Genomic DNA, 58,209 nt, shown 5'->3' with positions numbered 1-58,209 from the left:
CTTGACTTTCCAGGCTTATTTCAAATTCACCTCCCACACAGACCACACTCCTGCCAGGCTGGCCTAATTCCTTTTCCCAATCAAAGACTGCTCCATTTCCTGCCCTCATCCCTTGGTTTTCACCTCTCCATCTTGAGGTGGCTGACTCTCTCCGAGGCTCAGGAGCCACCTCCTGTAGGCCTTTCTTGATTCCCACAGTTGTGAATGCTTTTCCTTCCCTGTCCTGCCTGCAGGTATGTTGCTCCTGTCTGCTAGTTGTTTCCCTTCAGCAGGATGTCAATTCTTTGAAGGCACAGGCTGGTTCATTTATTTCTTTGTAATTCTGGGGCATAACTGCCTAATGATGAGTAGGCATTTAATGCAAATTTAGTTGAGAGTCTGTCCGATATCTTGGTGAAAATCAGTTGTATCTGTAGTAGTCTTCCATCTACCAGTCTAGTAGCCTTGTCAAAAAAAGGAAATGAAGTTAGTTGGGATGACTTTTTCTTCTTAAGTTCATACTTGCTTGTAATGATCACTACTTCATTTTTAGGGCTCACAGACCATTTAATCATCCATTCTGGGATCCTTCCTGAAATTTTTTAAAAAGAAAGAAAATGGGTTTAGACTAGGTGATCTCTGATCTGATCACCACTCTGAATCTTTGATCCTCTTACTTCTCTGATTCCACAAAGTTCAAGGGGAGGGGGCGCTGGTACCACATTTTGTAGGTGCTTTTGGTGACCTAAGGTGTAATTTGTTCTGGTCATATTTGTCGAGTCATTTAGAATTGTTATAGGAGCTTTAAACATCTCACCCCTTTTCCTCAGGCAAAAATGGTATGAAAGGAAGATTATTGGACTTAGAGTCAGGAAGGCCTAAGATCACATCTCACCTACGTTCACTAGCTACCATGATTTACCAAGAGCTCCGGCTTTGGCTAACAAACTTAAGAGACTGGTAAGAGTGAGAGGCAAGGATAAGAAGAACCCTCGGAATTGGTAAATCAGATGGTCTAGCCTCAGTCTTCCATCTTTCCCAAATGTTGCATTTGACACTGGTGACCACCACCTTTTCCTTGAGGATATTCCCTCAAGGTTTTCATTCCATATCTCCTGACCCTCCTACCTATAGCCATTCAGTCTTTGCTGGCTCTTCACATCGGGTCTCCTAACTGGTTGTTCCCCAAGGTTCTGTCCTAGGCCCTCTTCTCTCTGTACACCAGGGGTTCTGAATCTGAGATCCACAGAGGGATTTCAAGGGGCCCATGAGCTTGGATGGGGAGAAAAAATTATATCTTAATTTTTACTACTCGGAAATTTAACATTTCCTTTAAGTATTTAAAAACATTGTGGGAAGATCCCATAGGAAAGGAATTCGTGACACAGAAATGGATTAAGAATTCCTCCTGCTCTATATTCTCTCAGTAACCTCAGCAGCTCCCATGGGCTTAAACTATCATCTCTATGCAGGTGACTCGTCCACATATCCACCTCCAGTTTCTCCACTAAGCTTCTATCCAGCATTTCAAACGAGATGTCCCACAGACATCTTAAATTCAATATACCCCAAGTTGAAATCATTATCTTCTAAATTTTCCTGTTTTTCTCATACTTCCATCACTCCTGTCTCCCACATTCAAAACTTCAGCCTTATCTGGGACTCTGCCTCATCTCTCATAACTGATCAGCTGCCAGACCTTGCCGTTTCTTCCGTCACAGCCCAGCTTGCCTATGTCCCCTTCTCTTCACTCATCATCTCTTGCCTAGTTTATTCCAGCAGCTAACATTTTTACTTCAGAGGCAGTTAGTTGGTGCAGTGGATAGAGCATTGGCCCTGGAGTCAGGAAGACGAGTTCAAATCCAGCCTCATTACTAACTTTGTGACATTGGGGAAATTACAACCTCTTTGCCTCAGTTTCCTCATCTGTAGGATGAGAATAACACCTACTACCTGGGGTGGTTGTGAGGACCAAATGAGATGATATCTATAAAGTACTTGGCAAACCTTAAAACACTGCATAAATACTGGCTCTTCCCATTGGTTTTGTTGCCTTAGCACTAAAATACATCCCACACACTGCTACCTAAGAAGTTTTTCTTAAGCGAAGATCTGACCACTGGTGGCCAACACCGGTGACTTCCTTTTGCATTTAGTATAAAAATATAAACCTTCACAGTGTGACCCCAGCCTCCCTTTGTAGTCTTATTAGCTATTACTACCCTATCACACTAGAAGACAGTCAAATTTGCGTTCTCTGTTCTTCACAAAGAACCTTCCATCTCTAGTCTCTGTGCTTTTACACTGGCTGTACCACCCTGCCCCTCCATCCTTGGAATGTACTCCCTCTTTGGAATCCCCAGTTTCCTTCAAGCTGTAGCATGTCACAACTGTATGAAGCCTTTCCCGTTCCCCGCCCCCACAACCGCTAGTGCCCTCTGTCCCAGACTATCTTGTATTTAACTTCTTTGTACATATTTCTATTTATTTACTTCATATTAATGCTTAATATATTTATAAATGTGCCTGTCTTCCTCTTCTCATTCTACCTGCCATGAGATTGAAAGCTTTCTGAGTAGGGATTGTTTCATTCTTTGTGCTTGTATGTCCATAGTACTTCTATCCCTGGTGCCTGGAACATAGTAGGTTCTCAATCAATATTTGGTGGTTGATTGATTCTCCCTGTGATCAGAACTCAGCTCCTATAATAACACATATTATAGTGGATGGTGTCAGTGTTGGAGTCAGGAAAATCTTGGTTCAAATTATTTCTGACACTGACTATGGACAAATCACTTGCTCTTTACTAATTTATCTTATCTGGAAAAGAGCAGTGGTCATAGTACATTACGTATCTCTCAGAGTGGTGAAGAAAACACTTTAAACTTTTTTAAAATAATTTTTAGCATTCTTTTCTTTGTAAATTTTGAGTTCCAAATTCTTTCTCCCTCCCACCCCTCCCCCACCCAATGAGAAGGTAAACATGATATCAATTATGCGTGTGAAATCATGCAAAACATTAGCTATATTACAAAAAAAGATAATAAAGTGAGAAAATTATATTCCAATTTGTACTCAAGAGTTATTATTTCTGTCTCTGGAGGTGGATAGCATTTTTTCATCATGACTCCTTTGGAATTGTCTTGGATCGTTGTATTGATCAGAGTAGCCAAGTTTTTCACAGTTGATCATTGAATAATATTGTTACTGTGCTCAATGATCTCCCAGTTCTTCTCAGTCCATTTTGCATCAGTTAATATAGCCTGTGCTTTTTTTTTTTTTCTGAAACCATCCTCCTGGATTCACATTCACATTCACAGTTATGCTTACTGTATATTTTCCTGTCCCATTTTCTTCTGTTTATCCTTTCTCTGTACTTTTTTATGCTTCTCTTGAATCTTCTGTTTGAATGTCAGATTTTCTATTCAGCTCTGCTCTTTTCATCAGGAATGCTTGAAAATCCTCTATTTCATTAAATGTTTTTTTTTCCCCTAAAGATTATATTTATTTAGCTAGAAAGGTATTCTTGGTTGCAATCCTAGTTCTTTTGTCTAATGGAATATCTTTTTCCACTCATTTAATATGGAAGCCACTAAATCCTGTGTGATCCTGACTGTGGCTCCACAATATTTTCACTTTAAAGTAAGTTGGACCTTTCCACAGACCTCTCTGTAAACCGATTTTTACATAATGCAAATTTGCTTCCAGAAGTGGGGAAGGGAGAGAGGCAGGAAGGGGGCTGTGGGCAGTACAGGGAGGTGGCCAGAACATGATACAAGTGTGGGGGAAGGGGGCAGGGCAGGGGAGCCAGGGGCAGAGAATCAAAAGCAGGAGGAGGAACACAGGGTCTGGCCAGAACCAAGAGGAAGAACATCACAGGTTGTCAGGGAGGACACATGGGGGCTGGACACAAACCATATGGGAGAGGACAGGTGACATGCAGAGGGTTACAGATACACAGCACCGGAGCCCAGATGGAAGGAAGAAGACACAAGCCAGATAGGTGAACAGGTAGGTAGAGGGAGACAAGGGAGGCTCTCTCAGTGCCCAAGGTCTCAAACCAAGCTCCTGATCTGATCTGGTAGTGGTCTGTTCTTTCGCTTTCATTTGGAGGATTTTGCCTAGGGTCACACAGCTAGTAAGTATCTGAGGCTGGATTTGAACTCAAATCCTCCTGACTCTAGGGCCCCAACTTTATCCACTGTGCCATTTAGCTGCCCCCTTCTGAACTGACATGTCTTAAAATGGAAATTGATGAAAGCCCCCAAAGTATTTAAAAAAAAAATGTTGATACACAGTTTGCGAAAATAAAAAGGTAATGTGAAGGTGACACGGTGGACAATGCACAGGGCTTGGAATCAGGAAGACTCATCTTCTTAAGTTCAAATCCAGCCTCAGACACTAGGGTGTGACCATGGGCAAGTCACTTAACCCTGTTGACTCAGTTTCCTCATCTGCAAAATGAGCTAGAGAAGGAAATGGCAAACCACCGTGTGGGGTGGTGAGACCACCCGAATACCCCAATAATTCACAGAGGCTTCTTGGATAGGGACAGAAAAAGAATTAATTTTATTTTACAAATCTTGTGAGATTTGGGCGTCACCTCCACTAGGACAGACTAGTGGGAGGAAGCGAATTACAAAAGGCAAGAGACCAATTTATATCCTAACACAAAAAGATTCCCGCCCATCACTATCCCTCCTCTCCATTGGCTGGGAGGCAGGCTTACAATCTAGGCGTGAAAAGCTAGACAGAACCAGGAAATCAAGCACAGCCTATCTAAGGTAAAGAAGAGCAATAAGGGAGGGGAGGGAAGTCTTCCTGGATTTGGTAACAACTCTGTGCTAGCAGAGGTGGGGGGGGTTGAGGGGGGGAGGCACTGATTGCCCCAGGCCCCAAATTCCTGAGAGTTAGGTAATCACATTCCTACAAGGTTAAGTCCCAAGGTCTATTCCATCCTCTCACTGCCCCTGCTTATTCCAGAAATAATTCTTATATTTTCTCTCTCTGCGAAGTCTTCGCAAGAATTATCTCCCACTCACCACTCTAGTGTCTTTGCTCAGAAAACCTCAAATGGGACCCAGAGATTTGAACACTACCGAAAATTGAACAACAAAAAATTAAAAGCTGTTGGGAAAAACTTGAAATTTATATAATGAAAATTAATGAAACCACCGAGTCAGGGCATGACCAAAATCAGAAACCCCCGTGTTTGGTCATGCTGTTCCTCTTTCCTGTGAGCACATTCATTTCCCCTTCATTTCCTTCCCTCTCTTCATTTAAATCCTATCTGCTCTTCAAGACCTAGCTCAAATAAGCTTTTCCTAGCTATCAGTGAGAGGATTGCCCTCTCCTCTCAATTCCTATGGCACATTTAGTATACCCTACCAAAATGTAGTGATTAACCACACTTACATACTAATATTTATACAATTATAAATATATATATATATATATTTTTTTTTCTAGACCTTGTCTTCTCAACTATTACCTCCAGGATACAAATTTCTCTGGCATTTAAAGCTGTCGTGAGCAAAGTCTGACTCAACCTAATCCCCTTATCTTTGGGTTAAAATTGGAAATTAGACACTTGTAATTCATCTAATAGTTGTGTTTTTTTTTTAAATAAGGTTTACTTAGCTATCACTGGGAAGGAATATTCATAGTGGGGAGGGAATTATTCATCCATGATAAAGCTTTGAAATTCATTTGAACACACTTTTCCAGAGTGATTCTTGCTGTTGTTCTGTGGTCATAAACCAGAAGGAGGAACTTCTGTCCTTCACATACTGGCTATTTTGTTCCCACGAAAGTAGTTCTTTGTTCTAAGAGGACCATGACATCAGGTGATGCTGTGACATGCAAGTGAATTAAATCTAAATGAGGGAGGGCTGTGCAGAGTCACCAGCTTCACTTTCTCCTCCAGAGCCATCTGAATCCAGTGGCAAGATATAGATCAGGATGATTGGAGATGGCCCAGGATGCAGGGGAAGACCTTGGCCTTTTTAAGGAAAGTTCTTTAACAGGTCTCAGCTTGATTGATGCAATGCCCCATCAGTGATTACACTACATCAATGGCCTGAGGTTGAATTTCTCTGAACCAATTAAGTCCCGTTTCACAATTTAGTTAATTTTTTAGGAATTTAGATGTTAGGCTATTTGAATCATCTAAGTTTAATATTGATATTGGGTTGTTTGTGGTTTCTTTAAGCATATTGTAATTTCCACATTTATTTTTGTATCTATCATGAATTTTTACTTTTGCTTTGTTTTATAGCATGATTGTAATTCCTGCTTTTTTAGATATATCTAAGGTATAGTCAATTTTGTTCCAACCTTTTATTTTTTATTCTATGTATGTCTTTGTTTTTTAGATGTGTTTCTTGTAAGCAGCAGATTGTGGGGTTTTATTTTCTTATCCAACCTGTCATTTTTTGCTTTTACTGCATTGTTGGGTATATTCATACTTAAAGTTATGAGTTAAGTTTATGTTTTCCTCCATTCGTGTCTCTTGTATTGCTTGAGTTTGTTTGGTTTTTTTTTGTTTGTTTGTTTTTTTGTTTTTTGTAATTAGGCTTTTTCTTTGGTTCCTCTTTTTTAAAGCATCATTTTGTCTCTTAGATTAATCTATGTTGCTTAATCTACTTTGATGCAACCCTATTCCCATAGGCTCTCTTCCAGACTCTCCACTACCCTTCTCCCATTTGTTGTCTTTGCCTGTTATGTGGATTTACTTATTGTTACTGTTCTTTAGTTACCTAATTCTTTCTTTTCCCCTCTTTCCTTTGTTAGTGAGTAGTTCAAAATCTCCCCTCCTCTCCTCTTCTTTGCTTTGGTTAGTTTTTTCCCCTTTTGTGCACCTTTTTTCCAAGGATGATTTTTTTTTACCTTGCTCTCTTCATTAATTCTCTTCTCTTATGAACTTTTATCCTTTGATTCATAGTCTATTTAGTCCTTCTTTAATCTTTGTGTTCTTCATGAAATTAAAATTTCTGAAGTACCAAGTCTGAGCTACTTTTAAAAACTTATGGTTTTGTCTTTGTAGATCTTATTCCATTGACCTTTTTTTTCTGTTGTGTTTCACTCATAGAAGCAGGAAGTAGTGAGAGTTGAATCATCACTCCATAGCAGAAATTGCTCCATAGCAGAAATTACTCGGTATCACAAATCAGTTTTAGCCTCCCTCCCATTCTGTGATCATTCTCCTTCCCATGTGCCGTGGAATCTCCTCTCTGGGTCCATGCCCTCTCATCCTTGTGAGTGCCATTTGCCCCCAGGATCTCCAGTTTCCCTTCCTCAGAGGCAGGATATTGTCCATAGAGACAGACATGACACTCTCTCAAAGGAAGCTGTCTCCCTATACATCCATCCCTCCAACTAGATCCATTGGAGAGTCTCTATCTTCCATTACCATGGGAAAGCTTTTCTGTGGAAACCTCTTGCCCCCTTTCTTTCTCCTTGTTCCATTCTCTCTCTACCTCTCCCCTTCTCCTATACCCCCTCTTCTTGTCCAGTTACTACAAGGGTTGGTTATCGGCCTCTCGTTGTTTATCCATGGAATTGGGTAAACATTCCTCTCTATGCTCCACTTCCTCTTTTCCCATCTATGCACCTTCCTATTCTATAATTTAATTCCATAAAATACATTGATTCATCTATGGAGAGGTGAGGAAGGTTGTAAGGTTTAGTCCATGGTGTTTCAGGCCTGTTCTTCCATTTTACAGATGAGGAAATGAGGCAAACAAAGGTTAAATGACTTCCTCAGCATCACACAGCTAATATTGAAGGCTGGATTTGAACTCAGGTCTGCCTGACTCTAGGCCCAACACTCTCTCTGTTGGATCACTTGGCTAGCTAGAAGGGGAACTAAACTTGTTATTTAGCTCCAGGAGGCTGAATAAGGAACAGTGAATAGTTAGAAAATGCAAAGAGGCAAACTTAGACTTGATGGGAGAAAAAATTCCTCACAGCAATACCTGTCCTTCTCTTTCAGACTCATTCCCCTTTAGTTAATTTAATTACCATCCCCATGCTGATGATTCTTAAATCTACCTATCCTGCCCCAATTTCTCTGCTGACCTCCAATCTCTCATCTCCATTTGCCTTTCAGACATCTCGAACTAGATGTCCAGTATACATCTTAAATTCAACATGTCCAAAACAGAACTTACCATCTTTTCCCCTAAACCTTCCTCCCCCTCTCTTATGTTCCCTGTTACTATAGAGGGCAACACCATCCTCACCCCATCAGGCTCACAACCTCAGAATCATCCTGGGTTTCTCACTATCTCTAAACTCACCCCATACCCAAGCTATTGCCAAGGCCTGTTTTTTTTCACCTTTGCAACATCTTTTGAATACCCATCCCCCTTCTCTCCTCTGACATAGACTGACACTACCCTGGGGTAGACCATTATCACCTCCCACCTTGATTATTGAATAACCTGCTGGTAGGTCAGCCTGCCTAAAATCTCTCTCTTTTCTAATCTATCCTCCACTAAAGTGATTTTTCTAAAGTACAGGTCTGACCATGTCACAGTCCCCTACTCAATAAATGCCAATGACTCTCTATTGCCTTCAGAATATAATACAAAATGCCTGTGGCTTTCTGTTACCTCCTTCATAACCTGCCCCCTCTTACCTTTCCCCTTTTCTGACACCTTACTCCCTGACACATATTCTGACACCTTACTCCCTGACACATATTGATCTAGTGACACTGGCCTCCTGGCTGTTCCATAAACAAGACACGGAAGCTGTGGCCTAGGACAAACATTGTGCTGAATAGACCCATTGGAGTATTTGAGTGGGAAGCCTTTGCTCAAGGAGCCAATGAGCTAACAATGTGGTGGAGGCCGCTAAGAGGAGCTGTATCACTATCAGAGGCAATGGTGATACTGCCACTTGCTGTGCCAAATGGAACACGGAGGACAAAGTCTGCTGTGTGAGCACAGGGGCTGCTGCCAGTCTAGAGCTGCTGGAGGACAAAGGCCTCCATGCTGTGGCCGCCCTGAGCAATGTCTAATGGATGCCTGCTAGTTCCTGTGCACAACCCTTTGAACATTACCCTGAAGTGCTTCCTGTCCCTTTCCTTTCATATAGGATCTTCAGAGTGACTCACAGGTTTGTTTCAAGCATTAGGCAAGTTTCTCCCTCAAGACTCAACCAGTGGCCAGAAGATGGGGCAATGAGAGTCCCAAAAGCAGCTCACCTCAACTTTGTAGTTCCTGGGCGTGCCTGTTGTCAGATCTCACTTGAACTTATTCAGTGTGTCTAAACCATTGTTGTGATCTGTAGAGTGTGTGTGTATGTGTATAGACATATACACTATATATGTAGATATTCATATGTAGATATATTTCCATATACATATACACATATATCCGTTTATTTATATTTTGCCTTTAGAAAAAAGCTAAAGGTGCTCTTAGCTAGACTTGAGATAGTTTGTTCCATTCGGCTTTGTCAGTAGCTATATTTGTCATTACCCATACAAAGTCTGGAAACAAGAAGAAACTCCAGTTTGGGAGGGAAAGAGGGGGAAAGTTGACCTATTAAATAAACTTTTCATAAAAGTGCCAGCTCAAAAAACAACACCACCAAAACCACACAAGCCTGTGGGTCACTTTGAAGATCCTATATGAATATGGAAGCTGTTTGGGAAGGGGTACTAAGTGAGAGCATTTTTCCACATTAATTCATAAGGCTGGGGGCAGCTAGGTGGAGCAGTGAGTAGAGCACCAGACCTGGAGTCAGGAGGACCTGAGTTCAATCCAGCCTCAGACACTTGACACACTTACTAGCTGTGTGACCTTGGGCAAGTCACTTAACCCCAATTGCCCTGCCCTCCCCCTCAAAAAAAAATTCAGAAGGCTGATACCTTGTTGGGCTTCTGGTTTTCTTTTCCTCTAGTTTCCGCTGTGTTCTAAATGGTGCATAATTCCTCTCTGGGGGATTTTGGAATCAATGGAGAAAATGTTTAGTCCACCATCTTGTTGGTCACATGACCTTTAAATTGGGCAAATTAAATCCTGAACACAGTTTCAATTTGTTTTAAGGAAAAACCAGTCTATGTTTAAGGGGTGGGTTGGGTGGGATGGGGTATGACAGTATTGGGGCATCACTCCCACCACAAAAGGTCTTCAACTGACTTCACATTTCTCTCCCTAGCATATACCATGTTCTGGAAAGCAATTTGAAATTATATTAAAAAGTGAATAAAATGTCTACATTCTTCAACTCAGGGACTCCAAAGATCAGAAGGCCCCATAGCCCATATTCATCATAGCATTTTTTATGGTAGCAAAGAGCTGAAAACAAAGTAGGTTTACTAGGGAATGGCTAAATAAATTGTACGTGAATGTATTGGAACATTACTACAATATAAGGAATGATGAGTGTGAAGAATTCAGAGAAGAATGGGAAGAGTTATGTGAAGTGATGCAGAGTTGAGTAAGCAGAACCAAGGAAAACAATATACATTATTGCAATATTGTAAACAGAAAAAATGACAACCAAAAATCCTAAATGTTGTCCTTGTAATGACCGCATATGGCCTGGAAGAAGAGATGAGAAATACCTCCCTTCTTTACATTAAAAAAAAAAAATAGTTGGCTTGCTTGCTGCCTCCGGGCTTTTGCAGAGGCTTGCACTTCTCACATCCTCACCTCTTCAATCAGTCAACACAGTTACTGTGTGCCAGGGACTGTGCATAGAGAAGCCCTCAGACCCTGCTCCCCTAATCCTGCCCTCTTGGAACATATATTCTACTTCTCAAAGTCCCTAGTTCCCTCCAAGGCTTCTCTGATCCACCTCAGTCTTTAGTAATTTCCCACCTTGTGCCAAGCACTAGGATAAGAAAGGGATGAGATGAGAGAGAGATGAAAACATGAAAACAGCCCCTGCCCTCGAGGACCTTACATTTTTCTGCCTTTTATGTCCTATATGTTTACTAGTCTGTAACCATGTTGGTTTCCTTCCCTCAGGGGAATCAAGTACAAGGACTGGGTTTGCTTTTTTATCTTTGAATCACCAATGCCTATGCACAAGCATCTAATAAAATGTTTGTTGAATTAAATTGCAATGGCTCCTAAGGACTCCCAGAGCAGGGATCATGTTGTGTTTTTTGTATCTCTTATCTGGATGCTGAAAACAAAGTAGGATCATAGGTTTGTTGAGTTTGAGATGTAGGTGGCATTAGAAATTGCCTAGTCCAGGGGTGGGGAACCTGTGGTTTTGAGGCCACATGTGCCCTTCTAGGTCCTTGTGTTGGGCCTTTTGACTGAATCTCCAAGGCCTACACCCAAGGCTCTAGAGGGCTTCAAGGCCTTAGGTTCCCCACCCCTGACCTAATCCAAGGCCCGTGTTTTACAGATGAGGAAATTGAGCCTAAGAGGGGAAGCAGGCGGCCCACAGTCCTACAAAGAATAAATGGCAGAACCAGGATCAAAACCAGGGTCACCTAACCCCAAAGCCAGTGGTCCTCCCACTATACCACACTGCTTAGGCATTCAATAAACACTTGGCTGAATGATAAAATGGTCCTTTTCTATTCTTCTTTTCTGTTCCTGTTTCAGGTCAGATTGACGAGTGACTACTGGGACATTTAAGGACCAAAATGATTCAGTAAGAAGCCACACTTAAGAAGCAAAGCCACTTGACAGCACCCTCCATGTGACTTACTTGTAAGAAGTCTAACCCTGAATACGCATGGGAGTTTTGCAGCAGATGGCCAGCTAGTTTGATTGGTGGTTTAACTACAATATTTCATCATTGTTGCAAAAATCAGCTGAGTGCCTAAAAAGGAAGCAAGTACAACAGGCAGTCCAACTTTTCTTCGGTCATCTTACCAAGGTTTTGTTTCTAAGGTAAACTCATATTTTATACTTCTTTCTTTGTTAGTCTTAAAGAAATTATTCTCCTAAAGGAATCATCAGCTAAGTAAACTTTTTGTTCATTTAAGTGGTAAAATCTTGCCTGTTTATATACATATATTTTGTTTTGTTTTTAGGAAGACGTTGTCTTTAAATGGTTGGGAAATAGCATCCTCCTAAAGGGTGAAGTCCGTATCACCGAAGCGCTCTAGGATTTGGTCAAACAAAAATTGTTTTTAAGGTATATGTCCACTTTATCCATGCTTTGATTTTGCCAATTATTTGGGCATTTGAAATTAATTTTCAATTGTTTCCTCCTTTTTCTTTGTGTCCATAAGTAAGAAGCAAGCTCCCAAGGAAATTGTGTGGCTTTAGGAGTTTGGAGAATGATTTCAGTGGCTTTAAATTTATTTCACAGGGACAATGTTAAACCAATCAAGGCATCAACAAACGTATTAATCACCTGCTTTGTGCCAGGCACTCTGCTAAGTGCAATAAACACAAAACAACAGTAAAGCTGCTCCTCTGCCTTTACTGAGTGTGCCTTCTAAAAGCAGAGATGCCACATACGTAAATCTGTACGCACAAGATACAGAGTAGATGGAAGCCACAGATGGAAAGGCACTTGCAGCTGGAGCTTCTAGGAAAAGTCTCCCATGGAAGTTGGCACTTGAACTGAGTCTTGAAGGAAGCCAGGGAGACTAAGAGTCAGAGGAAAGGAAGAAGGGGGATAACCAGTTCAGAGATACAGTGTGGTTTCTGAGAAACAGCATGTGGCCCAGTGGACCATAGAGAACATAGTGTGGAATAATGGGTTAAACAGCTGAAAAAGCAGGAAGGGGCCAGGTTGTGAAGAGTCTTAAATACCAAACAGAGGAATATATCTATCTATCTATCTATCTATCTATCTATCTATCTATCTATCTATCTATCTATCTATATATATATATATAATTTGTAAATGGTTATTTTATTTTTTCCAATTACATTCATTTTTATAAGATTTTGAGTCCCAAATTTTTCTCCCTCTCCCTCCCCAAGATAGCAAACAATCTGATATGGGTGCATGTGCAATCATGGAAACATAATTCCACATTAATCATATTGTGAAAGAAGAAACTTATTTTAACTTGCTTTCCTCTTATCAATAGTGATTTAGAGCATTTTTATATGGCTTTAATTTCTTCATCTGAAAACTGCCTATTCATGATCCTTTGACCATTTATCAATTGGGGAATGACTTGTATTCTTATAAATTTGACTCAGTTCTCTCTCTTTCTCTCTCTCTCTCTCTCTCTCTCTCTCTCTCTCTCTCTTTATATATATATATATGTATATATGAGAAATGAGGCTTTTATCAGAAACACTTGCTATAAAAATTGTTTCCAATCTTTCTGCTTTCTGCTTTCCTTCTAATCTTGGTTGTGTTGGTTTTCTTTGTGCAAAATTTTTTAATTTAATATAATCAAAATTATCCATTTTGCATTTCATAATGTTCTCTATCTTGTTTGGTTATAAATTCTTCCCTTCTCCATTGATCTGACAGGTAAACTATTCCTTGCTCTCCTGATTTGCTTATGGTATCACCCTTTATATCTAAATCATGTACCCAGTACATGATTTGACCTTGGTATACAGTGTGAGATGTTGGTCTATGCCTAGTTTCTGCCATACTATTTTCCAATTTTCCATCAGTTTTTTTTTGGAGAGGGGAAGGCAGGGCAATTGGGGTTAAGTGACTTGCCCAAGGTCACACAGCTAGTAAGTATGTCAAGTGTCTGAGGTCAGATTTGAACTCAGGTCCTACTGACTCCAGGGCCAGTGCTCTACTCACTGCACCACCTAGCTGCCCTCCCCGCCCCACCCAGAAATTTTTGTCAAATAGTGAGTTGTCCAGAAGCTGGAGTCTTCGGGTTTATCAAACAGTAGATTACTCTATAGTCATTTACTACGGTGTCTTGTGTACCTAACCTATTCCACTGATCCACCACTCTATTTCTTAGCCAATACCAAATAGTTTTGATGATTGCTGCTGTTTTGTTTTAGATCTGGTATGGCTAGACCACATTCTTTCGCATTTTTTTTTTCATTAATTCCCTTGATATTCTGGATCTTTTGTTCTTCCAGATGAATCTTGTTATTTTTTTTCTAGCTCTATAAAATAATTTTTTGGTAGTTTGATTGGTATGGCACTGAATAAGTAAATTAATTTAGGTAGAATTGTCATTTTTATTATATTAGCGTGGCCTACCCATGGGCAATTGATATTTTTCCAATTGTTTAGATCTTACTTTATTTGTGTGAAAAGTGTTTTGTGATTGTGTTCATATAGTTTCTGGGTTTGTCTTGGCAAGTAGACTCCCAAATATTTTATATTTTCTACAGTTATTTTACATGGAATTTCTCTTTATCTCTTGCTGTTGAGTTTTGTTGGTAATATATTGAGTTGTTGATTTATGGGTTTATTTTATATCTTGTGACTTTGCTAAAGTTGTTAATTATTTCAAGAAGTTTTTTAGTTGATTCTCTAAGTATACCATCATCTGCAAAGAGTGATAGTTTTGTCTCCTCATTGCCTATTATAATTCCTTTTTCCTAATTTCCTAATTTCTTTTTCTTCTCTTATTGCAAAGCTAAAATTTCTAGTACAATATTGAATAATAGTGGTGACAAGGGGCATTGATTTCACCCTGATCTTAATGAGAATGCTTCTAGCTTATCCTCATTACAAATAATGCTTTATAATGGTTTTAGATAGATATTATTTTTCATTTTAAGGAAAACTCCATTTATTCCTATGCTCTCTAGTGTTTTTAATAGAAATGGGTGCTGTATTTTGTCAAAAGTTTTTTCTGCATCTATTGAAATAATCACAGGATTTTTGTTGGTTTTGCTGTTATTGATATGGTCAATTATGCTAACAGCTTTCCTAACATTGAACCATTCAGCCCTGCATTCCTGATATAAATCCCACCCCAGTCATGGTGTATTATCGTGGTGATAAATTGCTGTAATCTCTTTGCTAATATTTTATTTAAAATTTTTACATCAATATTTATTAGGGAAATTTGCCTATAATTTTCTTTCTCTGTTTTGGCTCTTCCTGGTTTAGATATCAGAAACATATTTTGTCACAAAATTGATTTGGTAGTACTCCTTCACCTATTTTTCCAAATAGTTTATATAGTATTGGAATGAATTGTTCTTTAATTGTTTGGTAGAATTTACTTGTAAATCCATCTGGCCCTGGAGACTTTTTCTTAGGGAGTTCATTGATGGCTTGTTCAATTTCTTCTTCTAAAATGGGGTTATTTAAGTATTTTATTTCCTCTTCTGTTAATCTGGACAATTTATATTTTTGTAAATATTCATCCATTTCACTTAGATTGTCAGATTTATAGGCACACAGTTGGACAAAATATCTCCTAATTATTGCTTTAACTTCCTTTTCATTGGTGTTGAATTCACCCTTTTCATTTTTGTGAAATGAAATTAATTTATATTAATAAATTTTATTAATATTAGTTATATTAATTAATGTTAATAAATTGTATTAATTAATTTACAATAAATTAACCAAAAGTTTAACTTTTTATTGGTTTTTTCATAAAAATAGCTTTTATTTTTATTTATTAGTTCAATAGTTTTCCTACTTTTAATTTTATTAATCTCTCCTTTGAGTTTCAGCAGAGGAATTTATATTTGATCCTAGAGGTAATGGGGAACCATTGAAGTTTATTGAGTTGGGGACTGGGGGAGGTAGTGACATGATCACACCCTCATTTTAGGAAAATCACTGGTAGCTGTGTTGAGGTTGGATTTGTAGTAGAGGGAAGAATCCATCAGCAGCTATGGCAATGATCCAGGCAAGAAGTGATAAAGGTCCAACAGGCATGGTGGCTTTGTGAATGGAAAGAAATGGGGGTATATGTATGTGTGTGTATACACACACATACATATGCATATATACATGTACACACATGTTTGTGTACGTGATATTGTAGAGAAAAAAATTCCAAGATTTGGCAATTGATTGGATATGTGGTCTGAGCAAGAAAAACAAAGTCTGGGATAGCACTGAGATTTCAAAACCATATAATAGCTTCGTGACCTTGGTCTTTGCTCTTCAAATATCTCATCTGTGAAATGAGGGAGCTGGGCTAGATCTTCCTTAAGGTTTCTTCCAACTCCCAAAAGAAAGATTTGATTCTATGATTCTCACACACAATCTCAGACACAGACAACTCAGGAGCCCTCTCCCTGCCAAGTTTTTACTTTGTCCTTTTCTTTTTTGCCTCAGAGGAACAAAGAATGGGATCATTTTCCTCCAAACCAACGGGTAAGTTCTGGACATGAAATCCCATTATCTTCTCCAGTCAGCCCTTAGCACGAGCCTCATCCCTGGGCTCTCATGGCTTAATAGGCTATGGTCTCTGGGAACAAGTGTTCATGTGACATAATGGGAAACCACTGATCATTACATCCCTGAAGATGTGAAGATAAGTTTCACTGCAGCCCTAGGAGGTAGAAAGAGGGAAATGAGAAGTGACCCTGCCCTTGGCCTGTGAGTATGGGATACTTCCTGTTCTCTCTTATTTAATAGCTAGAGAGGATCTAGGGCATAGTTCATTTGTCTCTCTGCTGCCTTGAGTAGTCACAGATTTGCTAGTTAATTCTTATATGGGGTGGGGAGTGAGATGTTTTCAGAATAGGCGTTTTTCCCCTTTAACTGTACTACATCTTCTTCTACTGTCAAATAGTGCTCATGGAATGCAAAGAACACTAGACTTAGGAAGCCCTTGGATTGCAATTCTGCCCCAAACACTAGCTCTATGGCCATGGACAGGACATTGGAGCGCTCTCAGCCTCCATTTCCTCATCTGTGAAATGGGGATCACAGCACCCACCTGAGAGGGTTGTTGGGACTGGATGAGAAGTGAGTGAAGAATCATGAGCTTCAAAGTTCTATATAAATATCAGCTGTCATCTTTAAATTTTACAAGCATTAAGTGGGGAAACAAAGACAAAAAACAAAAACCTTTCCTCGGGGAGGTTACATTCTACTTTCATACAATATCTGTGCAAATAAGAGCACATAGTTCAGGTTTTGATTGACATTGCCCTGTATCTTTCACCTTGGCTCACATGGAAAAAGGAGGAATAATCATGTATGTGTGTGTGAATGTACATGTGTTGTCTATGTGTGGGTATATATGTGCATACTTATACACACACATATACATATACATATACACACATATATATCCACTGAAGGCTACTACAGTCACTTCTTACCTGCACCAACATATATCCCCCCACTTTGAACTTACCAGGTCGTTCACCAATTCTGATTCTGGATGGACAAAATATCTAACAGGTAACGTGGAGCACAACATGTGATCCAGGGACTTCCTAAGTCTAGTGTTACTCTCTGGCATTCTGTCTCTTAAAGATTTTAGTATTATCTATATTATATATATGTTTATATATATATATTACAGTTAGTCCAGAATTTGAGAATCCCTGATCCCCACTGATCTAATTCCCAACTCCATTTGCTTTAAGTCTTTACCTGCAGCCATCTGCTGAAGTGCAACGGAGCCCATCACTGGACACAAGGTTCCATAACATTTATTTGTATTCCATTGTAGAAGAACCAGATAGCAGCACACCCACAACAGAAGCCACACACATAGGTGAATCAGATGGGCCGGCTATTTTCTATAAGTAAGTTTATCTTTGACACTCTTTCCCTGGGGTCGAGGATGTGTTTGGTTTTGTGTTGGGAGATAACAGCTCAGAGAGAAAAGGAATGTTGAAACCTCTGGACCTCAATTTCATTCTCCAGACCTTCCCCACCCCACAACTTTCCTAGGTTATCTTCCCCCATTAGGATGTAAGCACCTTAAGGGCAGGGACTGTCTGTCTGGTGTTTGCATCCCTGGGGCTTAGTACGGAGGTGGTGTGCACTTAATGCTTGTCTACTTGAACAATTTATGGCTTGGACTCAGTGATGGCTAGGAGACACTAGGGTGATGAGCCAAGTATCAATTCAGTGAATAGTGTTTTTATTTTGTGTTTTTATAGTAAAACAAGGCTATATATTCTGGCTTAGAGAGCAGGGGCTTGGATTTCAAAGGACTCATTTATTCTCCCCCCTTTGCCAAAACAGAATATACCCCTACTTACTTATGGCATTTGTTGCTGGGGTTCTTCTGACGCTTCTGGTCGTCTGCCTCATCAAGAAGAGCTGTCCCAAACGTAAGTTGTCCCTAAGAGGTTCAAGGACTCCTCTCTGTACAGAGTAGCACTTGTAAAGTGATCTTGCTAAAGTCACGTCACAGACTCCCCTACCCCACCAACTCCAGTGGTTCCCTGTTCCTTCCGGGATCAACCAAATTCCTCTGGTTTAAATCCCTTCACAATCTAGCCTCTTCCTAGCTTTCCAGTCTTTGTATATGTTCTGATCCAATGACACTATCCCTCATGTTATGCTTCACGTAGAACATTCCACCCCCCATCTCTGGGCCTCATCACTGGCTGGAATGCTCTGCCTCCTCAGGTTTACCTTTTAGCTGACCTGGCTTCCTTGAAGACTCAGTTCTCACCTTCTGCAAGACATTTTTACCATGATTCTAAAGAACGACAGGCCTTATACTCATTGGGTCCTTAGAAGTAGGGATCAATTTTGAAGATATCCCAGTGACTTTAATAATAAAGTTATAAATGAGGTTCAGTGGGTAGAGTATTGACCCTGGAGTCAGAATAAGTTGTAGGGCCAATGCGATATTCATAGCACCTAAGACAGCTACGAATATGCTGGCATAGTGCTGAATGGCAAAATATAACACTCTCAAAAATAATTTTTTTTTTAAAAAGAGGCTTTTACCGGTCCCAACTACTAGTTCCTCCCTTTTGTGAGAGTACCTTCCATTTACCCAGTGTATATCTTATGTGCATAGAGTTGCTGGCATGTAGTCTCCATTATAAAATCAGCTCCTTGAATGCAGGGACTACGCTTTTGCCTATCACCAGCATATGGTAATATATGGCATATAGTAAGCACTCCAATACTTTTTGTGAGTGGACTACTGGGAAAAAAAAACAACTTGCCTTGTCTCTCTCACTACTATCTCAGGATTGGAGATTCCCATTATTCTCATCCTCTCACACTAGAGCCCCTAAGAATGTGTGAAGGGAAAGAGAGCTTCTTCTTTCTCCAGGCCCTGTTTGTGAGATCTGTCCCTCTTTCTCTTTGATCTTCTGACAGATCCAACTGGCTGCTCCTCGAAGATTTCCCCAGCCTCAGACCCTTCCCACAAGGTAAGAGCATTCTGAATTTAGAGAACAGCAAGCCAAAATGCGTTTATTTACTGCATGGAACTCTAAGATCAGTTGAGCCCTGACACTTACATCTGGACTTTTTAGCACTAGAAGCTCAGGAGCAGCTTGGGCATTTTGGGAAGCTAAGGGAAAGGACTCTGAGAAGGACTCTGACACGTTTACATGGCCCTTATCTCTTTAATCCAAAACTTTCCAGACCTCTGGTTCTTGCCGACTCAATGTCCTGTTTCCTTGGAGAGGTGTTGCTTGCACGGCCCCCAACTCTGAATCTCATTCATTTTTTCCTATTCCATGTCTTCCACACAGCACTGTGCCACTGCTGAGGAGTCCCTTACCTGTGTTGACATGTCTCTCAAAGATTCAGAAGAAAACAGTGTCTACTTTGCCCAACACCAGCGTGAAGAACCGGACCCCATTGTCTATGCACAAGTCAAAGTGCAAACCAAAATCAGCCTTCCCACCGATGGAAGTGGGGACGTACACTAGACCTGATGGCCCCAGCCTTGGATTGTTTACTCTTTTACAGATTTTGGTCCCCTTCATCCTGTGCCTCCCAACAATCCCTATATGGTTGTGACATATTTAAGTACTTAATCTTAGTCATCTCAAAAGCTGCTAGATGGAGCATTCTCTAGCCGTGGAAGGGATTGCTGATCCTCTGGCTTTGACTCTTAGTCTGTAAGACCATGGAAGGTAGGGACTTTGTCTCTTTCGTAGACTACTATAGCCATATGCAGCATGTCAAGCTCTGTGAGCACAATTAATGGTGCTAAGTGACCTTGGAGGAGCACCTGGAAAACTCCAAATAAAGAAACCTTATACAACCTTGAATTTTTCTTGATAGCTAATGCCTAAGCACCCCACCCCACCCCCCAAACTTTCTCTAAAGTTCAGAACCACAAGATCACAGGCCCTCAGGAAAGGGAGGCAGTTACCACAATGGCATGGAAAGGCCAGAAGCCAGAAATGAGATTAAGTGTAATTTCTAAGGGATTAGGAATCTGAGGTAGAAAAGAGACAGAGGAAGAATATTCTGAGTAAAAGTCATTACACCCTTTCTCTTACAGTAGACTCATAGGTAGAGAAGAGACCACCAAGTTTGGGAAAATGGTCAACAAGAAGCCAGAAAGTAGAACATAAGCTAACCCAACTGGCCCCATGATGGCACTGGAGGATAGGAGAACTTTCCCCTTTCTTTCTGCTGGGCTGTTTGTCTAAGCAAGGGAGCTGGGGGTTTTCCTTAACTTCTGTGTGAGGTCCTCTTCCTCATCCTCCTCTGTTCAAGGAACATACCTTATAAAGAGATATGAAAGAACAGAACCATCCTGCCATTTCATTTTCTGCCATTAATTGAGAAATTAATTAAGCTCCTATTTCCCCTGCCTTTTTGAAGAGGGCTCAAGGTTCCACTTGTTTATTGGAATCAGCAAGCCCATATGTAGGAGGGCATCTTGCCTTTTTCTCTGTGGTTGTGGGACCTGAGGTAAGATTGGCCCCTATAAGGAGTGGAAAGTTTCTAGCTCAAAAACTCACCAAATAATTCTTAAAACTGGCCCCAGACGCATCAGGGCTTTGTCCAGCCTCCCCTAGCTTTTTGTTATTTGGTTCTAAGACAGCCAAATAGTGTCCTAGGGTTCCAGGCACCTTGACAGGTCATTTGGCCTGCTAGTTTGAGAAGCATGGTTGTGAGATTCTTCAGATGATTGGCAGACTGGAGTCCCCTGGTGTTAATGTTTGTAACCTGACCATATCTATACTTCTCTCTCCAAAATGAATTTATAATTTACTTGTGATATCCCTTACGGGTATGTCATTCATCAAAATTGATGCCATTTAATTCTGGTGAAAGTTGGTGGCCCACACATCCCTGTGCCCTGCTGAAGTATTCTGCAGAACGATTAAAACTAAGAACAATTAAATGACCTGATGCATCCTCCAGACTCCAGATAGGTTTGACCCCCCAATCACCTCTAAGATTTTATGGTATTATGACCTCCTACCTCGGGTTCATAGAGCTATTTTCAGGAAAATTTCTGTTGAAATAACCTATTGAGATTCCTAGAGAAATCAATGGTACCTTCCAGTACATTACTGTTTTATCCAGGAATTTAAAGAATTACAGAGAAAATGTAGACATTCCTCTGGGCCCAATTAGCAGATTTTACCCCCTTGCCCATTTCTATTAATAGAAAGCACCTAAGTAGAGAAGTCTTTGGGTTATTCTCTGGTTGCGGCCCTGTTGAGGACATTTTGCCTACCTGTAACCATCATTTATACTCATTTGCAAATGGAATTAAAGTCTGAGAGATCGTTGTTAGTTCCTGAGACCTGAGCCAGTGACCATGTGATTCTGCTATGGCATTCTTTTATTTCTGCTTTTTGTTATTTGAGAAATCTTGCATCACATCTGTTCCCACGAGCCTTTTCCTGCGTCATCAGTTGGCCCAAGAAGGACTTCATAGAGTCATCTACTTTGTTGGGGAAAGAGAGAGAGAGTTGAGATGTGTCATGGCCACCATGTAGAAAGAGCTACAAACTTTTCGCATGTACCGTCTTAAGGGAGATGAATTTGCAAATCTAAGTCTCAGGACTTCAGTCAAAGGCCACTTTTCCAGCCTCAGTTAAGGTAAGAGAAAGCTTGCTCATTCTGAATTGCTGTGCCTTAGGCCCTGAATCATTGCATAGATAGATAATCACTAGATTAGAAAGCTCAACCAAGCTCATTCAGAAAATGTTCTGGGTTTTAATAGCCAGAGTTTGGGGAAACCAGTCACAGCTGTCAGCACCACTCCTTACTTCGTCACTTAACTAACACCCCCTCATGCTCCCCAGAACTTAAGCTGCAGGAGAGCGAAGACTGTGTCTGATCTAAACTTCTTATCTCTATCAGCAGCTAGCCCAGGCTTCTGTACTTGATGGGGATTGTCACAATTAATCTCTGCTGAATGTTTAAAACGAGACTCAGGGAAAAGGACAGGCCAGGATCCCGTGAGAGACGGGTAGCAAGTCTGGAAGTAAAATAGAGAACGCTTGGATGTCATCATTTTATAGGTGACTAACCCGGCTCAGAGATTGCGCCTTGCCCAGGGTCCCACAGAGATTAGTGCTGGAGCCAGCAAGGACTCAGAGCTCCTAGCTACTGCAACATCCTTAGGTTTTCTGATGCCCTTAAGCAATCACTAGGAGTTCTTTCTATCACAACTGAGAAAGGTCAAGTCTTCTATCCCCAGCTCTGCACAGTAAGGCAGAAAAAGATCAAGGGCTTCCCTTTACCTGCTTAAGGGCTCTTCATTTGACTCAACGGCTTTGGGGAATGGTTCTAGGGCTTCTGAACCCAAAGTTAGCTGAGAGCATAAAAATCATGGCGTTCCCCATGGTTAGGGCTTAGCTACTGCAGAGTAACACAGTAGATAGAGTATTGGGCTTAGAATTGGGAAAGCTAACCTCAAACCTACCCTACCCTTCCTACTTCTGTAACCAGGGGCAAACCAGGGGTAGTGAAACTTCGGCCTTGAGGCGGCCCTCTAGGTCCTCAAGTGAGGCCCTTGGACTGAATCCAAACTTCACAGAACAAACGCCTAAGGATCTAAGGAGCTACATGACCTAGCCTCTCCAGCCTCCATCTTCCCATCTGTAAAATAGGGATGATAACATTCCCAAAGGGGCTTTTGTGAGGCTCAAATGAGCTAACAGTCATAAAACACTTTGCAAATGTTAAAGCATTTTCTGAAAATATCAGTTCTTATCATTCGGCTATAATTAAAACCTTTGAAGATTTTTTTTTTCCTTTTCTGATGCCTGGGGGATTTACTGTGTTAAGCTTCCATCATTTCCATTTCTATAGAGGGGGTCCCAGTCTAACTAGCCCCTCACCCATTTCATATCCCCACCTTCTACAGATGAGGCTTCCAAGGGGTACGGCAGGTCTTGTGCTAAATGCAGCCCACCTGACCCTGGGCAGTTACAAGTCACCTAAGACTTTTTAAAATTTACCCAATTAGCCAGCACAGAGGATTCAGCAGGCTATCAGGACCTAATGACTTGTCTAACACTGCAGCTGTGTAACTGGATGGTAGTAGGGTTAGATCAATGAGTAATTATCCTTGAAGTTGAATGTAATTAATTCTAAAATTACATTTGTGTGGGCTGCATAAATACAGATTTCTGATTATGTGGTTCATTACTGGAAAAATGTGGATGCCTTCGTTCTCTAGCCTCTTCATCCAGGCCAGGCTATTTCTGGGTTATTGGGATTAGTCAGCCACCAGCTCCCAGCTCCCAAGCATTTGAATTAGCACTTGTGTCTGAAGTTGTTGCTCTCCTCTCTAAGTACTAGAAGTATTAGGAAAATACTAGCCTACAAGAGGCACTACTTCCTCCAGAGGATTTTTGTGTGAGGGATGATAAAATAATTGGGTTATGAGATAGGGCTTCTTGGTTCTCCCAGCATGCTCCCTCTGTGCATCCATATGGAAAAAGAAGATAAATACACTTAGTACTTTCTGATACTCAAGTGCCAGGAATTTTGTACTAACTGGAGGCCCAGAAATAGTTCTGGGGTGCATCGAAATGTAAGAAACTGGAAACAGAAGCCAACCTTCCAGGTGGAAGCGGCCCCGTTGCAGTCAGGGCCTTAATACCTGTTCTCTATTGAACTTCTGAGGCTCATGCAAAGAGACACTGTCGGGCTGAGGCCTGGAATAAAACAGCAAATCTGGAGGCTTACCAGGGGCGTTGGTATCATAGCAGACGAACCAAGGTTGTGATCTCCAAGTCTAATCAGGACCTTACCTGTGGAAACACAAGTGCACAGGGAACCTTAGAACACAGGAACTCTGGATGCCAAAGCATAGAGGCACTTCCTCCTCCACCTGCTCACAAGTTCAATTTGGTTTGCTGGAGGCATAAAAGGGCCCTGAAAATCTTCACTCCTGCAGTATCACCAGGAATAAATCCTCCAGTCTCCACTGGATGTGGCCTGGACTTCTTTCAAGGGACCAACCAGCTCTTTCTAGGCAGGGGTAGAAACTCCTCCCACAGCTCTTGTGCTAAGAAAGCCTTTGGCTTCTGGTCAGCATTGTGAAGATAAAATTAATATATGTAAAGAGAGCCCTTTGCAAACTTTAATGCCATCTGAATACCCAGGACTTGCATATTTTCCCCAACTCAGAGGCTGGCTTGGTCAGCCATCTAGAGCCAGGCTGCCAAAGGGAAGCCTTCCTTCACCCGTCTGCCATGGCAGCCATTAGCAAGGGTGCCCTGGTGGCTTCTCCTGCTTCCTCCCATCTGTGCCCCCACCACTTACAACTCACCCCGACGATGCTTTCGAATTCGCTTCCTCCTGAGCAAAACAACTACAGTGGTGATGACCCAAATCCCCATAATCAGGATGCAGATGGACAGGATAGACAGCCTCAAAGGGAGCACAGAATGGTGACATATTTTTCTAAAGGAAAAAAAAAATGTGTCTACCTCATTCAAAAGTCCATGGCGATACACTCATATGTCTATTCTGTGCTTCCCCTTTTCAGGACATCTCCCTCTTCACTTCCACCCCCTCATCTTAAACCCCACCATGCCCAAACCAAGCCCGCCCTAAGAGCTTACTGGAAATCACAAAGACATCAGGGAAAAGAAAAAAAAAACCAAACATCCTGATTTATCAGTTACACTTATGAGTACAGTACGAGGGGCTGAGAAGATAATAAAGGAAGAGAAAACTCAATGGGCATCCTGGAGGAGTTTACAGTCTAGGCAAGGGAACAAATCATAGACAAAAGCAACAAGTTAGAAGGGGATGTCTTGAGAAATATACTGGATCTGACGTCAGATGGCTTGGGTTCAAATCCAATTCTATTACTACTTACTGGTGTGACTGTGGACAAGTAATTTTCCCTCTCTGAGGCTGTTTTCTTATCTATAAAGCTTTTAATAGCACAACCATCAGGGAACAGGGAATAGGACCACAGAAGCAGGGACTCATTGCATTAGATCAGGAATTCTAAACACAGACCCCACCCCCCACCCCTTTGGCACACTGATGAAATCTATGGAACTTTTCTCAGAATGATATTTTTAAATGTCTGAGGTAAAATATATCACATCACAAAGGAAACCAATTATATTGAAACAAAGATGTTTTCCCATCCAAGTTCATGGATCCCCTTAAATCTATCCCCAGACCCTTTGAGGATCCAGGTTAAGAACCCCTGGATTAAATAATCTCTAAGTCTCTTCTAACTTCTGATCCTATGACCCTAAGTTTGAAATAAATCTTCCCTTTCCATGCCCAATTATCCCTTCAGCTTTTGACACACCTGCTGTGATTTTCACCATGGGCAACACCGCTGTTCTTGCAGGTTCTGTTCTGCCTCCTTTGGAGGTCTGCATTAAAGAGAATTTTATGTTAGCATGTGCTGCTTCCCTCCAGGGCCCTCTTTTTGCCTGGAGGCTAATACTCAGCTTACTATGAACTAGTGCCCTTGGTGTATTGACCCTGGCCTTGGTGCTGTGAGAAGGGAGAAGCGGATGTCATGGGAGCCATCCCCCAGGGGTCTATAATCTTGGTCAAATATCAGGCTGACAACACCTAGGATGTCCTCCATAAACCTATCGTCAAGGAGGAGGCAACACAGTTCATGGGGACAAATAATAGGGGGAAGGAACAATTTACGAAGTGCCTACTAGGTGCCAGGCACTCTGCTATGTGCCTTATAAACTTTGTCTTGCTTGACATCATTTGTCATAAGGTGCAGACCATCAGCACCAATCTATGTTGTGAAGGGTAGACATCATCAGACAGGGTCATGAATGGAGATGATCAGAAGCCAGCACCAGCCGAAGGGAGAGGTTGGAGTCATTCCAGTGATAAGCCAGGGACTCTGAAATAGAGAGAAGCACTGACCGAGGCTTGAAACTCCCCAGAGCAATGCAGCTCCTCCACTGGTAGAAACAGACTTGAATCCTCGGACTTGCCATAGAAACACCGGGTCAGCTTTGATGAGTCTTGCCTTGTTTTGCTTCACCAATCAACTTTCTGACCTTAACTCTGTTCCCTAACTTGGCCTCCCTTCTGGGAAGACTCAATTAATTGCTAAGTAACTAGTATGAAAGTCAGTTGCTTGTTTCTGATTCCCAGATTAAACGTGGGTTATCTCACACTAATCAACGGAAATCAGGTGTTTTTCAGGGCCTTATCATCCCTCGGTGGATTAGGCTCCAGGTGTGCAAGGCCAAACCTGGGAGCACAGCATTCAATTAATCACCTTAAATCTCTTTTCTGATCATACACCCAACTCCAAAATACTATAAGGCTTACGTAGTTATTGCTCCCCAAAATCTTCTGGGTTTTTTTTTCCATTACACATACACACATATACATCTATGGATATTTTTGTTGTTCAGTCACGTCTGACTCTTCGTGACCCCGCACACCATAGCATCTCAAGCCCTTCGGTTCTCCACTATCTCTCAAAGTCTGTTCAAATTCATGTTTGATGTTTCCATGACACTATTTATCTGTCTCATCCTCTGCTATCACCTTTTCATTTTGCCTTCAAACTTTCCCAACATCAGGGTCTTTTCCAATGAGTCCCAACTTCTCATTATGTGGCTAAAGTATTTAAGCTTCAATATTTGATCTTCCAGGGAATAGCCTGAATTAAATTCTTTAAGTAGTGACTGATTTGATCTCCTGGCCATCCAAGGGACTCTCAAAAGTCTTCTGCAGCACCACAATTCAAAAGTGTTGATTCTGCAGTGCTCAGCTTTCCTTATAGTCCTTCTGAACAAACATGGAGAAAATAGTTGGACCACTCAGACTGGAACCACTACAAATTTAGGTTACACAACCTCAACTGGGCTTTCACTGCTGCCAGGCAATCCTACTGTACCTCCTTTATCAACCACCATCCCACTGTCCACAACAGCTCTTCCAAATCTTTTCATTCCTCCCAAGGCTCCCGTGGCTCCTCCTCCCACTACTTTTAGCTGAGAACCTTACCTCATATTTGACAGATAAAATTAAGGCCTTTTGCCCAGGAACTCCCTATTCTCTTTTCTTCTTAATCCACTCAGGTACCTACTATCAAAGTTTCTCTCCCTTCACTCTGTTTCACAAGACAAAGTGGACTTACTCCTTAGCAAGGCTGACCCCTCTACTTGTTCATGTAATTCTATTCTATTTTGTTTCCTCCAACAGATTGCCCCTTCCGTCTTGTGCACTTTCACTTATTTTCTATCTCTCCTTGTCTACTGGTCCCTTCCCTACTGCCCACAAACATGTCCATGACTCCCCCAACCAGAAAAAAACCTTCACTTGATCCTTCCAACCCTAACAATCATCTTAGACACATTCTGCCCTCTGTGGTTAAATTCCTCCACTTTTTCTCCTCTCGCTCTCTTCTTAGCCACTTACAATCTGGCTTCCAGTCTTTATCCTTTCACTGAAACTGCTCTCTCCTAAGTTACCAATGATCTCTTCATTGCCAAATTCAGTGGCCTTTTCTCAGTCCTCATTCTTCTCGACTTCTCTGTAGAATTTGACACCATTGATCACTCTCCTCAATATTCTTGTCTCTCTAGATTTCAGGACATCACTGTCTCCCGATTTTCCTCCCACCTATTCCTTCTCAGTCACCTTTGCTGTATTGTTCTCCAGATCCTTCTCTAACTACAGGTGCCCCTCACGGTTCTGTCTTGGGCCTCTTCTCTTCTCCTCCTATACTATTTCACTTGGTGATCTCATCAGCAACCATGGATTTAATTATCATTTCTATGCTGATGATTTTCAGATCTACTTATCCTGCCCCATTCTCTCTGCTGACCTCCAATCTTGCATCTCCAACTGCTTTTCAGTCATCTCGAATTGGATGGTCAGTAGACATCTTAAATTCAGTATATCCAAGACAGAGCTCAGGAATCTTTCTTCCTAAACCTTCCCCCATTCCTACATTCCTTATTACTGTAGAGGCTTGTCCTGCAGGCTCACAACCTAGGAATCATCCTTGATTCTTCACTATGTCTCGTCACCCCCATCCTCACCCCACCCTCATATCCAAGCTGTGGCTAAGGCCTTTCAATTTTGCATTTGCAACATCTCTTGAATACACCCCCTTCTCTCCTCTGACATTGCCACCCCACTGGTGCAGGCCCTCATCACCTCATGCCTGGAATGGCTGTTGGTAGGTTTGCCTGCCTCAAGTCTCTCCCCAATCCAATCCATCCTCCAGCCACTAAAGTGATTTTCCTAAAGCACAGTGACTATGTCACTGCCCTACTCAATAAACTCCAGTGGCTCCCCCTCACGTCCAGGACCAAATTCCTAAATGCTCTGTTTGGCAACCAAAGCCCTTCACAACCTGGCCCCCTCCTACCCTTCCAGTTTTCTTATACCTTATACCTTACCAGGCACCTTCTGATCCAGTGACACTGGCCTCCTTGCTATTCCTCAAACAAGACACTCCATCTCTCAGCACTGGGCAGTTTCTCTGGCTGGCCCCCATGCCCAGAATGCTCTCCCTCCTCTGCTCTGACTTCTGATCTCCCTGGCTTTCTTTGGAAGCCTTCGGCAATGCCTCCTAACTCCAGCATCTTCATTATTTCCTATTTATCTGCACACAGTTGCTTTGTATATGTTTGTTTGCATGTTGTCTTCCCTCATTGGATTATAAGCTTCTTGAGGGCAGGGACTATATTTTGTTTCTTTTTATATCCCCCAGAGCATAGCAGAGTGTTTGGCACATAGTAGGTACTTAATGCTTAATGAATAAATGAGTGAAATGAAGGGTGCTGTAAAAGAAAAGCAACCAGTCTGGGGGTACTAGTCCTAAAGGATATTTGCCACACCAATGACCAAGCATCTGATGTGGGTTTCCCCCTGACTTCCTCACTTTCAGCCCAAGGCTACCTGCTGCTTCTTTCTCACTGTTGAACACAATCAATTCTGTATAATCCATGAAGTCACTGGCATAATCCCTCTGTATGCCACACCAGTACCACCCTGTGTCTTCCTTGGTAAGACATGTCAGAGTGATGATGAGTTGCATTCCGGTATCATTCAGGGACACCCGGTTGGTGCTGTTAGGTGTTGAAGCAATGACACTGCAGTGGTTACGGTAATAGCCTTTGCACCAATACTTGGGATAGTCCTTATAGTACGGGTCATAGCTGCAGGTGACAGAAGTTTTATCCTGTACAAAGCCTTCCTTGACCTTTCCATCCATGACTATAGCATCTGTAGGGTTAAAAAAACAAACAAACACCTTTCACCCTTTCAAGCATCATGGTAAGACCTGCCCTCCCAGTTAGCAAATCATTTAATACCCTTTTCCTGCCTTTATCAAAGATTTTTTATTCCATCATTCCAGCTAAGTCTATTCTCTACATAGGGAATAAGTTTGTCCACCTGTATCTGGCTGTGTCAGTTGCCTCATTCTGACTTAGGGTTAGAAATTCTTTATCGTTCTCTCCTTGATGTGTGATTTCAACCCTGCACCAAGGTCACATCAGTTTAGAGTTTGCCAACAGTTCTGCAGGTCTAAGGTCACCCAGTTTTCTCAAGTCCAAGGTTATTTTGGTCTCCATGAAAAGAAAAAAGAAAAAAGCAAGTCCATCTATATCTTATTTCCCAACTATATCTCTGCCTTAGCCAAAACCCTTTTCCAGACTTTGAACCAACATGACCTAGAAGACAGTCCTCCACACTATGAATTTGGAAAGATTCAAATTGTGTCTTAATAAGTAGTCTTGAAAAGCATGTACCGTCCCCTCAATACTCTCCTATTCTCTAACCTCAAAGACAAAAAATTAAAGACATTTCCTCTTTCACATACTGCCTCAGAAAAGGGAAATGAGAACGTTGGGGATTTTTATCCTTCCTGTCACTGCAAAAAGCTGAAAATAGTATGTGCAGGGAAGCCTCTGTTGCTCCATTTCCCTAGTGTAGGTTTCAAGATGTATACAGTTTGGTGTTGAGATCCCTGCTCTAGAGCATATGTCAGCTAGTCAAAGAACCATACAAAATGGTCTTTCTCACCCAACCAGAGTTTAGGAAACAGTCTCAAAAAGGCAAAATGATAGTGAAAAGATCATAGCTTTGAAAAGGGTTATCTACTCCAGCCCTATCCTTTTACAGATGTGGAACTTGGGTTCAAAGAGGTTGAATGACTGGCACAAGGTCACAAAGTTAACGAGTGCAGCATGACATCCATGGAAATGTGTTTTGCATGACTACACATGTATAACCAGCATCAGTTTGCTTGCCCTCTCAATGGGGAGGAGGGGAGAGAGAGTATTTGGAACTCAAAATTTGAAAAAAATGAAAGTTAGAATTGTTTTTACATGTAATTGGGGAAAAATAAAATATTAAATTAAAAAACACACACAGCAAAGTTAGTGAGTAGCAGATTTGAGATTTGAACCCAGGTCCCCTACTTCCAAAGCACCAGGAGAAGCCCACCCCGACCCACCCTACTCTAGCATAGCTATCTCTGCTCATTGCTCTGCCTAGTATGGCCTGTTGGCCTTCTCAAGCTGTCATAAATGAGGCTCACTCTGAGTGGCGTCTCTCAGAAGTTCTGAACTGGGTCCCTGAAGAGGGTGAATATAGAGATAAGATTAGAGGATCTGGATCTGGAAGAGACCTTAGAAGTCATGAGTTCAACGTGCTCACTTTAAAATGAGGTTCATCAAGGTTGTGACTAGTTCACGGACACACAACTGGAAAGTGTTGGCGCCAAAATTAAAAGCTGGGTCTCTGAACCCCAAATTCAAAGCTGTTTCCACTTCTGAGAATCACGTTCTACTTTTTGTGCATGTACGTTCTAACATTAGACGGGGGAGCCTGGATATCAGAAAAAGACTCCCACCCCTCAGTTGGGAGTGGGCCAGTGGTTTCAGATTCTTTACCCTACTTCACCTCTTATCAGAGCTAGGAATGAGAAGTAATATGGACAATGCCACAATGGTACAGTCTGCAGACAGAATCGGCAGCCCGAAATGTTCCTTCCCTGCCTCTTACCTGTAAAAAAAGCACTCAGGAGCACTAGTAAGAGCTTCATGGCTCAAGAAGCAAACCCCTGGCAGGAACAACAGAAGAGCAATCTTGAGGGACTCGCAGGCCTCTGTGGACAGCTGAATCTGTTCAAGGGAACACAGACACATCTGAGCTCAAGTTCCATCCTTCTCTTCCTTGAAACAAGCCTCGCAGGACAGTATCTCATTGAGTAACCAGAGAAAGTGTCTTGGACAATTTGCACATGGCCGAGCTGCCCTGTGTGCTGCTGTTGCTGCTACCCTCATTCAAGCCATTTTCACTTCTCAACCACGACAGTGCCCTCCTAACTGGCCTTCTGGTCTCCAGCCTTGGCACACAATTAGGCTACTTACTATGCCACCCTTGGCAAACCTCAAAACCTGAGCCAGAGCTTCTTCATTTGCACAGTAAGGGGTTTAGATTAACCAGGGGATCTCCGTGTTTCCTGCTGCCTCCAAATCCTATGAAAATTCCTTTGAATGCTTAGCAAAATTATAGGCTGGGTAAATTCTTTTGTCACCTTCTCTCTGCATATGACTAATTCTTTTGAGGTAGAAAATAGCAATTACCAGCCACCATGCCAACTTTCTAGAAATGTTCAAATGTCAGGCTTTTTTTTTTTGGTTTTTTTTTTGTTTGTTTGTTTGTTTTTGTCTGGGTTATCTCTTAAACTGAGCAAACTCTTTCGATATATAAATCTTGCCTTCCTCTGTTCAGATGGCAGGACCCATCCACCCTCAGTGGAGGGTATCATAGACACAAAATACTCCATCTCCCCACTTCAGGCATTTTCCCTGGCTGTCCCCACACCTGGAATGCTGACCTCCTTTCCTCCCTGGCTTCCTTCAAGTCTCAGCAAAAGTCTCTCCTTGTATAGGAAGCTTTTCCCAATTCCCCCTTGCCTTCCCAATGGTGATTACTCCCCAATTTACTCTTTCTCTATATCTCGTTTGGACATAGTTACTTGCATGTTTTCTTTCCCATTAGACTGTGAGCTTCCTGAGGGCAAGGACTAAGTTTTATTTTGTTTGTTTCAGGAGGGTTTGGTTTTTTGTTTTTGTTTTTTACTTTTCTTTATCTCTTCAGTATTTAGCACAGTGCTTGGTATTCAGTAGGCACCTAATAAATGCACTTTAACTGATTCCATAATGCACTAATAGGATCATAGATTTTGAACTGGAAGACACCTTAAAGGCCACAGAGTTCAACCCCTTCTTTTGACAGAGAAGGAGGCTGAGACTCTGGGAGATAAAGTTTATAGCTATCCTATGGCTAATGAGCATCTGAGGCAGGATTTGAACCAGGTCTTCCTGACACTGAATCTAGTGCCCTAACTACACCACCACTTCCTGCACTGCCTCTTATTTGCCATCTCCTATCAGTTTTACCACCATGTTTCTCACCCCCATTCCCATTGCCTCTCGCCTTCACTGTTACAACAACCTTCTAATCGGTCTCCCCTTCTCCAATCCATCCTCTATACAGCTGCCCGATTAATCTTCCTGAGGCACAGGTCTGACTATATCATGCCACTGTTCAAAATCTTCCTTCAGTAGCATCTACGTTGCCTCTAGGATAAGACACACTCTCAGAACAAACAAGATAATATTTGTAAAACACTCGCCACAATGCCGGGTGCACACACAGGTGCTAAATAAATGCTTGTTCCTTTCTTGCCTTTCCCCTCCTCCACCTCTCCTCAGGCTGACATTTAAAGTTCCACAATCTATCTTTCTCCTGGCTTTCTAAACTTATTTCACCTCACTCCCCGCTTCAAGCGTTCTGTCTTCCAGCCAAACCGACCATCTCCCAAGCTGGACGTTTCATCTTCTAACCCCATGATTTTGCTGCACAGGCTCTCTTCCCACCCCTGGAACACAGTCCCTCTTCACTTCTGCATCTTAGACAGCTTTGCTTCCCTTTTCAGTTCTAAATCTATGGTCCTTCAAGGCTCTGCTTAGGGTAGCGTCTCTAACAGGAAGACCTTTTCCATACACTTTATCATTAGGACTCCTCCCCACTTCAAATTATCTTGTCAGTCAGTCCATCAATAAGCATGCATTAAAGGCCTCCTAAGTGCCAGGCTCTGTGCTAAGCACTGGGGATACAAAGGAAGACACAAGACAGTCCTTGTTCTCCAGGAGCTTACAATCTAATGGGGAAAACAACATGAAAAAAGAAGTTGAAAAATAAGGAAGGGCAGACAGTAGAGAGAAAGCGCCTGGCTCAGCAGCATGATGAACAAGTCCAGAGAAGTGAAGATGACTGGGAAATGAAGAAATGGCTGGCCTGGGCACCCTCCTCAAATGGACATTTGGAGAGAACCTCAGTACTCCAACATCCAATCAGAGAGGGTCAGCAAGGGATATTGACAAAATGTGAGCCTAAGGATCTTATATTTGCCAAAATATTTTGGAGGTGCCCTGTTTCCCAGACCTAAGGCCCAGCAAGCAGGCTGTGCCCTGAGCTTGGCATAACAACAGTCCTTTGTGCTTTGGATGATCTCACCTTCTGGCAAAGTATATTGCCCTGACTAAGCACCAGGTGTTCACTGCCTGCTCTTTCCCAGGGACCTGAGAGCCATCCATCACCTTGCTTCACTTGTTCATAAACCCTGCTCCTTGTAACAACTAAGTGCACCAAATCAGATACTGTAGCCCGCTGTGAGACAATCACCTCGGAGACTTTTCCCACAGAAGCCAGGATCACCTGCATTGTTCATGCATGAGCCTGCTGTAGGAAACTTCTACTCAAGACCTAAGAATAATTATGCCATAGTCCAGCCCACTTATGTACATAAGCATTGCCTGTACTCCAACTTAAGCCCTCCTTCTCAGGAGGTGGTGGGGGGAGGGCTTCCTTGTTTGCAATAAATTAATCTGAAATAAATTACACTGCTACTTTGTGTCCTGACACACCTTCCTCCAGCCTGCTCCATTTGGCTTGGCCATTCCCAGGTTGGAAACCGGTCCAGTCCGGACTGCATTTAAAATTCTGCTGACAGCTTATTATCACATTCACCCCAGTAGAACATAAGCTCCTTGAGTTCAGGGGCCGGTTTTCATTTTTGTTTTTGAATCCTTAGCGCCTGGTGCCTTGTACTTTGGGATGTGCTTTTGGTATATCCCCAAGTGCCCTCAAATGTAATTCTTCCAAAATTGATTATTCTAAAACAGGGGTCTTCACCGTTTTTTGTGTCACAGACCTCTTTGACGTCTGGTGAAGCCTAATGACTCTTTCGCAGAATAATCCTTTTAGATGAGTAAAATAAAATATATAGGATTACAAAAGAAACAATTACGTTAAAATACTGTTATGAAAGATACACTATTATTATAAGTGTGTACATGTATGTATATATGTGTGTAAATGTATATGTGTGTACATACACACACATATACATACACACACACACACACATATATATATCTATATACACACACACACATATGTTGAAGTTCATGGACCAGAAGTTCAGAACTCCTGTTAAAGGGTTACCTGTGGCACTGAGAGATTAGGTGATGTGCCTATGCTTCCACAGCTAGTATACATACCATACACAGTTTGATCCCAAGATTCCTAAGGCCAGAGAGGGCAGAGAGCATCAAGTGACCAAACCAGGGCTCGCATACAGCTCTTTGGACTTCCTATTCCACTATTCCACATTGAAGAAGGACATGGATTTGGGGCTCTGTTTCCTTAATGCTTCCCAGACAGTTTTACATCTTCCTTAGGGACCTGGAGAGGGAGGAATGGACCGTTTTGGCTGAAAGGTATAGGATGGGCACTAGGTGGCACCATAGTGCAGAGAGTGCTGGGTCTAGAGTCAGGAAGACTCATGTTCCTGAATTCAAATCTGGCCTCAAACACTTACTAGCTGTGTGACCTTGAGCAAGTCACTTAATCCTTTTTGCCTCAGTTTCCTCATCTGTAAAATGAACTGGAGAAGGAAATGGTAAACAACTCCAGTATGTTTGCCCAGAAAACCCCAAATGGGGGTAGTGAAAAGTCGGACACAACTAAAAACTGACTGAACAACAATAGAGTTCATAGGAGATAAACAATTTCCCTTTGATTGGCCAGAGAGAAACCAGGACAGGTAAACAGCTCAGAGTCTGTTACACCAAAATGAGGACAGAGGCTGAGTTAGAATGCCAAGGATCGTCTGGGAATGAGATTAGGATTAAAATAAACTCTTATGGTTGAACATTAATGAGCAAGGTCTGTTTCCAGGTTTCTTGGGTTTTAGGGTAGAATATAAGATCCTTTTATTTTTTTGTCTTTGTACTTAAAAGCACCTTGTACAGTTTTCTCACTTACTGAGTTGGTTTCTACAGAACAGTCTTCTCTGTCTTATTTAATCTTTGGTTTCTTTTTTTCAATAAAGTAATAATTTTAATATGAAAGTGAAAATCTATGCATGATACAGAGGGCAAGCACTGACTGGAGGCAGAGAAACTGGGTTCAAATCCCACCCATGACACTTACTATTCATGTAACCTCATATAACCCTTACCTTCCAGAGCCTCAGTCCCCACATTTGTAAAATGAGGGGGTTGGACTGGATGACTCCTGAGGTCTTCTCCAGCTGTAAGCCCCATGATCCCAGCAGACTCCGGCAGAAGATTGCCACCACCACCACCACCACCACCTCCCATTCTTCAAGTGTTAGGGCCAGTAGGATCACAGGATTTTACAGTCATCTAGTCCAACCCCCTCATTTTGCAGATATGTAGACTGAAGTCACAAAGGGATCTTAGGATTTTAAGACTAGAAGTAACTTGCCTGAATTCACACAGGTACCAAGTGGCAGAGCCGGGTTTCAACCTCAAGTTTTCTGACTCCAAATCCAGAGCTTTTCATTATACCACAAAGCCTTAAGGTGACAAGTTTGTGACAACCTATCAACCTGTCTTAATACACATACACGCACACAGACACAGACACACACAGACACACACACACACACACACACACACACACACACACACCCCTTAAGATAGGCTCGTTGTTGTTGGGTTGTTTCAGTCATGTCCAACTCTAGTAAGCTAGTAAGTGCCTGAGGCCAGATGGATGGTTCTTTTTAAAAATGTATTGTACATGCTACTGCCGAGCCTGGGGTGCGGGGTGGCAGTGACAGCGCTGCCTTCTCTTCTGTTGCCTAAGTTTCTTCCATGAGATGAGAAGTGAAACCATGCAGTACGGGTGGGGTTGGGGAGAAGGCTCGAGACCCTGTAGTACAGAGGTTCCATCCTATGGTTTGGAATATAGGGGAATGGCTTATGAGATTGAAATATTCTCCTTTTAGCCCAGGAATGAGGATCCAGATGTTGTGGAGAAGAGGAAAAGAAGATCCTCCCCACCTCCCCTCTCTCTTCCTCTTTCCTCTCTCCTCTCCTCTCTCTCCTCTTTCTCCTCTCTGCTCACCTCTCTCCTTTCTCCTTCTCTCTCTCCTCTCTCTCTCCACTTTCTTTCTTTCTCTCTTCCTTCCTTCCTTCCTTCCTGTCTTTTTTTCTTCCTTTCTTCCTTCCTTCCTTCCCTCCCTCCCTTCTTTCTTTTTTCTTTCTTTCTTTCTTCTTTTCTTTCTCTCTTTCTTTCTTCTTTTCTTTCTTCCTTCCTTCCTTCCTTTCTTTTTTTCTTTCTTTCTTTCTTTCTTTCTTTCTTTCTTTCTTTCTTTCTTTCTTCCTTCCTTCCTGTCTTTCTTCCTTTCTTCCTTCCTTCCTGTCTTTCTTTCTTTCTTTCTTTCTTTCTTTCTTTCTTTCTTTCTTTCTTTCTTTCTTTCTTCCTTCCTTCCTTCCTTCCCTCCTTTCTCCTTCTTTCCTTTCTTTCTTTCTTTCTTTCTTTCTTTCTTTCTTTCTTTCTTTCTTTCTTTCTTTCTTTCCTTCTTTCTTTTTTTCTTTCTCACGGCACTCTCCTGTAGAAAGCTGGCCATGTGTTAGCTGCAACCAGCTATGCTGCTGTGTCTCAGGCAACCCTTCCCCAAGCAAGCAGCTGTGCCACATGTTAAGGTAACATCTTTTATTTGATCAAGTATGCCTGCAAGTTAACTAAGTAGTTCAAACCACCATTCTGTTCAGCCTGCTTCCCATCCATCCTTCCAACAGGGCCGTTGTTAGGAGGAAGGTGGATACAATGGCTCAGACCTCAATCATCGTCCAACATGTTTACCACCTACTGAGTCTTGGAGTTCCCATTTTAGAGATAAAGAAATGAAGCAATCTCTGGCACTTGTTGCTCAGACTTCCCCATAAGATTAACGAAGAGCAGAGTACGGGTGGCTGAGTTTTCTAATAGCTGCCATCTGGAGTCCAATCCTCTGCAGAGCAAAGACAGAGGGGGATGTGTAGATCCAGTTAATGAGATGCTGAACCAAAGGACTCCCTCAGTCTCCAGCAAAAGAAGTGATGAGAGTCAAGGGCAATTGTCATTCCCAGGATCTCTATTCTGAAATTTGTTCAGTGCTCAAGGACACAGAAGGTATGTGTAGGACATAGGATTTGAGGATCAGGAGGTAGGTTTCTTTGAACTTCTTTATTTTGCAAGCATACACAATGGGATTCATCATGGAGTTGGCATGAGACAGCAGGATGCCCAAGCAGAGCAACTCTTGGGGTATGTAAGCATCAGGGAAGAAATAAGAAACACAGTTGATGATGGACAGAGGCAGCCAGGATACGGCAAACAAGAAGAGGATAAGAAGCAGGGACTTGGCTGTCTTGAATTCCCTCCCATAGAATGCACCTGTCTCTTTAGAGCCAGTGAAGTTCTGTCTGAGCTTGTTCCGGATGACATAGAAAATGTCAATATAGATGGCACACATAATGATCAACGGGATGAGGATCCAGGTGAAAAAGCTGAAATAGACCATGTAGTCCATCCTCATCACGGAACGGAAGCGGCACGGGAGGAAGCTGGCATTCCCAGAGACCCCTGGGCTCAGTCTCTCGTTCCAGCCAAACATGGGAACCAGCCCGACCAGGATGGACACCAGCCAGCAGAACCCCAGGGCCATCCATATGATTTTCTGAGTGATCACTCTCTTGTATCTGTTGGGAGGGGAAAGAACCCATAGTTTTAAGGCAGAAATTTCTAGAGACTGGAAAGCAGAGGAGATAAGGAGAGCCAGGGAGAAAGGAGACCAAGCATTCTATCCTCAGAACTTTCTCAAGAGCAGGCTGATATCCTGTTGTTTCCACACTTGAATAATATAGATATGACAGCAAGAAGAACAGAGTAGTTTTGAATAAAAATTTCCAAACCTTCCTTGGGGTTATTTCCTTATGGCAAGAGTCATAATTGGGATAGAGAATCAGCCCGATGGCTTCATAAGAAAATTTGTAGCATGGGACCTATAGCCAGAAGGCCTGGACTTGAATCCTGGTCTTGATAGTTAATAACCTTAAGAAGGTATCATTACTTGTGTGGGTCTCAGTTTCCTCATCTGTAATAGGAGGAGGTTAGACTTGATCTCCAAATCTTATGGCTCCATTCCAAGAATTTTCAAAATTCGTGATGATATTTTCCCCAAGAACTCTTCCATCTGCCATCTTTGGTGAAAGGGGTAAGTTTCTAGAAGGGAGGGAACTGACAGAGGCCAGGCAGTAGTTACTGCAATGGAGCTCTCCTCTCCCTCTTCTTATCTTCCTAGACTGTGGCCAGGTTAGGGCAGTAAGATAGAAGGATGTAAAATGGCAGGACTGGTTCATTTGGGGAATTAGCCACACACACTGTGGTACACAAATGCAATGGAATATCACTGTGCCATGAGAAAGAACAAGTGGGGCCAATTCAGAAAATGTCAGAAGACATAGCAACTGATCCCTAGTAAAGCAACAGAGCCAAGAAAACAGCATCCACAAAGACTACAACAATGCAAATGGGCAGACCAATAAAGGCAACTGACTATGATATAATTGCAATGAACAAGCTCAGCCCAAGGGAGCAGAGAAGAAAATGCACTACTCTCATTTGTGAAGTGGGGAATAGCTATGGGTATAGACTATCATCTATGGTGTAAGATATAAACTACATTTCACCTGGTTTTGCTGAGCTCTTTTTAAAAAAATCTTTATTTCTAGGAAAACTCTCTGGGGAGGGGAGTAGGAATATATTCAGAAGTAAATGTAATATAAAAATAAAAGAAACCATTAACACTTCAAAAAAAATGGAACACAATTGATCTCTTGAGGAAGCTTGACTTTTCCACTTGGAATCCTGTTCTTTTTGCCACTTAATCAAGATCTAAGCCACTTGACAGAGGGAAAGAATCCGGTTTGGGGGACATATTTTCAAAGCACAAAACAAATAGAAAACTTTCTTGTGAGCCCACTCACCCAGTTGGGAAATGAAAGGGGGAAACGTTGCATTACAGGAGAGCAATGATCATCACCTCCTACCTCCTTACCTTTTTGTCTCTTTACCAGTGGCCTAAGCAAATAGTTTTCTGTCAATTAAAAATTCTAGAAAATTTCATGTGAATTAGATGCTTTTGATTAGAAGATACATTGATTGGGAAGCCAATCAATCTGTGAGAACAGAGCTGAGACAAGAGAACACCACTCTGCCCCTAAAGTGGGGAGAGGGAGTAGGATGAACAGACATAGAACAAAGTGCTGGATTGGGAATGGGGATAGGGGACACAGAGAGGCTTAGTTCAGTTATGCTTACATAGCAAAACTATAAATATGGGTGGGGGGGAAGGTTCTAGTTCCCTGTTCCTTCCTGCCACCTCCAGTGTCCCTTGGAATCTCCTTTTCCCATACTGGGAGTCATAGATTTGGAGTGCAAAGGACCTCACAGGCCATCTAGTCCAACCCTCTCGTTTTATAGATAAAGAAACTGTGGCTCAGAGAGGTTAAGTGACTTGCCACAGTCACAGGTAGTACATTTCAAAGGCAGGATTTGAACCTTCTGACCCTAAAGCCAATGCACTAGCCACCAGACCACACTTCCTATGTATTGTGCCAGAGCAGAGCTTTGCACATGCCACCCTCATTCCCCATAGCAACCTCACTCTCCCAAATCCCCATTCTCTTCCCTAACTCCACAGCACAGGCAGGTAAATAAGTACCTGATTGTGAGCTTGACCCTCAGGTAGCGGTCCACAGCAATGGCCACCAAGGACATGATGGAGGCGTGGGTAAAGACCAGCAGCAGACAGGTCATAAAAAGGCAGTTATAGAAATGAATGGTGATGCCCAAGCTAATCACAATGGCGAGAGGCATGACCAGCACTCCCACAGCGATGTCAGCCAGGGCCAGAGAGACAATGAAGTAGAAGGTGGTATTCTGCAGGCCTGGGTTCAACTTCACCACCCAGATGACGAGCACATTGCCTACGATGGCACAAAGTCCAATTACAATCTCTACAGTGATATACATTATGCTCCCAGGTGTCAGGGTTGTGTCGTTTCCAAGCATTTTTTTTTTTCCAGTTGGGAGATGAGTAGGTGGTGCAGGCAAGGAACCAATTGGAGGCGGTGAGGCTGGCACTAAGATATCAGTTCTATAGAGGACCTCCCCAGAAGCTCAAGATCAGCAATTGTCAAGACTCATAATTCACCCATTTCTTTTCCTTGCTAGTGGAGAGTGCTCTTGGAGACACCCTGACCCTTACAGAGTATCCACCGAAGAGCAAAGCCGTATAAACTTCTGTAAGGATTGCATCACCACTAAGATCCTGTGAGTCTTGATGGAAGGTTCTTTGCGGACTGGAGTCTTCCAAGAGTGGCTCTCCAAAGCTGTTGCTGTTGATTCCCCAAAGGGACAGTCTCAAGCTCCTTGTTTACTGCTACCCTTAAACTTCCCTCCAAGCTCCATCAAGATAAGCTCCACTCTTTGGTGGTATTTAAGGAAGTGAGATAATCAAGAGGAAGTATTGGACCAAGAAAGATCTTTGTCTGAAGGCCAAAAGGGAGGAGGGAAGACTTAGAGAAAGGAAAGAAGCTGAGTTTGTTGTAGAGATTGTCATGTATTTGAAACCCCACCAGGGATTCAAGGGAAGTGTGAAACTGGGTATGAACCTACATTTGGGGAACAAAGGGCAAACATGTGATCATCAAGTAGGATTCCTGGCATTATGCTGACTTTACAAGAGAATTTCTGATCAACAAACTTGAACAAAATGCCTACTATGTGCAGAGCCCTGTGTCCAGTTCTAGGGAAAATACAAGGGCTGTGTGAAACATGATCACTGCCTTCAAAGAGTTTACAATACATGACAAATGCATAAGAATCCTCAAGGAGCTTATACTCTAATGGAGAAGTAACATATAAAAGAAGCTGAAAAGCAGGGTAGTGAGAAGGGCCCAGGTGCAAAAGGAAATCATCAAGTGGTTATCGGACGTTTCAAAGTGGATATCCCAAAAGGCATCTCAAACTCAACATGGCGAAAACAGAACTCATTATCTCCTATTATACTCCTTTCCCTAACTTCTATGGTCAAAGTATCCCGGGTCAAGGATACCACCATTTTTCCAGTCACTAATATTCACAACCTTGGAATCACCCTCAGCTCCTCATTCTTCCCTTCCCCCACACATTCCATCAGTCACCAAATCCTATTGATTTTATGTCCATCACACTTCTCACATTCCCCTACTTCACTCACACATCCATTTCTCTATGTCAGAACTTCGTCACCTCTCAAAGGATTGTTGCAATCATCTCCTCTTCAGTTTCCTTCCTCCAGCTTGCCCAATCCATTCTTCATACATCTGTCAAAGCACAGATCTGACCATGATGCTTCTCCATTTAATATACCCAATGGCTTTGTATTATGTTCAGAATCAAATACAAACTCCTCTCTGTTTGGCATGTAAAGCCCTTCACAACCTATCTCCAACCTGCCTTTCTAGCCTTATTATACATTAACCCCTTTCACACAAAACTGACTTTCCTTTTTTTTCTTTCTTTATCATTATTTATTTATTTAATATTTTCAGTTTTCAGCATTAATTTTCACAAGAGTTTGAATTACAAATTTTCTCCCCATTTCTACCCTCCCCCTCACTCCAAGATGGCATGTATTCTGATTGCCCCATTCCCCAGTCAACCCATCCTTCTGTCACCCCATTCCCCCCCATCCCCTTTTCCCTTACTTTCTTATAGGGCAAGATAGATTTCTATGCCCCATTCCCTGTATATCTAATTTCCTAGTTGCTTGCCAAAACTTTTTTTTGAACATCTGCTTTTAAAACTTTGAGTTCCAAATTCTCTCCCCTCTTCTCTCCCCACCCACCCTCCGTAAGAAGTCAAGCAATTCAACATAGGCCACATGTGTATCATTATGCAAAACCCTTCCACAGTACTCACGTTGTGAAAGGCTAACTACTTTGCTCCTTCCTATCCTATCCCCCTTTATCCAATTTTCTCCTTGACCCTGTCCCTTTTCAAAAGCGTTTGCTTTTGATTACCTCCTCCCCCATCTGCCCTCCCTTCTATCATTCCTCATTTTTTATCTCCTTCCTCCTTCTTTCCTGTGGGGTAAGATATGCAATTGAATGTGTATGTTATTCCCTCCTCAGGTCAAATCCGATGAGAGCAAGATTCACTCATTCCCCCTCACCTGGCCCCTCTTCCCTCCCAACAAAACTGCTTTTTCTTGCCACTTTTATGTGAGATAATTTACCCCATTCTCTCTCTCCCCTTCTCCCTCTCTCAATTTATTCCTCTCTCATCCCTTAATTTGATTTTATTTTTTTTAGATATCATCCCTTCATATTCAACTCACACTGTGCCCTCTGTCTATACATACATGTATATTCCCTTCAGGTACCCTAATACTGAGGTCTCATGAATTATACACATCATCTTTCCATGTAGGAATGTTAAAAAAAACAGTTCAACTTTAGTAAGTCCCTTATGATTTCTCTTTCTTGATTACCTTTTCATGCTTCCCTTGATTCTTGTGTTTGAAAGTCAACTTTTCTATTCAGCTCTGGTCTTTTCACTGAGAAAGCTTGAAAGTCCTCTATTTTATTGAAAATCCATATTTTTCCTTGGAGCATGATACTCAGTTTTGCTGGGTAGGTGATTCTTGGTTTTAATCCTAGCTCCATTGACCTCCGGAATATCATATTCCAAGCCCTTCAATACCTTAATGTAGAAGCTGCTAGATCTTGTGTTATTCTGATTGTGTTTCCACAATACTCAAATTGTTTCTTTCTGGCTGCTTGCAGTATTTTCTGGAAGCTCTGGAATTTGGTGACAATATTCCTAGGAGCTTTCTTTTTGGGATCTTTTTGAGGAGGTGATTGGTGGATTCTTTCAATTTCTATTTTACCCTCTGGCTCTAGAATATCAGGGCAGTTCTCCTTGATAATTTCTTGAAAGATTATGTCTAGGCTCTTTTCTGGATCATGGCTTTCAGGTAGTCCAATACTTTTTAAATTATCTCTCCTGGATCTGTTCTCCAGGTCAGTGGTTTTTCCAATGAGATATTTCACATTGTCTTCCATTTTTTCATTCCTTTGGTTCTGTTTTATAATATCTTGATTTCTCATCAAGTCACTAGCTTCCACTTGCTCCAGTCTAATTTTTAAGGTAGTATTTTCTTCAGTGGTCTTTTGGACCTCCTTTTCCATTTGGCTAATTCTGCCTTTCAAGGCATTCTTCTCCTCATTGGCTTTTTGGAGTTCTTTTGCCATTTGAGTTAGTCTATTTTTTAAGGTGTTATTTTCTTCAGTATTTTTTGGGTCTCCTTTAGCAAGTCATTGACTTGTTTTTCATGGTTTTCTCACATCATTCTCATTTTTCTTCCCAACTTTTCCTCTACTTCTCAAACTTGCTTTTCCAAATCCTTTTTGAGCTCTTCCATGGCCTGAGACCAGTTCATATTTTTCTTGGAGGCTTTTGATGTAGGCTCTTTGACTTTGTTGACTTCTTCTGGCTGTATGTTTTGGTCTTCATTGTCACCAAAGAAAGATTCCAAAGTCTGAGCCTGAATCTGAGTCCATTTTCACTGCCTGGCCATGCTCCCAGCCAACTACTTGACCCTTGAGTTTTTTGTGGGGGTATGATTGCTTGTAGAGAATACCATGTCCCAAGCTTGAGGGGTTGCACTGTTGTTTTCAGAGCTATTTCTATACAGCAAGCCCTGCCACACCTGTGCTCCTCCTCCCCCAAGAACCTCCAACCGGAACACCAACTCCGATCTTAAGCAGGCTGTGCACTCCTGCTCTGATCAGCCACTTAATTCCTCCCATCAGGTGGGGCCTGAAGCAGCTGCAGCTCTAGTTCTGTAGCTGCACCTCCCCCCGCTCCCCCCCGGGCGGTGGCCGAACTGCAAACTCCTTTCACTCTGTCCCATCAGCTTTTCCCACTAACCTTCTCTGTCTTCTTTTATGTTTGTGGGTTGAGAAGTCTGGTAACTGCCACAGCTCACTGATTCAGGGTGCTAGGGCCTGTTCCGCCTGGCTCCTGGTCTGGGTGGTCTGGGCACAGTCCATGCTGGGCTCTGCTCCACTCCACTCCCAGTTCCGTGGGATAGACCTTACCCAGCGACCATCCAGGCTGTCCTGGGCTGGAGCCCTGCTTCCCTCTACTATTCCCGGGGTTCTGCAGCTCTAGAATTTGTTCAGAGCAATTTTTTATAGGTTTTTGGAGGGACCTGGGGGCGGAGCTCATGCAAGTCCCTGCTTTCCAGTCGCCATCTTGGCTCCGCCCCCCCAAAGCTGACTTTCTTGCTCTTCCCTACATGTGACACTCCATTTCCCACCTCCATGGGTTTTTTTTTTTCAGTCTGTCCCTCGTTCCTACTCATTGCTACCTTATAAAATCTTCAGTTTTCTTCAAAGCTCAGCTCAAGCCCCACCTCCTAAGTGAGGCCTTTCTGGATCCCTGTCCCTCTAGCTGCCAGGGTCTCTCCCTTTAAACTACCTTGTACTTAACTTGAATCTATTTTATACATATTGATCTCGTACTGCTCATACATACATATATATATATATATATATATATCTGTTGTCTCCTAAGGAAGCTATCTGAAGACAGAGACTATTTCAAATAGAGACTAGTTGTCTTTGTATCCCTAGGACCTAGGGCAGTTCTTGACATACAGCAGGCATATAATATATGTTTGTTGGTTGAATGATTGACCTTGAATTCCAGGTTAAGGAATGTCAACTTCACTTGGTAGACAATAGGGAGCCCCTGAAAGAAGGGGTTTTTTGGGGTTTTTTTGGCAGGGCAATTGGGGTTAAGTGACTTGCCCAAGGACACACAGCTATTATGTGTCAAGTGTCTGAGGCCAGATTTGAACTCAGGTCTTTCTGACTCCAGGGCCGGTGCTCTACTCACTACAGAAAGAAGGGTTTTAAAGAGAAGAGTGACATTACCAGATCTATGCACCAGGATAACGTCCGAGAGTCATCCCATACATGAAAGATGGTTTGGCAGGGGAAGAGAGTACAGGCAGGAAGGAGAGCTATGGGAAACTATTGTTGGAATCCAGGCACGTCGCGATGAGAGGCTACTGTGATGTTAGCTGTGGGAAAGGAGGAGGGAAGGAAGACACATCGGCTTTGGAATCAGGTCACCTTGACCAAGTCACTGCATCTCTGGCGTCTCACCTTGAATCTCAAAAGCACACATTGTTAAGTTTTCAGCGTAAGCACTTACACTGAAATCAGCAAACGTTGTTGATTGCCTAGACTTAAGAAAGTGATGGACGAAATATTTATAATGCAGACTTAAAGACTGTGCCATGGGTACATTTTTTTTTTCAGAAAGCCGGTCATTAAACATTTACCAGCACATCCCTTCCTCAGATTCCTAATCTATAAGTTGAGGACATTGGACCAGATGATTCTAAGATCCCTTCCAGCTCTAAATCTCTAGCTCTACAACCCTTTAAGCAACAAAGCTGCTATCAATGCTTTTTAAAAGATTGTAGACCACCTGTGGGGAACCTGCAGCTTTAAGGCCACATGCAACCCTCTAGGTCCTCAAGTGCAGCCCTTTGACTGAATCCAAACTTCACAGAACAAATCCCCTAAATAAAAGGATTTATTCTGTAAAACTTGGACTCAGTCAAAAGGCTACACCCGAGGACCTAAAAGGCCAAATGTGGTCTAGGGACCTCAGGCTCCCCACCCCTGCTGTAGACTAGAGAGAATATAAGAGAAATACCCACACAATTTTCAAAAAGGAACAAAGAATCAGAGATTACAAACTATAGGCCAGTGAGCTTGACTTTGATTTTGGCAAAAGTCTTGGGACTTATTATTAAAAGGATAGTTAATGAATGTCTAGAAAAAGAGAAAGAGAGCTCAGGATACAGCCTTGGGAGACAGCCACGTTTCGTGGTCAGGAGATAAAATGATGGCCTACCAAAAAAGAATGAGAAGGAGCAGGCAGACAGATGAGAACCAAGAACCAAGAGTGGACAGCTTCACAGAAACCAAGGACGAGGGATGGAGTTAAACTGTTAGAAACTGTAGAAAGGGCAAGTAGAAGGAGAAACTTATAAAGGGCTGTTGAATTGGAGACAATAACTCCAAGTAAATGGTGAGGTTCAAAGGCAAAATACAAAGGACTGAGAAGTGAGTGGTAGGTGAGTCAATGGAGGAGACAGTCCAGTCTGCTTCTGGCTTTTTAGGTGTGAGGAGGCTAGCTAAAGGAATAGATGGCAAGGTTAAGTGAAGGGTTTTTTTTTTAATGAGACAGAAGATCTGGCCATATTTGAAAGTTTTAGGGAATAAGTCATTGGATAAGAAGATACTAGAAATGAAAGTGGTAATGGACAATAAGCAAGGTCTTCCGTTGAATCAGGAGAGAATGGTTTCAAGGGCACAAGTAGTGGGGTTGGTTTTAGCAAGAATGGTCACCTCTTCCACTGAGATTGGGGCAAAGGAGGGAAGAATGGAGATGATGTCAAGGGGCTATTATGAGGGTATATTGTGGGGAAAAGAAGGAGCAAAAATAAATGGCCCCTATTTTCTAAAGAAAGGAGCAAAAATAAATGGCCCTCATTTTCTAGAGAAGGGTGGCGGTGTAGGAGTCTGGTAGAAAGGAGGAAATTTGGAACACCCATCAAAGGGAATGTAATAGTTAATCAGGGAAGAAAACAGAATCACCGCACAGCAATAACAGGTTCAGTTGAGATTAAATAAGTTAGAAAATATAGTGGATTCAATGAGCAGAGTTGCATGGTTTTTCTCCAGTAGCATTCAGAAGCCTGTAAGAAGGAATAGAGAAGGTTGATTACGAGGGGAACCTAGGGTTGGGGCTTAACAAGGCAAGAATGATGATAGGACAAGGGGCAGGGGAAAGCAAGTGTTTAAGTGCCTACCATGTGCCAGGCACTGTGCTAAGTACTATCTCTTTTGATCCTCATAAATGTAAAGTTTTGCTCTTGAGTACAAAAAAAATCAATTCCACAAATATAAAATGGTGGAGGCATGGGTGGATAGAGAACAGTTTTTCTGGAAAGGTGGAAGTTTTCATGAATTGCAAGACTGAAATGAACCAATAATGTGATGTGGTAGTCACAAAAGTTCATTCAGGCTAGGACTGCCTTGGATGGGGTATGGCTTCCAGGAATGCCCAAGTGTTGATTCCATTGTACTCTGCCCTCGTGAGATCTCTCTTGGGATAGTGTGTTAAGTTGTGGGCACCTTGGCCTAAGAAGGACATTGATAAAACTAAAGAGGGCATCCAGAGGAGGGCAAACAGGATAACAAAGAACATGTTCATGACATATAAGTATGGGTTGAAGGAATTAAACATGTGCAGCCCAGAGAAAAGAAAATTCATGGGGACATGATAGTTGTGCTGTGGAGGGGGTATAAAAGTGGTTCTGTCTTGTCTGGCCCCAGCGAACAGAATTAGGAGCAGGTCAATTTAGACTTAATGTCAGGAAAAGCTTCCTAACAATTAGAGTTGCCCAAGAGTAGAATGGCTTTCCCTGCGAGATGGTGGGGTCCCCCTCCTTTGAGGTCTTCAAGCTGAGGCTAGACAACCAACCACTTGTTGGGTTTGTAAGAGTGGGAATCCTTTCATCTAGAGTGAAGAATAGATGACCACTGTGGTCCTTTCCAACTTTCAAGTTTTATGAGTCTGGGAAGGTCAATGGAAGGAGGAATCCAAGTGGGGAAGACTTGGACATGTTTGTAGGCCCCAGTAGATGAAAAGGGAATGAAAAATAGAGGGGGATGACTATGAGGGAAAGCTGTTGGAGGAGAAGGACACAAGTAGAGAGGTTGCCTTTGGTTGAGAAGGGCTAGATCTTCATCAGAGCCTAGGAAGGAGAGGATAGTGACAGCATGCCCTCTATACAAATAGGGGCATTTGGAACAGGGGGTGGATTTAGGGTGGAAGATCATGAGTTCTGTTTTGAAGATGCTGAGTGTCCAATGCCAGCAGGACATCAAAGAAGAGATATCCAGGGGACAGTCACGGGTGTGGAACCAATCACACCAACTCAGAATCTGAGAGACCTCAGTAGCCATCCATTCCAACCTATACCTCAAAGGAGTCCCCATGATGACATATCTAAGAGGTAGACCTCTAGCTTCTGCTTGAAGACCTTCAGTGACAGGGAACTCACCACCTTATGAAGCAGCACATTTCACTTTAGAACATCTTGAACTATTGTGAATTTTTTCCTGACATCTAGTCTAAATTTGTCTCTTCACAAATTCCAACCACTATTCTTGGCTTTGTGCTCTGAGGCCAAACAAAAATAAGTCTAATCTCTTACAGATGACAACCTTTCAAGTATTGGAACAGAGCTATTGCATCTCTCACTTCCCTGCCTCCATCTCCACTTTGTCTTCTCTGCTGCAGCCTAAGCATCCTCAATTTCTTCACCCAGTTCTCATACCTGAGGCCTCAAGGCCTTTCACTGTACCAGTTGTGCTCATATGGACGCTCAAGTTTATCAATGTCCTTAAACCCTGGTACTCCAGATGTGCTCTGACCAGGGCAGAATAAAGAGGGACCATCACTTTTTCCTAGCAGCTATGACTCCCTTAATGAAGTCTGCATTGTATCAGCTGTTCTGGATGTAATAGCATCATCCTGTTGAGTTTGAGGCCACTAAAACCCCAAGATCCTCTTCTGACACGCTTTTGTCTAACCATGTCTCTTTTTTGCTCAACTGGCAAGGCTGACTTTTTGAACTCACACGCAAGACTTGATTCTGTTGAATTTTATCTTTTTAGGTCTAATATTCTAACCTGTCAAGATCTTTTTAGCTGCTAACTCCATCACTAGGTGTATCAGCTAACCCTCTCAGTGAAAATTTGACCTTACCATTCTCTTAAGCTATTGTCCTATATCTCTTTCCCTTTCATAGCCAAACTCCTAGAAAAAATCTGTCTACACATGATGTTTCCACTTTCCTCTCACTCACTTTTCTTTTTTTCTTTTTTTGGAGGGGGGAGGGCAGGGCAATTAAGGTTAAGTGACTTGCCCAAGGTCACACAGCTAGTAAGCGTGTCAAGTGTCTGAGGGCAGATTTGAACACAGGTATTCCTGTCTCCAGCGCCGGCCCTCTACTCACTGTGCCACCTACCTTCCCTGTCTCACTCACTTTTCACCCTTTTTCAATCTGGCTTTTGTCCTCATTACTTAACTGAATTGTTTAAGATAACCAGTAATCCTTACAGATTGATAAGGTTACCAGGGAAAATGACCTCATTTTATTCCTCTTCCTTCTTGACCTCTCAGCAGCATTGGAAATCCTCCCCAGATTTCCATGGCACTTTCTGGTTTTTTTCTCCTCCTTATACAACTGTTTCTTCTCAATCTGCTTCGCTGGATCATCATACACAGTCCCTCACCCACTATGGGAGGGTGTACCCCGAGGTCTTTTCTGGGCCCACTTCTCTCTGATACTCCCTCTATTGATATCTTATCAGATCTTGTTATCTCTATGAAGATGAATCCCACATCTATACATCCAGCCCTAGTCTCTCTTCTGAACTTTAGTCCTATATCACCAACTGCCAACTGGACATCTCCAACTAGATATCCCATAGGCATCATAAATTCAACATATCCCAAACAGAACTCATTATCTGACACCTCCCAAATCCTCTGCTTTTTTCTAACTTCGTTATTTCAAGGGCGCTAAATAAACTTGTTTTTACACACCTATGTGCAATGAGAAGACACAAGTAGCCTTTTTTTTTTTTTTTTTTTTGCTTTCTAAGATTGCTAAATTTCCTCAAGGCCAGAGCTGTGAAGGCCAAAGAAATGAAGGCCCACTGCCCCTATTCTCAGATTACTACTAGGATCTTCAGGCATTCTTCCTATGAAGACCTCTTTGGCCACTGTCCTAAGGAAAACTCTTCCTAGGACATTGTATATTGCTGTTCAGTCATGTCTTCATGAATTTATTTGGGGTTTTCTTGGCAAAGATACAGGAATGGTTTTCCATGTTCTTCTCCAGCTCATTTCGCAGATGAGGAAACTGAGGCAAACAAGGTTAAGTAACTTGCCCGGGGTCACACAGCTAGGAAGTGTCTGAGGCCAGATTTGAATTCAGGAAGATGAGTCTTCCTGACTCCAGGTCCAGGGCTCTACCCACTGAGCCACCTAGCTATCCTGAGAAAAGTTTGTAGGGCATCCTTAAAATCAGAAAATGTAAAAGCTGGAAGAAACCTAAGGGACTGTGTGGCTCAGCCTTCTCTTTTTACCAATAAGAAGATTGAGCTTCGGAAAGACCCAGGGACTTGCTTCAACGTGAAATAGGGTCTTCCTAACTCCAGACCTGGAGCTCTATCCACTGCGCCATCTAGTGCCCATACTGTGTGTCATGCTAGAGTCATTCCAGTTATTTTCAGGAGTCCAGTGACTCATAAAGCCTTTAGCGTGACTACATTTAAACTTGATAGTAGAAGGACAGGGCAGGAAAAAGTCTGGGGACCTATAATGTAAGTCATTTTCTGGGTAGAGTTAGGAAAGGGACATGAGAATTATAAAATCTTGAATTAGCAAGCAATCCTCTCCTGAGAAGAAAGGGGACCATTCACAGCTACCCCAGGGCTGACTTCAAATGTGTCAGCCCCTTCCCTTTTGCCATGGGTTCTCTCTGCCCTAAACCCAGAGAGAAGCTCAGAAGGGATGCCTGACCTGCTTCCTAAGCCGAAAAGAATGATGAAGAGGAAATCAGGTCAGTATAGAATAATAAAAACGTAGCTAACATTTGCATGGTATTCTAAGGTTTGCAAAGTACTTTTATATACACTGATTAGATCCTCATAATAACCTTTTGAGATAGGTGCAATTTTTATTCCCACTTTATATATAATGAAGGCTGAGTTGTGACAAAAAAGAAAAGAACCCAAAGTGTAAGGAATTTGAGGGAAGAGAGTCTGGTCCGGTAGCAGCTCCCCCTCTCCCCCAGCAATCCCCTGGGGCAGGGAGAGGGGAAGAGGTACCCATTCAGGGGTATTGCAAGGTTGAAATGAGATAATGGATATAAAGCATTTTGTGAACCCTAAAGCACTATATAAATGCTTATTATCTGCCAGGCTGGTAATGACTTCATTCCCTCTTCTATCTATCTATCTATCTATCTATCTATCTATCTATCTATCTATCAATCTATCTACCTATCTATAGATACCCATATCTATGGATTAGATATGGATATCTATCTATATATATCTAATCTATTTATATGTCTGTCTGTCTGTCTCTATTCTATTCTATCCCCAGCTTCTATTAGAATCCTGCTGAGTTCAAGCAGAATTATAGAGCAATCTGGGCTAGTAAACACAACCGGGCTATGGGAGGGAGGGGAACGTCTACGCACACTTTTAAGTTTAATCTTCCTTATTAATACTTTCTTAAATCTAGGCAATCAACAAAGCAATAAACCAAGCCATCACTTGTACCATTTCTGAGTAAATGCTCACAATGAAAACTGAACAATGAATTCTTGAAGCTGGCTGGGGCTGGCTTCAGCACATCTCTGTAAGAGGAAAGGATCTCATTCGGTGTTGTCATCAGACGCCATAGGTTCAATGATCATCTCTATGCATATGATTCCCAGATCTTTACCACCAGCCATAGCTTCTCTCCTGAGCTCCAGTCTGGAATCACCAGCTGCCTTTTGTACATCTCAGATTGGATATCTCCACAGGCATCTCAAGCCCTACATGTTCAAGACTGAGCTCATCTTTCCCCCCAAACCCTCCTCTCTTCCCAAATTTCCTATGATTGCAAAAGGCATCATTCTCCTCCCAATCACCCAGGCTCAAAACCTGTGTCCTCCTCAACTCTTTACTGCCCCACTGAAGTTTGGAAATTAGGAATTGCCATGAGGCTATTCCCACCATTGGCCGCAAGATGGCATCACATTCCTACTTCCACTCTGTGCCCCAGGCACTCTTCCCAAATCCTGATAAGCCAAGGAGAAAATAAAAGAGATTTATGGAGTCTTAAACTGAAACTCTAAAATATTAGCCTGCTGACTGGGGCTTGCTGCTGGGGATACGGATGGGAACAAGGAAGGAGAAGGGGAAGACTGGGGGATTTGAGCTGCCCAAAAGTGGCTTTGACAGGAGACAGTGGGTTTTTCCTCCCTGGAAGTTTTGTAGAAAAGGCAAGCACTGAAAAATAAAGAGAGGATTCTTGTACAAGTTTCATTTGGAGCAGATGGCCTCTGGGGTTTAGACTTGTTGGGTAACCCTCATTCGCAGATTCTGAGTCTGTGATTCTCCACCCGTATGCAAGGTAGTGACTTCCAAGGCTTCCCACCCGTCCACTTGGCTCACACCTCGCTGTCCAGCCCCCAGCGCTCTAAGACCTAGGCATTCTTTGAACTGTATCCCAAACAATCAGAGGGCTTGCACCTGCCACTCCCAAATTCCACAGAGCTGGACACTTGTTTACAAAAATTCTCGAAGTTACATGTACAGAGTCAAACATCACTCAGTTCAGCAGGGGTGGTACACAGATCTGGCTTCTAAAGCAGTTTGCTGTGCTGCTTTTTCCCCAGTTCATCCTCCCTTTAAAAGCCCAGGTCCAATTTTCCCTTGCTTAGTTAGGAAGCAAAGTCCTCTATGGACGGTCCCAGATACATTCTTTATTCTCAAGTCTAAAGTGTTCTTGCTGTTACCCAAACCCTGCCTGACTCAGCTCCCCTTCCGTCCCGGGTTTCTGCCCACACAACTTCCCTAATCTCTTCCTTCTCTTGACAAAATAGCCCCCAGCAACTTCTCTGAACTGCCTTTTTCTCGGAAGCTTTCCTATTTTTCTGAATTCACAGTTCCTCTGAAGAAACTCCAAGTAAGTCTTCTACACACATCCCATACTTTCCTGCTTTTGTGACTTTGCTCAAAGTGATTGATTCCTTTGAAGCAGGACTGTACAATGGAAAAAAAAGAACTAGCCATGAGATTGTAGGAAGTGGGCTCTAATCTTGGTTCCACTACTTTACTACCTAGGAAGCCTTGGGCAAGTCATTTAACCGCCCCGTGACTGTTTCCTCACCTGTAAAATGAGGGGGCTTCAGTGAGATGGTTTCTCACCTGCCCTCTATCTCTAAGTCTGTGGTCTTATAACCAAGAACACTCTTCTCTGTCTCTACCTCTGGAAAGCTAACTCAACCAATCCACAGCCTCCCACTTTTTTTCTTGCAGGGGGGAAGGCAGGGCAATTGGGGTGAAGTGACTTGCCCAAGGTCACACAACTAGTAAGTGTCAAGTGTCTGAGGTCAGATTTTTTAACTCAGATCCTGCTGACTCTAGGGCCGGTGCTCTGCTCACTTCGCCACCCAGCTGCTCTGGCCTCCTACTTTCATGAACCTTTCTGTGATTTTATCTCCCTCTTTCCTCCTCAGAGCTCAATTAGGATTTTCTGCTCTCATAGGCTGATCAGTGTATTATTCCGAGTTAAAAAAAAAATTATTCTTTTATGCATGCTAGACTGAGTTCCAGGACAGCAGGGACTCTATTTTATTGAAAATTTGCATCTTCCCTAGTTCACAGCACAGGCTTCTGTGCATAGTAGATGTTGGTTTGTTACCTTCTGAATTTACAACTTCAGTGCCCCGAGTGATACCCATCACCCAAAGCTTCTCATCTCTTCCTAGATTCCCACACACTCAGAGCCCACTCTCTCCCCCTCCAAGCCATGATTTTTAAATATTCACATCTATAAAAGAATTATATTTAGACTGTCCTGACCCTAGCCAGACTAGGGTTAAGCTTAATCCACATGTGATTCAGGAGAAACAACATCTGGAAAGCTCAGTGTGAGCACAAGGAGATCTGATGGTAAATAAGGTCCAGGACGAGGCCTGAAATGAGACCTTTAGGGAATAGTTTTCAAGGCAACGTTTGAAACATCAATATTGATGACATCTTTTAATTGTATCCTTAGCCGTGGTCCCAACTAAATGGAATGATCTAACTTCTCTAAATTTCAAGGATGTGAATCAGTTCACGCCAAACCTTCGATGATTCTTCATTGCCTGTGGAGTGCAATCCAACCCAAATTCTTAGCCTCTCGTTCAAGAGCCTCTACAATCTGACCGTAATTTACTTTCCCAATTTTTTCTAGTCTTCCTTCCCTTCTGATATTTGGAAAGCACTCCTATGCTATCTAATCTGCCTCTTGCCGTGCCCTTATCTCTCCCAGGACATCGGCATGTACGGTGTGCAAATAATGGGAAAAGAGCAAACTGAAAAGATTGTATGGTTTTAAAACTTGTCACATTTGCATGTTTGACAGCCCTCCCAGTCTTTTCATAGCTAGAATTTGCTGAGTGGTTTAACACCTACTTAGATGCAATAATTAATTAAAATAGGAAGCAACCAAAAGTCCTTCCTCTTCCCCCTCTGTCCCACCCCACTACAGCCACACCCCAGATAAGGCCCCCAGGCCCAGCCCTGCCTTATTTTCCTGGGTGAATAGCCCTCCCAGCCATGGTCAGTGGCTTTTAGGTGTTCAAGGGTCTTCCCCATGAGGACTGGGGGGGCGGGAAGGAAGCCATATCTCAGGGTTTCCCTTCCCTCTCAATTAAATTTCTCTTAATTATTTCTTGCATTATTTTCACATCATGAATTACAAAGAGTATTTGAGGGGTTCACCACCGCTCTTCATTTCTTACCAAGGTACACTTTAGATTTTCTCTACTAATGCCCCAAATGCCGCTTCGTCCTGGAAGCTGTCTCCAGCCCTGGAATCCACACATTGGAAGTACTCTGAGTGCTTACTGCCTCTCCTTCTGATTGAATGAATCCTCTCAGAACCTTCATTTAAGGAGGACTTCGAGGCCAGTGCCATTTCATTGTTCTCTGGACTGCACTCTGGACTTTCTCTACCAGATACTTTCATGAGTTCCTCCCTCCCTCCCCACTTCGGCTTGCTCTTATGTGTTGTCTTCCACCATTAGAGGGTAAGTTCCTTGAAGGCAGGAGCTGTCTTTCTTCTGATACTTTCATTCTCAGCTAAGCTTGGTGCTTAGCACATGGTGATCACTTGGTGATTTTTTGTGGACTTGACTTGATTTCATTGCCCTGGGCACCAAAATTGTGAGTCATGGTTCTGAGTACACCCACCTCCTGCTCCATGAAGAGCTTCCCAGTTCCCCTCAGCTAGGGAAACCAGAGGCAGCTACGTGGTGGCTCAGTGATAGAGTCTGGAAGACCTGAGTTCAAATCTGACCTCAGACATTTACAAGCTGTATGACCCTGGGCTAGTCACTTAACCTCTGTTTGCCTTAGTCCACCGGGGAAGGAAATGGCAGACCACTCCTGTCTTTGCCAAGAAAACCCCATGGGGGTCATGAAAAATCAGACACAATTAAACAACAATAGACAAACTCAACTTCCTTGTATTTCTCAATTTCTCTCCTTTTCTAGGCATTTATATCATAATTGGTATTATAGTTACTTTCTGTATGTCTTCTCTCCCCTACCAGCTTTTAAGCTCTTAAAAAGCAGAGATTGTGACATTAACTGTGTGGGTAAGTTATTCTACCACTCTGAGCCTCAGTTTCCTCATCTGCAAAAGGGGAACAGTATTCATACCTCCCAACAGTGGTCAGTGGCTTCCAGGTGTCCAAGGGTCCATCCCCTTGAGGTTTGCAAGGCAGGGTTTCCATTCCCCCTCAATTAAATTTCTCTTCATTATTTCTTGTATTTTTACATCATGAATTACAAAGGTTATTAGAAAAGTACAAGTGCTCAGCTTGGCACGTAGTAGGGTATAATAAATGCTTGTTGATCGACTGACCAACCTCCTGGAGTTCCTTGGAGGAAAGCTCTTCATAGCCCTTCAAGTTTTATCTCTAGAAAAGCAAGCCATCAGCATTCTCATGACTCATATTTGCATCCTCCACTCATTCAGCACCAAGCAGATGCATGATAGAATGTTTGCTGAACGGGCATTTAGTCCTCCAAGGTGAGGCCGAGGCCCAGGCAGCTCCTGCATTAGAAAGCCACTTTTACCAGAGCTCCCATGCGCCTTGTGCTTGTTGCACCAGATGAGCTAGTTTCCACTTGGAAGTGCAAGACACAGGCCTCCTGGGTCTGGAAGGGGCAGCAGTGGTCAGATCTGGAGAGGCCCCACACTGGGCAAGGACAAGGTTAATGGTCAGCCTCTCAAAGGAGAGGACCGGCTCCTGCTGCCAGCTTTAGAAAATGAAAGTGTCCAGAGGCCTTTGTTGAAAGTCAGTCATCTCTTTCTATCCCTGCCCTGTAGTTCGGCAGGAAGCATGAGCTTCCCCTTGCTTTGGAGCGACATGTCAATATTGCGAATGGTGCCAAGGAAACACAGGCGGGGCCTCTGGGTGGACACTCCAGAGAGGCCTGTTGCTGGCGCCTCAGCAAGGAGGGGGGGAGCAGTGGACAAAGGGACTTTCAGAGCCATAATTCTTCTCCCAGATGTTAACCCTTCCATGTAATTGGCACCAATTGTCCCCAGGCCCTTTGTTTTCCAAACCGTGGGAGTGCTAAAGGGAAAAATCTTACAGAACTTATGTACCTAAAGAGTCGGGCTGCTCTAAGGACTTATCGGTGCTTCCAGCTCCCTCCTGCTCTCTTCTAGGGGGCCACACAGAGCATCCTGCATCTCCCCACCAGGATTCAGCCACCTCTGGGGTATAACATGGGGCAATAGTGGATGGCCATTAAAAGGGAGCTATGGAAGGACCCAGGCACACTCCTGTCTCCTTCCTCAGCCCCAAGTACCCTGTTCTCTGAAACCACAGGGTCACGCTTGACTCACCCTCACCCCTTACATCCAACTCAGTCGTCCATCCGTCCTCCACCATTTTGATCCTATTTGTCTCTTCCTCTCCACGCAACTGGTCCCCATGCTAATTCAGGAACTCATCACCTCTTGACTACTAAATCAATAATTTCCTGGTTGATCTCCCCAGCCTCAAGTCTCTCTCCTCTCCAATCCATGCTCCACATGGCCGTCAGAGTGATTTTCCTAAAGCTTGTGTCTGATGGTGCCACTTCCTTATTCAATTAACTCCAGGGGCTCCCTATTAATCACCCCTGGCTCCAACCTGCTTATTCTGATCACATGATACATTATTCCCCTTCAAACACAAACTGAATTCTTCTAGATTCTTCTAGAGATTCTTCATACAATATAACTCCACCATCTCTTCTCCCATGCCTGATAAAACTTCCTCTTATCTCTGCCTCTCAAGAAGCCCTACTTTGTGTCAAGGCTCAGCTCAACTTTCTGATTTGAGCCCTTTCCTAATGACTGCCCTCGAACCCCACCCCACTCCAGCATCCTCTCCAAAAGGACCTCATCTTTACTTTGTGTATGTTTTGTATTTCACTATATATATATACATATATATACATACATACATATATATATACATACATATATATATATATATATATATAGTCACCTCCATAGAACGGCCATCTCCTTGAATATAGGGACTGTTTGGTCATTGTCCTAGCACCCCCAGTGCCCAGGATGATGCCTGGCACATATGAAGTGCTTAGCAAATGCTTGGTTCATTCCATACTGGCTGTTTCTCCCCATTTC

The 58,209-nt window shown here is 42.6% G+C and overlaps 3 protein-coding genes across 4 annotated transcripts; 1 reads left to right on the top strand and 2 right to left on the bottom strand.

The window, feature by feature from the left end:
- The first annotated feature begins 11,636 nt into the window (after positions 1–11,636).
- C7H1orf162 (chromosome 7 C1orf162 homolog) lies at positions 11,637–20,599 on the top strand. Of its 2 annotated transcripts, XM_036768087.1 has the most exons (7): positions 11,637–11,846; positions 11,990–12,093; positions 16,153–16,191; positions 17,504–17,579; positions 18,025–18,113; positions 19,123–19,175; positions 19,503–20,599. In XM_036768087.1, the coding sequence occupies exons 3-7, from the start codon at positions 16,164–16,166 to the stop codon at positions 19,680–19,682; spliced, it is 426 nt and encodes a 141-aa protein (XP_036623982.1). In that variant the 5' UTR covers positions 11,637–11,846; positions 11,990–12,093; positions 16,153–16,163; the 3' UTR covers positions 19,683–20,599. The 2 variants fall into 2 exon arrangements, with proteins under 2 accessions (XP_036623982.1, XP_036623983.1); XM_036768088.1 differs by lacking the exons at positions 11,637–11,846; positions 11,990–12,093 and having other exon boundaries at positions 16,098–16,191.
- A 4,898-nt stretch (positions 20,600–25,497) lies between these two features.
- On the bottom strand, positions 25,498–31,270 carry LOC118857527 (transmembrane domain-containing protein TMIGD3-like). Its single transcript, XM_036768185.1, has 3 exons — positions 31,216–31,270; positions 29,104–29,430; positions 25,498–25,580 (listed from the first exon to the last, which is right to left on the bottom strand). Exons 1-3 carry the CDS (start codon positions 31,253–31,255, stop codon positions 25,498–25,500), a joined length of 450 nt encoding a protein of 149 aa, XP_036624080.1. The 5' UTR covers positions 31,256–31,270.
- A 5,963-nt stretch (positions 31,271–37,233) lies between these two features.
- On the bottom strand, positions 37,234–41,039 carry ADORA3 (adenosine A3 receptor). The gene is made up of 2 exons (XM_036765803.1): positions 40,301–41,039; positions 37,234–38,276 (listed from the first exon to the last, which is right to left on the bottom strand). The coding sequence occupies exons 1-2, from the start codon at positions 40,648–40,650 to the stop codon at positions 37,670–37,672; spliced, it is 957 nt and encodes a 318-aa protein (XP_036621698.1). The 5' UTR covers positions 40,651–41,039; the 3' UTR covers positions 37,234–37,669.
- Positions 41,040–58,209: the final 17,170 nt, after the last annotated feature.

Source organism: Trichosurus vulpecula, chromosome 7 (genome assembly GCF_011100635.1).
Source record: "Trichosurus vulpecula isolate mTriVul1 chromosome 7, mTriVul1.pri, whole genome shotgun sequence".
Lineage (NCBI taxonomy): Eukaryota > Metazoa > Chordata > Mammalia > Diprotodontia > Phalangeridae > Trichosurus > Trichosurus vulpecula.
The sequence above is the reverse complement of the archived record's forward strand: the minus strand, read 5'-3'. Positions and strand labels throughout refer to the sequence as shown.

Coding starts and splice junctions, on each gene's coding strand:
- LOC118857527 (XM_036768185.1), bottom strand. CDS start 31,255: ATGAAGCTCTTACTAGTGCTCCTGAGTGCTTTTTTTACAG. Junction 29,431..31,215: donor CCTGAGTGCTTTTTTTACAG/GTAAGAGGCAGG, acceptor TTAACCCTACAG/ATGCTATAGTCATGGATGGA. Junction 25,581..29,103: donor CAGTGAGAAAGAAGCAGCAG/GTAGCCTTGGGC, acceptor TCTTTAATGCAG/ACCTCCAAAGGAGGCAGAAC.
- ADORA3 (XM_036765803.1), bottom strand. CDS start 40,650: ATGCTTGGAAACGACACAACCCTGACACCTGGGAGCATAATGTATATC. Junction 38,277..40,300: donor AGGGTCAAGCTCACAATCAG/GTACTTATTTAC, acceptor CCCTCCCAACAG/ATACAAGAGAGTGATCACTC.
- C7H1orf162 (XM_036768087.1), top strand. CDS start 16,164: ATGGGATCATTTTCCTCCAAACCAACGG. Junction 17,580..18,024: donor GGGCCGGCTATTTTCTATAA/GTAAGTTTATCT, acceptor TTGCCAAAACAG/AATATACCCCTACTTACTTA. Junction 19,176..19,502: donor CCTCAGACCCTTCCCACAAG/GTAAGAGCATTC, acceptor TCTTCCACACAG/CACTGTGCCACTGCTGAGGA.